Source organism: Gossypium hirsutum, chromosome A12, assembly GCF_007990345.1.
Source record: "Gossypium hirsutum isolate 1008001.06 chromosome A12, Gossypium_hirsutum_v2.1, whole genome shotgun sequence".
Lineage (NCBI taxonomy): Eukaryota > Viridiplantae > Streptophyta > Magnoliopsida > Malvales > Malvaceae > Gossypium > Gossypium hirsutum.
Genome location: NC_053435.1, coordinates 85,699,676 through 85,760,623, shown reverse-complemented (window position 1 = coordinate 85,760,623; position 60,948 = coordinate 85,699,676). Strand labels below are relative to the sequence as shown.

At 32.0% G+C, this 60,948-nt stretch overlaps 8 protein-coding genes and 2 non-coding genes across 32 annotated transcripts; 8 read left to right on the top strand and 2 right to left on the bottom strand.

Annotated features, from left to right (window-relative positions):
• Positions 1 to 792: 792 nt before the first annotated feature.
• LOC107931230 (UDP-glucuronic acid decarboxylase 2) lies at positions 793 to 4,322 on the top strand. Its single transcript, XM_016863047.2, has 7 exons — positions 793 to 1,621; positions 1,708 to 1,855; positions 2,719 to 2,798; positions 2,881 to 2,964; positions 3,049 to 3,123; positions 3,655 to 3,747; positions 3,836 to 4,322. The coding sequence occupies exons 1-7, from the start codon at positions 1,025 to 1,027 to the stop codon at positions 4,064 to 4,066; spliced, it is 1,308 nt and encodes a 435-aa protein (XP_016718536.1). The 5' UTR covers positions 793 to 1,024; the 3' UTR covers positions 4,067 to 4,322.
• Positions 4,069 to 5,695, bottom strand: LOC107931231 (outer envelope pore protein 16-4, chloroplastic). 4 transcript variants are annotated; one of them, XM_016863050.2, is made up of 6 exons: positions 5,533 to 5,693; positions 5,389 to 5,440; positions 5,234 to 5,288; positions 5,091 to 5,124; positions 4,863 to 4,929; positions 4,069 to 4,550 (listed from the first exon to the last, which is right to left on the bottom strand). In XM_016863050.2, the coding sequence occupies exons 1-6, from the start codon at positions 5,602 to 5,604 to the stop codon at positions 4,495 to 4,497; spliced, it is 336 nt and encodes a 111-aa protein (XP_016718539.1). In that variant the 5' UTR covers positions 5,605 to 5,693; the 3' UTR covers positions 4,069 to 4,494. The 4 variants fall into 4 exon arrangements, with proteins under 4 accessions (XP_016718539.1, XP_016718540.1, XP_016718537.1 ...); XM_016863051.2 differs by having other exon boundaries at positions 5,257 to 5,288; XM_016863048.2 differs by having other exon boundaries at positions 5,280 to 5,288.
• A 2,907-nt stretch (positions 5,696 to 8,602) lies between these two features.
• LOC107931201 (60S ribosomal protein L22-2) lies at positions 8,603 to 10,108 on the top strand. The gene is made up of 3 exons (XM_016863006.2): positions 8,603 to 8,800; positions 8,884 to 9,128; positions 9,780 to 10,108. The coding sequence occupies exons 2-3, from the start codon at positions 8,899 to 8,901 to the stop codon at positions 9,922 to 9,924; spliced, it is 375 nt and encodes a 124-aa protein (XP_016718495.1). The 5' UTR covers positions 8,603 to 8,800; positions 8,884 to 8,898; the 3' UTR covers positions 9,925 to 10,108.
• LOC121212059 (small nucleolar RNA SNORD14) lies at positions 9,243 to 9,366 on the top strand. Its single transcript, XR_005907269.1, has one exon. It is a non-coding gene; the product is annotated as a small nucleolar RNA SNORD14 (small nucleolar RNA).
• LOC121211555 (small nucleolar RNA SNORD14) lies at positions 9,555 to 9,678 on the top strand. Its single transcript, XR_005906779.1, has one exon. It is a non-coding gene; the product is annotated as a small nucleolar RNA SNORD14 (small nucleolar RNA).
• A 1,098-nt stretch (positions 10,109 to 11,206) lies between the features above and the next one.
• On the top strand, positions 11,207 to 13,140 carry LOC107931209 (O-methyltransferase 1, chloroplastic). Its single transcript, XM_016863022.2, has 7 exons — positions 11,207 to 11,543; positions 11,642 to 11,793; positions 11,895 to 12,015; positions 12,174 to 12,298; positions 12,380 to 12,508; positions 12,603 to 12,767; positions 12,890 to 13,140. Exons 1-7 carry the CDS (start codon positions 11,336 to 11,338, stop codon positions 12,959 to 12,961), a joined length of 972 nt encoding a protein of 323 aa, XP_016718511.1. The 5' UTR covers positions 11,207 to 11,335; the 3' UTR covers positions 12,962 to 13,140.
• Positions 13,141 to 14,004: 864 nt separating this feature from the next.
• LOC107931227 (U3 small nucleolar RNA-associated protein 14) lies at positions 14,005 to 20,427 on the bottom strand. 4 transcript variants are annotated; one of them, XM_016863041.2, is made up of 12 exons: positions 19,855 to 20,427; positions 18,951 to 19,444; positions 18,481 to 18,655; positions 17,542 to 18,020; positions 16,440 to 16,661; positions 15,997 to 16,311; positions 15,556 to 15,903; positions 15,387 to 15,464; positions 15,222 to 15,305; positions 14,762 to 15,130; positions 14,549 to 14,680; positions 14,005 to 14,369 (listed from the first exon to the last, which is right to left on the bottom strand). In XM_016863041.2, the coding sequence occupies exons 2-12, from the start codon at positions 19,281 to 19,283 to the stop codon at positions 14,217 to 14,219; spliced, it is 2,688 nt and encodes an 895-aa protein (XP_016718530.1). In that variant the 5' UTR covers positions 19,284 to 19,444; positions 19,855 to 20,427; the 3' UTR covers positions 14,005 to 14,216. The 4 variants fall into 4 exon arrangements, with proteins under 4 accessions (XP_016718530.1, XP_016718531.1, XP_016718532.1 ...); XM_016863042.2 differs by having other exon boundaries at positions 18,951 to 19,438; XM_016863043.2 differs by lacking the exon at positions 19,855 to 20,427 and having other exon boundaries at positions 18,951 to 19,612.
• A 9,383-nt stretch (positions 20,428 to 29,810) lies between these two features.
• On the top strand, positions 29,811 to 34,281 carry LOC107931199 (uncharacterized). Of its 6 annotated transcripts, none has more exons than XM_016862998.2 (5): positions 29,811 to 30,090; positions 30,565 to 30,630; positions 31,432 to 31,609; positions 31,701 to 31,802; positions 33,063 to 34,281. In XM_016862998.2, the coding sequence occupies exons 1-5, from the start codon at positions 30,087 to 30,089 to the stop codon at positions 34,279 to 34,281; spliced, it is 1,569 nt and encodes a 522-aa protein (XP_016718487.1). In that variant the 5' UTR covers positions 29,811 to 30,086. The 6 variants fall into 6 exon arrangements, with proteins under 6 accessions (XP_016718487.1, XP_016718488.1, XP_040938875.1 ...); XM_041082941.1 differs by lacking the exon at positions 29,811 to 30,090 and adding an exon at positions 30,726 to 30,952; XM_041082939.1 differs by lacking the exon at positions 29,811 to 30,090 and adding an exon at positions 30,726 to 30,952 and having other exon boundaries at positions 32,923 to 34,281.
• Positions 34,282 to 34,365: 84 nt separating this feature from the next.
• LOC107925507 (uncharacterized) lies at positions 34,366 to 36,765 on the top strand. Of its 4 annotated transcripts, XM_016856229.2 has the most exons (5): positions 34,366 to 35,330; positions 35,428 to 35,493; positions 35,572 to 35,721; positions 35,818 to 35,923; positions 36,033 to 36,765. In XM_016856229.2, the coding sequence occupies exons 1-4, from the start codon at positions 34,366 to 34,368 to the stop codon at positions 35,885 to 35,887; spliced, it is 1,251 nt and encodes a 416-aa protein (XP_016711718.2). In that variant the 3' UTR covers positions 35,888 to 35,923; positions 36,033 to 36,765. The 4 variants fall into 4 exon arrangements, 3 of the variants coding, with proteins under 3 accessions (XP_016711718.2, XP_016711716.2, XP_016711715.2); XR_005906209.1 differs by having other exon boundaries at positions 35,428 to 35,721; positions 35,829 to 35,923; XM_016856227.2 differs by having other exon boundaries at positions 35,428 to 35,721; positions 36,376 to 36,765.
• A 1,910-nt stretch (positions 36,766 to 38,675) lies between these two features.
• Positions 38,676 to 42,478, top strand: LOC107931212 (uncharacterized). 9 transcript variants are annotated; one of them, XM_041082946.1, is made up of 9 exons: positions 38,676 to 38,829; positions 38,990 to 39,150; positions 40,159 to 40,403; positions 40,510 to 40,722; positions 40,887 to 40,979; positions 41,072 to 41,179; positions 41,274 to 41,491; positions 41,596 to 41,864; positions 42,161 to 42,478. In XM_041082946.1, exons 2-9 carry the CDS (start codon positions 38,994 to 38,996, stop codon positions 42,217 to 42,219), a joined length of 1,362 nt encoding a protein of 453 aa, XP_040938880.1. In that variant the 5' UTR covers positions 38,676 to 38,829; positions 38,990 to 38,993; the 3' UTR covers positions 42,220 to 42,478. The 9 variants fall into 9 exon arrangements, with proteins under 9 accessions (XP_040938880.1, XP_040938878.1, XP_040938879.1 ...); XM_041082944.1 differs by having other exon boundaries at positions 40,510 to 40,728; XM_041082945.1 differs by having other exon boundaries at positions 38,793 to 38,904; positions 40,510 to 40,728.
• The last annotated feature ends 18,470 nt before the right edge of the window (positions 42,479 to 60,948 follow it).

Below are 60,948 nucleotides of genomic sequence, written 5' to 3'. Positions count from 1 at the left end.
ATCCATCTATAAAAACACACATATGGTTACTCTTCATATCGCAATTACGCATAGTGAAATCTGAACTTGGATATTAAAAAACTAAAGACCTTTGCTTTAGCCAACAATGCCAAGGTCTCGTTACTTGTTTTGTATTTGTTTTGAAATGGTATATTTAAGCATCAATTATATATATTGAAAGAAAAGAAAGCAAAATTTAATGATCCAATTGTCATATTTTATATTTCATTCATATAGACTATGCATGTCAAATTCGACGTAAATTAAAAATTTTTAACTATTTGTTTTATGTAATACTTTCAACCATTCAATAAATATTAATATATACTATATTTTAGATCGATATGATAAGGATATTAAATCGTTTTGAAATTTTACATACATGACAAGTACAAATATATTGATAAATTCAACGGTTGACTTGTTGAAATATTAATTTTACGAAAAGATATAAAAAGATGTAAAATCGTTTTAATTTTATACTAATGTAAATAGATTTCGAGTCTTTAAAATTAAAACTTGGGCCTATATGAAAGCCCATTCAACAGAATTTAAAAAAAAAATCTTGAAAAGGCAATGTAGTAAGTAAAATCCACACCTTTGGTAAAGTAACTTTATAAGTAAATAAGTTGAATAGAAAAACCCAATTAAACAACTTTCCAAAAATTTTAAAAAAAAATTATAAATAAAAAATAGAAAGAGGGTTGATTTATATAGAATGCAATTGAATTTTAAAATGTCAAAAATTTCAAATTTAACCATAATTTAGAAAAAAACAAAATTGTTGAGAGAATAAAAAACTGGAAATAATAATTAAAAAATAAATAAAGAAATTGAGTCCTCCCTCCACCTAATGGCGATCATTTACTTTTCAAAGTAGAAGACCCTTTTATAAAAGACCAAAAGCCACCGCTCCCTTTCCTCGGCCCTTCTTTATATTGAACAATCTCCTTTTCTCTTGAGCCCGCCTCTTACTTGCTGGCGACTCAGTCTTCACAATTTCTTTTTTGAATTTATTCTCGCGATGGGGTCATCGGAGCTGATATTCAGAGGCCATGAAACTCAGCCTGTTTCCGATTCCTATTCACCCAAACCCGACAAACCATGGGCTTCCGTTACCCGCCCGATTCGTTACATGCTCCGAGAGCAACGCCTTCTCTTCGTCTTCCTCGGCATTGCTATTGCCACTCTCATTTTCACCCTCTTCCCGGCCTCACGTGCTACGCAACACAACTTCGCCGATTCCATAACCTACTTCCCCATCGACACACAGAGCAAGTTCTCCAACCCGCACCGACTCGGATTCGGATCGTCTAACCCGACTGGCAAGATCCCGTTGGGATTAAAACGTAAAGGCCTGAGGATCGTGGTAACGGGTGGAGCCGGCTTCGTTGGGTCTCACCTCGTGGACCGGTTAATAGCAAGGGGAGATAGCGTGATGGTGGTGGATAACTTCTTTACTGGCAGGAAAGAAAACGTGATGCACCATTTCGGTAACCCCAATTTCGAGCTTATAAGACACGACGTGGTGGAGCCTTTGCTATTGGAAGTTGACCAGATCTACCATTTAGCTTGCCCTGCTTCACCAGTTCATTACAAATTCAACCCAGTCAAAACTATTATATCCTTTTTTCCTTTTTTTGTTTACCAGTTTCTGATTTTGCTGTATAAGGTGGTTGTTGTTTTCCTTAATGGTGGTTTTGTTACAAGACAAATGTTGTGGGGACATTGAACATGTTAGGACTGGCGAAAAGAGTAGGTGCAAGGTTCTTATTAACCAGTACCAGCGAAGTATACGGAGATCCTCTTCAACATCCTCAGAAGGAAACTTATTGGGGCAACGTTAATCCCATTGGTTAGACCCCCTTCCTTTCTCCACTCTTCTTATCTCCTCCCTCTTTGCTCACCGGAAAATCTCCAAACCGGTTTTTTTTCATTTATATTGGTCTAATTATGCCTATAGTCCTTAAACTCTTCGGAGTTGTAAAATTTAGTCCTCTCTTTTTATTATCGTAAATGACGTGTACACTATTAATTCCTCTCATTTTACATAAAGGCGGTTAATGAAAATGTGGCATGTGGCATGTTTTTATTAGATTGAGAGTTTGATAGGGATCAGTTTTGAAATTAGAAGTGAGAGGGGAGGATTAAATTATAGAAGTTTTAGAATACAGGAAGCGAAGGCAGAATTAAACCTTCAAATTTCTGGTTCTATTCTCGAAAATTGGGCAGACACAATTTCTGCATAAATGACAGTCTAGAAATTTTTAGATCTGTCGAAAATTTTAACAATTTTCAGAAAAAATCCGTGATTAGCGCCAAGAGGGTCCCTTGAAAATCGTACTGACAACAAATGATTTTCTTGAGACACTTACACGTAGCACATATTTATTACATGTTCAGAATCAGACAGGTAATTTTTCAAAATAAAATAAAATTAAGGGAATTTCGGTTTTGTAACGCTGAGAAATAGAAACGGCTGCAGTATGATGATGATGGTGGGGGCATTTTTGGAAACTTCTTCTTTTTACTGCAAGTTTAGGCTTAGGTTTTTTTTGTTTTTTTTTTCTATTTGGCTCCCCTATCTGCTTACCTTCTGGAAAAAGCAAAGCAGCTTATGGCATTTTTTTTCCTTCATATGTATATTTCCTAGGGAAAAAAAAAACAGTTTAGCTTGCTTTTTTTTTTTTTAATACCGGTTTGAATGTATGCCGACAGGTGTCCGAAGCTGTTACGACGAGGGGAAACGTACAGCCGAAACCCTGACAATGGACTATCACAGAGGAGCTGGAGTTGAGGTTAGATCATTTTAAGAAATTTACTGTAACAATCCAATTTTAACACCAAACTCTTAAAATCTTGTATATGTCACGTTTTCAGGTTAGGATTGCCCGGATTTTCAATACTTACGGACCTCGTATGTGCATCGATGACGGTCGTGTTGTTAGCAACTTTGTTGCTCAGGTGCCTCCCTTCAATCTTATTTATTGTTCCACAACTTAATTTGGTAGTGTCAGTATGGTTGTTAATGTTGATAATTGAATGCAGGCATTAAGGAAGGAGCCTTTGACTGTGTATGGTGATGGGAAACAGACAAGGAGTTTCCAATATGTTTCTGATCTGGTAAAACTCATATTTATTATTATTTTTTACATTTTTACTGCATGTACATGTTGGCATTGCATGGTGAAAAAGAATGATATTTTCTGCATAGGAATGTTAGGAAGTACATATTGTGAAATAAAGAAGCTTTTTTTAAAGTTTTTAACTGAAAAAGGTTCGTCTTCCTCTGTGGTTCTGAAATTCTGTTTGGTGAGTGTAAAAATTAATTGAAGAAACATACACCATGTGACTGGTACCAAAGGGGACCATTGAACTTTAATTGCCTCATGGTTTGGTCTCAAGCATGCATCAGTTGTCATTGGAACTAATATATATGTGCATGTATATTCAAACAAATTGTACTTGTATAAAATGATAGTATCCTTCAGCTTTTCTTAATCAAATCTAAAGTGACCTTTTTGGGTTTTTTTTAAATGTATTATATTTTAGAATAAATAGTTTGCTTATGGATATTTGGGTTTATTTGGGGTAGGTTTTAGGGTTAAGATTCCTTTCAAAATAATGCTTGTTCAAAATGACCTGTTAAAACAGGTGGAGGGGCTAATGCGATTGATGGAAGGAGAACATGTTGGACCTTTTAACCTTGGAAATCCGGGTGAATTCACCATGCTTGAGCTTGCTGAGGTAATATTACCGGATAAAAACACTTGTGATTATACCAAAAAGAAATACTATAAAGATACGTGTTTTGACAGTGGTTACTCATTTACAGGTGGTACAAGAAACAATTGATCCAAATGCAAAGATAGAATTCAGACCCAACACAGAAGATGACCCACACAAGAGGAAGCCTGATATCTCGAGAGCCAAGGAGCTACTCGGTTGGGAACCTAAAGTCTCTCTCCGAAAGGGTCTCCCTCTGATGGTTTCGGATTTCCGGCAACGTATATTTGGTGATCATAAGGAGGGCAGCAGCAATAACAGCAACAATGAATCATCTTAAGGTGGCAATGGCAAAAGGCCAATCAAATATTATTTCATTGGAAAAGAACTCCCAACATATATAGTTAGCAGCAGCAGCAGTTTCAGTTTAAGTTCCCTTTAGAGGTTTTTTTTTTTTCCCTTTTTTGACATGTATTTGCCATCTTTTGTAATTTCCCATGTCTGTTGTAAGCTTTGATTGACAGTGAGCTTTGCAAAGCTTAAAAAAAACATTTTACCCTATTCTATTTAATGCAATAGCAGCAATAATATGATTATATGAGGTTTACTCCTGCAAAATCCAAACTCCTCCTCTCATGCCCTCATTGCCTTTTAATGACAATTTTGGAATTGGGTCACTGGATATTTCAATTTGCTCTGGAAATATGATCAGCAGCGACACTGAAAGCTGAAACAAGGCATGCTACCCCAATGATATTGTTCAAGTTTCTAGTCTGCGCAGCAACGGCAGCCCCGGCAATGGCACCCGCTATTAAAGTGTTTAACTGAAATGAAAATAAACAAGCTTGATGAAGCTATTTCATGCACTGTTATTCACTTCCCTTTTATAAACACAGGAAAACACTGTTATGAACCCGAATCTATCTATATATAATATAAGTGAAATGTTAATGTTTTCCCATATCAAGAGTAAGCTCCTTTACCCCTTCACAGGAGGCAAACCAAATGGAAAATGTGCTCGAAACCTCCTTTTAACTTACTAATATTATGATGCACATGTTCTCTATCACTCTTGGAAGTTGTTCCTAGATGAGCACAAATAAAGGAAAACTAATTTCGGAAGTCTATTAACTAACCGGTCGTTCCGCTTCCGGTATTTCTGAAGTCCACAGCGAGTTGTGGCGAATACACCGGCAACAAGTCCTGAAAATAAACATAAAAGTGGCTTAAAATCTAGGGGATGATGCTTCATAATCAAGCTACAAAATAGGTTTGAAAGACACCCTAAAAGCAAAATCACATTCTTGAATGACTGATCAGTTCAGGCAGAGGATTGATGAGAGGAATATAGTAAGTTCAATTACCACTTTGGAAGCCGAATTTTCCAACAGACTTTGCCTGCAATTTGAGTTTAAGAGAGAAAAGAAATCACCATTTATCAACAGCACCGATCAAACCAATATTAAAAACAAACAAATCCCTAATATATATATATGAAATAATTAACCTAAATGTGTAAGTTCCCTTTACCACAAATGAAGCTTGAGCAATACCAGTTAAACCTGAACAACCATATCACCAAGCTTTAGGTGGTTGGGTTTTGGCTAACAGGAAAGGCGGGTACTTTAATTTTAAAAGAAATGGAAAATTGAAGATGGGTACCTCTTTTACGAGCATCATAAGGGGCAGAACAGAATCCCCAGAAGACACCTGCCTGAAAAAATAGATTTTCAAATTGCTTGGGCTATTAGTAAGAGAAGAAAGGAAAACGAATTAGGCCAATAATTAGAAGTAAGGAGTGTTTACCGCAGCAAATCGGAGGACGGAATCGACGGCTAGGGAAGAGCAGGGAACAACGGCGGTGAACTCTTCTTCCATCTCATTTAATTTTCAATGTCCAAGATCCGGTTTAATCCTTGGTTATCCGCACGCTGTCGAATTAAAATTTTAAAAATTGTTTAATTTATTTTTTATTATGTATTTTTATTATCAATATTTTTTTTAAAGATCATAAGTGGGCTAAATTAGCCATGTATGCATAAAAAAAAAAGAAAGAAAAGAAATAGTTATTAAATAGGTTAGATTTTTTTGAAGATTTACGGGAATAGGCTATTTTGAAAGAGTGTATGAAAGCGCGTTCAGCTAGGCGTGCTTTCCCATTCTCTCCCTTTGACCATCGAAGGTTTTTAGGGTTTTATTAGTTTTTTTAGGGTTGATGTTGGTTTTTAGGTTTAAAGTTCTTTTTTGATTTAGGTATTTAGGATTTTTTATGTTTAGAGTTTTGAAGGTGACACCGTGGAAGCTTATAGGTAGATTTGAGGGGTTAACAATACGATAATGCGTCTTAAAACACATACATTGCATATGTCGTGCTGAGATGGAACTATTACTTTAGAAACCCATCATGTGGAAGTCAGGTTCTAGGGTGACAGTGCTTTATACGGTCACGAATTGAAGTCTAAGTAGAGGTCCTAGTCGCTGGTTGTTATGCGGTCACGACTTGCTTCCATTTTGCTTTGCGTGCAAAAATCATGTGAGAACAAATATACAAAGTATATTAATATAATCAATGAATTTTTTTTATTAACCAATCTGTTCGAAAACATTACAAGTTTACAAATGAATATATTACACTTAGTGTACCAAATCTAACACCAATCCAGTGCAGATTTTGACTGTAACATGGGATATTGAAGAACTGATGATTTACTCCCTACGTTCGGGTCCAACGAAGGTACATCGAACCCTTTGGTTGAATATGGCAATGAAGATGCTGTTGAGGAAGAAGATGCAGGTGTGGACAAAGGGCTAGAGGATGTTTTTCAAGGATCTGAATCCGACCCCGATGCAATTCAGCAGTTCAGGCCAAATGTTTCAGAAGTAGCATTTTTTTATGAACTAGAGTAGGTTCCAACTGAGCCAAAACCTTGTGGTTTCTGATGATGATAGTTTGGACAATGCTTCTGACCCATATATGGGATTCAGGTTATATGAAACTCCGTCCCACATGCATAACATCGACCTTTCCACTAAAGATGGGTTAAAGTTCCTGCAGCTCTTACATAGAAGACTTGGCCATGCAAGTTCATCGTTAAATGTCAGGGAATTAGAAGCTGGCATAGACTATTCCTCAAAAGATTCTTTTCTTACTGCACTAAAGCGGTTCAGCTTCAAGAATAATTTGAACTATTATGTCACAAAATCTTGTTCGAAGAAATTTGAGGCAAAGTGCGCAATGCGTGACGGGAGGTGCCAATGAAAAATCATGTCATATTTTCAAAAGAAGACGAGCTTATGGACAAGAAAGAAGTATATTGGTCTATAATGCCCCCGATTAACCTCAAAATGAATTCTAAGGCGTATTGCTCTTTGATGATGTCAGTCGCGTCCACAGGAAATTCTTTAAAATTATATTGCAATAATTTCATCTCTATTTGGCTACCTTGAAACTTGTACACCTTCTCTAGAAATGTCTCGCAAAGGTCTTCTTTGCCGAGAACGACCACTGCCCCCATAATGACTGGCTCATCCACAGGTAAACCGAGTTGTAAAGCTATGCCTATGCCATCGAGTGTGATTGTACACTCATCGCATGGAAGATGGAAGTGCCTTAGGTCTCTATCTTTCCACCAACGCGCTGATAAGTGTGAGATCCAATTTACAGCCCCCGAGCATATGAGATGCATGTAAGAGTCCCGCATCTTGCAAATAACAACGAATTTCCCTTGGTGCACTCTTTAGATAAATTGTGTATGAACCCCTTCAAAACTCGATCATCCGCCGATTTATATAAAAAATAATTTAAAAATTTTAAGAAATTTAAAATTAACTCAATTGAAATTAACGAAAATTAAAAATTTTCCTTACCATTACAGATTGTGCAGCAGAATGACCTTGTCGTCTAAATAAATAAAAGGACGTACCATTTGTGAAAAATTTAATCGAAATAAATAATTTACAAAATAATAAAGTAAACTAGAATATTTTTATGACAAATTTACTGCAAATTTCCGAACTAATCTTGAGAGAATAACGAGAATGGAGAGAGTTGGATTTGAGTGAAAATAATAGAAAATGGTTTGGGTATTTCTAAGACAAAAAGTTACCGTTGGGCTTATTTGAAATTTTATCGTTGACGCGTTTAGTTTTACCATTGGGGAAAAGCACTGGACGCAGTTTCACACACATTCTCCAAAAAACAACCTATTTTCTTACATTTTCAAAAAAAAACTATTTAACTAATAATGTTTTTTTTGACATGTATGGCTGCCTCAGAAGTTTGTAAATTTATATTCTATTTTTTGACAATTATTTTTTTATAGAAGTAACAATAAAGAAATATATATTACGAAATTTCATAATTCAGATTTTTTTGGTTAAATTTTAATATTAATTTTTTAAAAAATAGTCAAATAATTTATTTTAATAAAAATATAGATTAAAACATTAAATTTTTAATGACGTTAGAGTAGTAACTAGTATGATAGACCACATGTACTTCATATTAACATAATATTTGTCTTATATGATACCTCAATAAATAATTTAAATTTTATAAAAATATTAAAAATAAAAATTTAAATAATATATAAAAAAGCATTACGTACACATAGATATTCTCGTGTTTAAAATTTTTTAAATTTTAGTAATATTTTTGTTTGAAAAACAGCGATTCTATTTTTTTTAAAGGTTGATGGTCAAATTGAACTCTATAAAAAATTGAGAGTAAAATTGATAAAAAAAAATATAAACATTTGAAACTAAAATTTTCATTATATTTTTTAATATTGGATTAACATTATAATTAGGGTTAAAATTGTAGCAAAAAAAAACATATTATGCCGTAATCCTTTTTGGGCTAAAATAAGGTTAATTTGGGTTTGGACAAAAACAACAATCCATTTCTTTTCTGTTCATTTCCTATCTATTGAGCGTTTTAGCCCAAAATTTACACACTTGAATAAGAATCCTTGAAAACCCTAGACTCGTGAATCAATATATAGACTCCGCCATAAGTATTCGTAACTTCGCCGCCGTTGATTATTATCTTCAAAAATACGCTGCGGCAACTAAGGTACTTTCTCCCTCTAAAGCTAGCTTCCTCCTTTATTTTTTCTGTTCCTTTTTTTTTTATGATTTGACTCGGTGGAAACGCAGTGAGTTGGTGCGAAGATGAGTCGTGGTACAGCAGCGGGACCCAAGGGGAAGAAGAAAGGAGCGACCTTTACCATCGACTGTGCTAAGCCGGTTGAAGATAAGATCATGGACATTGCCTCACTCGAAAAGTTCCTCCAGGAACGGATCAAGGTAGGCGGCAAAGCCGGTGCTCTTGGCGACTCCGTCACCGTCACCCGCGACAAGACCAAAATCACCGTCACGTCCGATTCCAACTTCTCCAAGCGGTACTTTCTTCATTTCTCTTCTCATCTTTTAGTTGTGATTTGGGGTTTAGGGTTTGCATCTATGAATTTTAGATCTTGATAATGGCTTTGAGTTTTAGGCAAAAATGCAGTTAAGGCCTATGATGATAACTTTTAAGGCTTGTTTCTCTAAACATTCGCAGTGGCCGCCTAAGAGCTTTCGCCTTCGCCGGACTTGAGAGCTATTGCTGCTTTAATCCTTCCTTGGATGTCTGAGGCCTTGATAATATTGCCTTTTAATTTCCCTTTTGTTGCAGTTTCTCTTTCAGAGTTTATATAAATTGAATTGAATCTTATAAGGGAATGGGTTTTTGTTTGCTATATAAATTTAATTGATTTTGTGTTGAGAATTTGATAATTTTAGATGCTTAGTGTTATGGATAGGATCAATGGAACTTTTAGTGTTGAGGTCAATGATGACAGTTCTTAAGGCATGTTTCTCAAAATATTCGCAGTGGCCGCCTGAGAGCTTTCGCCTTCGCCAGGCTTGAGAGCTTCTGCTGCTTTGATCCTTCCTTGGATGTCTGAGACCTCATTTTGGTTGTTGTTTGTTAGAAAGAAAAGAACTAGCTTTCGATTTTGAACATTCAATTAAGTCTTAGTTTGACTAATTGTTAGACTTTTTATTTCCAGTTATCTTAAGTACTTGACCAAGAAGTACTTGAAGAAGCACAATGTCCGGGATTGGCTTCGAGTGATTGCTTCCAACAAGGACAGATCTGTTTATGAACTCCGCTACTTCAATATTGCCGAGAATGAAGGGGAGGAGGAAGAATGAAGAATCAGTTCCACATTTTTTTTTTCTAGTTTACTGCTTTATTATTTCTTAGGAACCTCTTTTTATCTATTTAAGGTGTCATGTTCTGCTTTTTTCCTTCAGACCTTACTCTAATTTGCAATGAAATTTTGATTGCTGATAGTAAAATTTGCTATAAAAAAGATGCATTTTTCTTTTGAGTTAATTAGTAGGCTCCTAATTGATCTTCAACCTTACAATTTCAAATTATCAGTAGCCTCCTTTTTTGCTTACATTGCCATGGCTAGCAACTGGTGTTGGTATCTTCTTTTTGGGATCGACAAGTAGTTACTTTGTTGAATTGGCAACGATGAGTGCATTGCCTAGGTCTACAATGTTAGCTTGGATCAAAACCCCATTGAGTCATAATAGTTTTTTTTTTCGAGTTTCATTAATACAAGTATAAAACATGTACAAACTTTAAGTACAAATCTATGTAATCAAGCAATGCAATGCACAAGAAACGAAGGAAATTGAATTCCACATTGCAATTGTTCGTCTGGAACACGTTTATCGGGAGATCAAATGGTGTAGCGGATGCGTTTTCTAATGGTGTAAAAATAATGGAGCTTGGATATCACTTCTTCAAACTAAGTCAAATTTACATGCTGATAGTGTGGGAATCACTTACACAAGTATAATTTCCTCTATTATGCATTAAAAAAAAAGATTTAGGGTGAGTTTGGATGGGTGATGGGGTGGGGTGTGGTGTGGTGTTTAGTTTACTTTTTTTCTCACGTTACAGTATTGTTACAGTATCTAATTTTACTGTCACCATTATTTTTACACTAACTGTAAGTAAACATGCCGTCCATCCAAACTTACCCTTAAACCTAAGTTTTCAAGATCCAGGAGTTATTTAGATGCAAAACATTTTGAGTTATTTGTTAGATCATTTTTTATTTGTGACTCGTTTTATTTGATTTTTTAGAATTGAAAAATTTCAGATTTTATTATTCATGTTTGATATTTGAGTTCAAATCATTTTAAGTTATTTGTTTATAATATTTTAAATTATTTTAATGTAATTTGATAATTAAATTAGATTGAACTGGATTTAAATTTAATTTTGGATGAAGTGCGAGAAGCCTATACTTTTGGGTTTAGTTAAAAGATGTTATAAGTTGTAATATTCTTCAATGATTTATTTTCATTTTTTTCCAATAAGAAAAATAATTTTGTGATTAAAAATTTATTAAAAAAATTATTAATTAATAAGTAAATAATAATAATAATAATAATAATAGCGAAGTATAAGGAAAGAGAGATTTTATAGATGGACGGTTATGCTGACCGTTGAGTGATATATGATGCAAAAGCTTACCAAAATCCCTGCCATTCAACCTCTCTATGTGAGTAAATTACAATACCATCTCCACCGGCAAACCCAATTATGCAATGTGCACTGAAATTCGCATGTTCGGCCGCGCCACCGTCGTCCGCTTCAATTGCGCCACTGCTCTTCCCCAATACCCACAACAAGAAGAAGAAGCTTAGAAATGGATGTTCAATCAGAGCTGAACTCAGCGATGACAATGACCCATTACTCCAAGCAGCAATCAATTCAGCTTCTCTTCGTTTTCACGAGACCCATCGACAAGGCAAGCAAAAAAAAAAATTCCCCCCAATTCTCTATTTTACACTATCTTTTCAAATTTCAGCTAACCTTTAATAGTCAAATTATAAATTGAACATGCAGACCCTCTTTTTATTGATCCTTATGCTGGGTGCTTCGTTTCAACGCATACTCAAATGGATATGGAAACCAAGGCGAAACAATATTGCATTGCAACCAAGTTCATTGATGATAAGCTGCTTAGTACTGTAAACCACATGGATGGGCTTAAACAGGTACTTTTTAACTAACCCCATGGTTCAAATAACCTTTTCTTTTTCTTTTTCTTTTTTTGTGGTAAAATATTTGACTCTTTTTTTCAATATAAAATTTGCAGGTTGTGCTTTTATCAGATGGAATGGATACTCGGCCATATAGGCTTAATTGGCCAAGCTCTACCATTATGTTTGATATATCCCCTCTAAGGGTATTCCAGAAGGCGGCTGAGAAGCTTGATGGTGCGTAACTGTTGAAATTTTAGGAAAATTAGCAATTCATTTTTCTGTATATGTCTTGAATTATTACAATCTAGTATTTTTATTGCATATGGTTTGGTTTTAGATTAGACAATGTAGTTGAATATGTTCTGAGAGAGAATGTTGTTGAACGATATTAGGTGTCGGGGCTAAGATCCCACAGCGATGTTTGTTTCTTCATGTTCCATTGGAAACCCCTAACATTCAAGAAACTTTGGTTACAAAAGGCTTTAATTGTACTCGTCCGAGTGTATGGGCTATACAGGTGAAAAATGGTTATCCCGATGCTTGTTAGCTGAAACTTTCGGTCCGAATTTATGATTCTTTCGATGTTGTTTTTGGGTAGGGACTACCTTTGATGACTTTGGTAAGTTTCGAAGAGATCTTACTCACGGTAAGTGGAATGGCCATGAAGGGTTGCCTTTTCTTCGGTGAGTTGCCTGCATGGTTGGCAGAGACTGGAATCGGTAACAAGGTCTGTTATGTTATTTTTTTCATAGCTGTACTTGTTCTACAATGTACATTGCTTGTTCTTTATATGCCCTGTTGTTTGGTTTCCCATGTTGCAGTCTAGTACAAAGAAATGGATTAACAATATTTTTATGAGCTACGGTTTCAAGGTGGACATGATTAGCTACGACGAAGTAGCTAAAAGATTAAGTAAGGTGGTAAAACCGGGAGACTATGAGAAGATACTATTTGTTGCGGAACAATTGCGGTGTTCGGATGATCAGGTACAATTGACTTGTTTCTGGTTTAAACTGTGAAACCATCAGAGTGCATTAGTTTACATATACATGTTATAAATGTTCATCTTATTGTTAATTATGGTGAGTTTTTTGTTTTTCTTGCAAAGATGGAAACTTGGAGGAAAGAGTTGCAAAGGGTGGACGAAGATGGAGACGAGGAAGGGTTTGAGGACCTTTAAATGGACAAAGAGTTGCTTTCTTTTTTTGGGTGTGGCCTGTAATGGAATTATCCTTTCTGTTTCTGTAATTTCTTGCCAATTTTCCTGGTTACACGTACCTAAAAGGCTTGAGAAAGAGTTTCCTTTGTTTTTAAATCGTTTTTTTGGTAAATGGAATACATAAAAAGGCTTTCCACCCAGAGTATACTTATTACTTAAATAGCAGTATATAAATAAATAAATGGTCAAATTTTGTTATTAGTCCCTATATTTCTCTCAAGTTGCAAACTTAGTTTATGTACGCTAACTTAATCATTTATTTTTAGATCTTGTATTTCTTTGGTTTTCGTTGAATTCTACTACTTTTCACATATATCATTACCTGCTTATCCTTTTCACATGATACCCATTATTTTAATAGATACATCCAAATTTCAAAACCAACTTTGATATGATGTCTTATTGGTATATATCCCAAAACTATAATTCAGTGTAATTTTGTATATAAAATTTTATTTTATGTAATTTTATATACAAAATTTTAGTTTTATCAAATTCTTGTAAATTATTGACACAATTATTTATATAATATCATTTTATGTTTATATATTGCATATATAAATTATTATATATATCCAATTTAAAAATTAATTGATATATTTATATCTTTAAATGTACATGATTAAATCCAAATTAAAATTTTATGTGTATAACTATATTTAAATTTTATGTGTATAATTACACTAAATTAAAATTCATGCATACTATTATATATTAAATTAAAATTCATGCATAATTTTGATATTTATCCAATATGTTATTTAATATATAAATTATAATATCGTATACAATTATACAAAATTTTTATAGTAATACAAATGTATACATAATTTTTAATGATTTAATTGTATGCACTTGAAAGAATTTTATATATAATATATTTTATAATAGAGTTAGTAATTTATAAATTAAAATAATATTTTATGTATAAAATTACACAATTAAAATTCATTAGAATCAAAATTGATATTTCAAAATTTTAGAATACAAAAACTAAGATCAAATTGAATAAACTAATAGCAAAATATAACTTATATAAATATAAACTCGCATCGTAAAATTGCCTCCAAAAGTGTAGGAACGTACGGCGGCTGTTTAAACTGCCTTTCTCAATTACCTTTGCCTGGAAAAGCAGTTTGTTTTGCTTCCTTACACCACTTAACAAGGTGGTACAGCCAAATTTTCTACACCTAATTTCAGCCAAAATTTATGAGATTTAGTTGCTCTGTTTCTTGTTCTTGCCACTGGCACCTTTGCTTTTATTTTTCTTCTGTTTCTGCCCACTCCGTTTGTTATCCTCGGATTTTTCGTGATGATGCATCTCCACAAACTTTATTGGTTTTATAATTACCCCAGGTTTCTTCACCACCTGTATGGAAAACAAGCAAAGGTGAGTATATGAAAAAGTGGGAGACATGCATGCAAGCAACGAATATACAGACGAGGAACATCGGAAATAGTTTCCCAGATTTTACGAATCTATACTTTTGTCTATCACCGAAGAAATGTGTCAAGTCCTGAGGTTGATTTTGAAAAGATACAACTTACCTCTGGTCGATTAAGACTTCTGATTGCTGTCTCCGGGTTAGATTCTGATCCAATAGGCATTCGCATACTTTGTTCAAAAAGTTCCTTGGATGTGAACGGGTAGGGCAAAGATTTTGTCTGCAACTTCTCAGCCTGTCGAATACAGTTAAAGAGTGAAATTTAGACACACCTCAACTTGAGAAAAAAATTTAAGAATAAACCTAAACCACTTACTTTTTTATCCACCTTTTCGGATATAATGACATGCTTGAGCTGTGCATCCTTCCTTTTCTTAAGACTTTCTTCCCTCTTCCGCTTAGAGTCTTCGTGTTCCTTAAGCATCCACCAAGGCAAACCTTTTTTTTGCTGTACATGAGTCCATTGGCCCCAACCAGGGAGCAAAACAGGTTTATCCGGTTCAGGGTTTTCCTCATTCAGGATTTCCTGCTTATCCTTTTCAAATTCTTCTTCCACATAGTCCCCAGCAAAAGCATGTCGAATGAGTTCAGACTGAGAAGGGAGTTCATATGATTCCTTGGGGGCCGAGGACAAAATCCCATCCACCATTTGTTTGCTCTCCGAATCACTATCCTCTTCTCCCTCCTTCAGAGTTTGCAAAGAAAAAACAGAACAATAAGGAGTTGTCAAACCACACAAACGTGCAGCAAAATTAAAAGTATCAGAGAGATCAAACCTCCATGTCTTTATCATGCACAATAGCTTCCTTCACTTGTTGCAACTTTTTCGCATTTTTATCAATTCCATTCTCACTTTTCATCTGTGATTGTATACAGACCAGTTAGCATAAAACCAGCTTAAACTGGATTTAAGAATATTTGAAGTGATAGGAAAGGATAACCTTTCTCCGCGAGTCGGAAGCAAAAATAGCAACTTCATATGTCGTTTTTGAACCAGGGTCTCCATTGTCATCAAAATTCTGTGATTCGAAACAGTACAATATCTATCAACCTTGCAGACTAAAGGAATTGAAAAAGAGAAGGCTACAAGAAAATCATAAGCGTTATTACCTTGAATATGGAAACATCAGCTGCTTCTTTACGATCATAATTAGGGCCAACATCCTTCTCAACATCATTTCTTTTGCCGCCCTCAATGTTAACATTCTCTTTGGCTTTCAAATCGTCTTCACTATCACTATTACCATAATAATTATCCATTTTCATCTTATTATCAGTTTTGGTCTTCTTGTTAGAATCTGGAACTTCATTATTAGCCCTGCCAAAGACCCTTCTACCACTTGCAGTGGCTGGTTTTGAATTTTCTGCATCATTTGTACCCTCCAATTGCTCATACTCTTGAAGAGCAAGCTTAGCTTCTTCAATTGCTTCTTCCTTTCTTTTCTTCATTCCACGAACCTAACACATAACGGAGGCAGAAAATATCAGGATAAAATAAAAACAACTCATAGGTATCTTTGACAGTCCAAATGAAAATACGGCAATAAATACCATGAAAGGTAAGGAAAGAACTCCAGAATTAGGCAATTCTTCATCGTCTTCTAATACTTTCAGCGTTTTCTCTTTTGCTTTTTCTAGCAACTCAGATGCCCTATCCTCGTTTGAAACCTCATCATCATCATCACTACTACTATCACTGCTACTACTACTGTCTTTAACAGTGTTAATTTTTCTTGTCAAAAGAGCATGTTGGTGAAGCTGTTCAGCCATAGCTGCTCGAGTACCTTCATCCTGGGCATTCAAACCTCGTTCTAAGATACGCCTTGCCCACTTTGACTTATTTTTGTGCTTCAAAGTCATTCGCTCCTGCATCATCAAGAAATAAAGAGAAAAATCAAGATTCAACATTTGTAATTTATTTTTTGGTAAACCACAGATGAAAGAATACTGTTTGAGAATTGAATTTATGACAATCAAGGAAAATGATTGGTCACCTCAGCTCGTTTGAACTCTTGCTTCCTAGCCTGCTCTTTGGCTGCCTCTGGATCCATCAGCATTTCTGCAGATTCCACTTTCAGTTTATCCTTATTCTTTAAACGATGATAGGTTTTGGACTTGATCTTTTTTATGCGCTTCTGCTTCATTTCATGGCGGAAAAGAAGGCCGCGCATTTTAGCAACATGATCCTGGTGCTTCATATAATCTTCCTCAGATATCTGCCAAGCAGTGATGAAGACCAAAAGCACTTGAAAAATCTTCAAGAAATTAAAAACTAAATTTCAAGCAGTACAAACAAACATTTTCACATAATATTTGCAACAGAACAAAGACCATGAAAAAAGGATCGAGTCCATCCAAATACCGAGCAAATGACAGCCATCAAAAGGCCGTTGCATAAGCACACCCATCTGTTTTTGTCTTTATTCAGAAAAATGTTCAAAAGTACAATAAGCTCCAAAATACAAATATTCAAAAATCAAGATGCAACCTATTTTTGCTCCTAATATGGAAATTCCTTTCATTCACATAGAACATCATGGTCTCAGTAGATTTCAACAATTCTTCAACAACATAGTCAGCACTTGTCAGAACCAAATAACTTGGAAAGACCTTTAAGCTCTCCATTAGAAAAACCAAGATATCAGCCCAAATATTTCCAGAAGTTCTATTAAGCAAAAAAGCAGGCCAACAGTAAGAATTAAAAAAAAAAAAAGGTTAAAGAGTCCAAAATCCATAGAAAAAATACTTACTATATCTGCATTCAGACATTAAACACCAATGTGCGCTACGTTAGATAAAAGATGGGTAAAAGCACTCAAGAGTTTGAAGTGCACTATAGAATCTAAAAAAAAAACTCTAAACATGGTTGTACAGCAATATGCTATACCTTGATTAAGACAGGCAAAGCTTTAGCATGGTTTATATTCTTTTAATTAAAATTTCAAGATGAAAATCATCACAAACGTTTAGGAAAAGTTACTCAGGAAGATGAAATTTGTTATAAAAAGTCCATGATGAGGAGAGGCAGACATGTTACAGAACTTAGAAAATCAACCAACTGCCAGACATAATGAACACAATCAAAATGGCCCATACCTTATTTAACTCCAGAAGTTTGGAACCATCTGCTTTGTGAGCTTCCATAACTTTGTCATCATAAACCAAAGAAGCAATTTTCTTCTCAAACTCAGTTCTAGGCTCAAATTCAGAAGCTATTGCCCCTACAGTTGAAAACCCCAAGTCTACATCTCCACCAAAAAAAACAGTAGGAGCTTCTCTATTCCTTTTGACCAGATGCTCCCACTTAGTAATATCTTTCTTTGAATGTTCATAAACTGCCATCCTCTCCAATTTCTCTCTATCTACCTTCGGCAATGGAGCTTGAACAGATGTAGACTTTCTGTCCATGTGTTGCACTCTTTTTCTAAGTTTGCTATACCCCGCTTTTCCTTGAATAGGATCCAAAAGATCTTGAAGTGTAATGTGGCTGTCACCCTCAAGAACATCACGAGTAGGGTTGTATTCTGACTCAGGATGTGCCTCGGATATAACCACACTATTCCTCTTCTTCTTGCCTACAACAATACAATTTTGAGATCAAACATATCAACTGAATAATAAATAGTATAAAGGTAACTACCCAATGCCTGCGTGAATAGTTCTCAAAACTTTTTCTTCCGGACTAAGTCACACACTTTTTAAATCAAGGTGCAATTCAATCAAAATACCTAGTTTCAATACAATACAAAAGTAAAGTTCAAATTGGTAAAAATGATGACCAGACAGATTTTTACATAGGCCGTCCACCGTCAGATAGCAAACATGTTCCGAGGACATTCATTACATCTCTCAAATATCAAACCAGTAGCAACTTTTAATTGACAATAAAATATAGTATAATTAATTGATAACCTGAATGAGATTTAAAATCTGCCAATTAAAGTCAATGACCATCTAAAACTTATATAGGTCATTGACTTGGTTGATCAGTAAAATCCATACTTATCAAACCATACAAATTCGACAAATTCTTACCTCCAAAGGCATCAGTTGACATTCCAGTGACCCCTTGCAACATCCTCAAGTGCCTTTCATCATCTTCCTCTTCATCCCCATCACTCGCATCAACATCATCATTTAGACTACCCTTGTTCCCACCAACACCAAAGTCACCATCATCGTCGTCGTCATCTGATGGTACATTCTCATCCTACATGAGAAAAAGAAAACACTGATAAACATATAACAAATAAAAATAGGAACAATAGGTTAGTATGCAATCTAAGAAGATTTCCTACAACACAAAAGCTCAGAAGCACTGCAGATCGTAGTTGATAATATGTGCCTAATTGCGAAGTATAGGAATTGGATCTTACTTTGGAAAGTATAGAATTCCCTAGTAGGGGTTATATGACTTAGGCTATCCAAATTCCATACCAAAATAAAATTATACTGAAATAAAATTCACTTATGCACTTCAACGAGCTAACAATAGAGAAACGAACCTCAAAATCCTCAGGTAGCTCATACTCATAGTTCTCGACAGGATCGAAACGGCGGTTCTTCCGGGACTCTTCTTGTGGAACTTCTTCCTCATACTCATAAACATCGTTTCCAACATCTAAATCGATACCGTCATCACTATCGGAAGCTATTTTAGGGTCCAGGCGATCAAGCTCCGTTCGTAGCGCAGAAGGCAAGCGAGGACCTTTCCCCTTCTTTCGCTTATCGTTCTTGTTTTTCTTCATCGGTCCTTTGGAGTTGGAATACTTTTTGAACTTCTTGCTGTTTCCGGATTCACCGCCAACGGCTCTCTCTTTCCGCTTTTTAACTGCCATCGTATTGGCAGTGTCTCAAATATCGATGCCGCGGGTCGCTATTTTGCGATATCGGCACCGTCCGCCGCTAAAAATATCTCAAAAGGCGGTGTAACGGAAAATAGCGGCGATAAAGTTATCTATTTCCGCTGAAAGGATAGCTTTAAAACAAATTTCTGCTTCTCACCAAAGTCAACAGAGAGAGAAAAAATGAGATGATACGAAGAAATAAGTAAGGAGCAGTAGGATCGAAAGCTGAAAATAAAAAATAGCAGAGTGATACAGATGCAGAGGCAGGGAGCAGATATTGGACTCTTAAGTTTAGGGTTGAAGGGATATGAGGGCGGGTCCCGACAAAAAAATGATACGACTTTTTATTAAAATTATTCGATTTTGAGCTCAGTTGGGTCGGATTCAGACTGGGCCGATACAAAATTTTAAGCTATTTTTGGGCTGAGCCCGGGCATGGGCTTAATATGAAAGAGTCATATAAAAGCAAAATCATGCCATTTAAGTACACATTTTAATTCGTTCAAGATTTTTACTGGTTTAATAAATATATTAGATCATATCCAATTAAGCAAGCTCTTACCGAAGGAAGTTGGTAATCCGATCAAGACATTAACATGATCAGCTTCTAGTTTTGTTCGTTGAGTAATATCGTCGAAAGTTGGTGACCTGACAAAAACGAACTGGAGAAAAAGAACTTACTAGAAAGGGCCTTGAATCCAAAATCAAATCGAATCGAAGATTTTGAAAAAGGAGAAATAAAGGGGCGACTTAAAATGGGTTGACAGTTGGAGACAACCCTTGACGACGATTTGATGGCGATGAAAGCTCACGGCTAAGGTTTCAAAACAACATAGAAGGCTCCTTTTCTTGGTTAGCTTTGCAGAAGGCTTAGTTCGACAGAGAAGTGAAAGGTTTTGTTGTTAGTTTATCTTCATTTGAGTGAATAAAACAATAGAAAAGGGTAAGACCAAGACTTTAGAGGGCTCAAGAGCGGCCCAAATCTTGTAGTTTCTAATCAACGAAGTTTCCAGGCAGTGGGTATTATTTTCTTGCTTTAACTTCATTGCCTTCGTTCTTTTTGGTGGAGCTAACATAAAATAAACCAAAAACCGACGATCCAACCGTAGATGCTCCACGATTGTTTTTAGGGATTTTTGGAACACTATCGAATCATAAGAAGAACTTTCATCATTTCAACCAACATACGTGTAACAACATTAATTTCTCTTTGAAATCTGCTTTATTAATTTGCTTCCATTAAGATCTCATTATTATTAGTATTTTTGTGATTGTTGACTTCCTCATTCGGTCTAAAAAATGAGTTTAAAATTTTATCTAAAATTATTCTAAATTAAAAATACTAAATTCGAGTTTAACTTAGCCTGTATGTATTTAGTTTTTTAGATTATTTTTATGTAAAAATAAATTTTAAAAATATGTTGGAAATTCCAGGATAGCATAAATAAGGGAGAATAAAAACATGAGCAAAGAAACCAGCTAAGAATAAAAATAGCTTGAACTTGTTAATCAAAGTAATTTTCAATTTCATATTGAACTACGAATAGCTCCTTGACATAAAAATATACCATCAACTTAACATAATAGGGTAATCAACCCATCACTATAATTCCTTCTACATGTTATCCACATGTAACCAATGATCACATCCGCCTACTACATTTAATTCATCTAAAAATCATGAGTTGGGTTGGATTAAGTTTGAGTTAGGATGATATAATATATCTAAATTAATTTTTTAAGTTTAAGTTTGACCCTATTCAAAAAATAAACTTATTTTTTTACCCAATCTCAACTAGATTAAGAAAGATAAATTCAAATTTGGTCTAACCCACTCATATTTGATTTTTTATATTAGTTTTTATTTTTAAAATAATATAATATATTAAATGCATTAAGAAAATATTAAAATAAGAATTTTCTAACACGTTAAAAATATTTATATTAAAAAACACTAACATAAATATAATAAATGTTATATTGTATTAAATATGATTTTTAAAATTTTATATTTTGAGTTAGATTATTTAGTTGGATAATCTATTTTTAGGTTTTAGATAATGAGTTTAATTGTTATTGAGTTCAAGTTGAGCTCGACCCAAAAACTCTTACCAAAGATCCTACCCATATATGAAATGGATTTTAAATTTTATTCAATCCCATTTCTTAGGCATTGTATTTTTATTCAAACTTTTCTATTTTTCAAACATACCTTCGAGTCAACATAATAATAATATAATTTCTTTCTAAAACTATACCAAAAAAATTAATAAGAGTAAAATTGGGAAAAAATAGTATTATATATAAATTAATCAAAACATGTTTAACAATGATGGATGAGAAAATAAAAGATATAGCCATTGAAATCATATTAGTTTTGTTATCTTAATCATCAATTAATATAAATTTTATTCTTTTTTGGTGAGATATTATTTGAATACGACTGGGAATTTTCTTTTCTTTAAAGAATCATTATTTTTCAATGTTCTACTCTTTTTGAAAAATATTTAACTTAACAATCTTCGTTCTATTTTTTTCTTGTGATTTTATTTAGATGTTATTCGATTAAAATATGGATGATTTTTATAGAAATAAATTTTAATTTTAATTGCTATATAAATTCAAGATTAATTTTTTTTTGTCAAAAAAAATAAGCTGATATTTATTAATTAGGCTCAAGAAAATGGAACTGAAAAGTAACCAACAAACAGCAAAGTAAACGACAAACTAAATAGACCAGTTGTCCAGCATAAAAATAAATGAGACCTAGAAATTAACAAACAAAATTAAAGCAAAAGAAACCCCATGAGCCTGCAGAAGCACCGTTTCAACATCCAATATCAGCCAACCAGCTCTCCTCAACACCTGCCACTGTAACATGCAACCAAGAGCAAACGTCACTTTGCAATCTAAAAAATGGAGATTCAATGAACTTTCTCCATCCTCAAAGCGAACAAGCAAAACTCAGTTCCTCTGAACCAATTGTAATTTTTTATTGTTTGTTTAGTCATCAATTATAAAAATAAAAAAAAAATTAATTTTTCATATTTTTTAGCTTTAAACTTATGTTTTTTGTCAAATCAATCTAAAATGGATAGAAAAGTTAACCTTTGTTAATTTTACTAATGTGCCGTACACGTGGATTGCCATGTGGATGGCACATAAACATTTAATTAAAATTTTAATATTTTAATATTTTTAAAGTTTAAAAAATTAATTAAATGCTTACATATCATTCACGCAGAAATCCACGTGTATGTTAAATCATGTAAAGTTACTAAACATTTACTTTTCTATTTATTTTAGGGTAATTTAACAAAAATATAAATTTAAAGGTTAAAAAAACGAAAAATTAAATAAATAACTATTTTTTTTTGTAAAATTGGAAGATGAAAAAAATTATTATTCCTATTTTCCAATTATCTATCAATGTTAATTTCATGCTATTCAAACTTCTCGCGTCTGAAAAATATAATTGTCAAAAACTATATTAATCTATTATAATATAACTACAGTAATTTATTCCCTAATTTTTTAATAATTTTTTACCCCTTTTCGTCAACTTTTTTTTAATTTAATATCACTACAATAGTCTATTCCCTAAATTATATTTTAATTATAACATGTTATGAAATAAATAATAAAGAAGATGAAAAAATAAAATAGAAATAGAAGAACAAAGATAAGTATGAATTTTATTAATTAAATCGCTATGTTTAAAATATTTCTCTAAAATTGGGACTGTAAATAAATCGGGTGATAAGGCGGTGATAAGGTGGATCGTCCGAGGAGCCTGACCATCGAAAAAAAAAGAAAATTTTGAGAGAGTTTTGAGAAAATTTTAAGGTTTTTTTAAATAATAGGCTAAATGAATTTTTGGGGCAAAATTTTAACTTATATAGCTTGTATAAACGGCCCCATTTTGAATTTTAGGTTCAGAGGTCAAAAAGACGCGTTTTGGCCTTTGACCCATTCAACCCGACCCGATAAGTGGGGGATCCGCGTGTTTTTAAAGCCTAAATGAGCTATTTGCTGTTTTGATCCTTTCGTGTTTCTTGTACTTTTCAATATGATCCCAGCATAGCTTGATATTTTGGAGATTTGTCTGCATAATTTATTTTTGGTTGCATTTCAGTCCTGTATTGAAACACTGCATACAGGGGATGGCGGATAATTACCCATTTAATCCTTGTTACTTAGCGCGTGTGCTATTTTAGGCCCTGTCCCTTTTTTTTATAGATGTGGCCCATATTTTTAACTCTTTTTAATTTGGTCCCGGACCTGTCAAAGGGCACAGCCCATGCAACGGGGGTTGAGATATTTTCCCAGTTGATCCCCCATTCCTTTTGTGTTATTCATGTTATCATTTTATTTTAATTCGACCCTGGGTTCATTTAATTTCAAAATTTTTTACAAATTGTTTTGTTTGTTATTCAATTTCAAATTTTTTTTATAAACTGTTTTGTTTGTTATTCTATTATATTTTATTTGTTTAGTCCCTTTTTTAATTAAATGTCTTATTAATTTATTTTATTTACTTAATATTTCCCTTATTTTTTTCTCATATTTATTTATTTATTATTCTCTTTTATTATGCCTTTTTATTTTTTTTATTTATTTTGCTTATTTACTGCTTTCAATATATATTTCAAAATTTAGATTTCAATATTATTATTATTATTGGTCGTTACTTGTATTATTATTATTATTATTATTATTATTATTATTATTATTATTATTATCATTCCATAAATTATCATTTGCATTATTATTCTTGTCATTGTTTATGCTTGTTAACATCATGATTCGTCAATGTCAATGCCATGTGTTATTTTTTTTATTATGTAATATTACGTCATTGTTGCTTTAAATATATGTTGCACTATCATTATTCGCCAAGTACGACTCATTTTACGTTTTTAAAATGATTTTTTTTAAAAACTCAATCAAATAAACCAAACATGTATCATTTTAAATATTACATTAATCTTTACTCAAATGCATGAAAAATGAATTTTCAATAATAAGGCGATGTTTTGAATTTAGAAGATTCGAGAAAATCGTACCCTAACTTACAGGGTTTCGATTTTTCTCGTTGAACCTAAATTGCTAAATATCCCTTTAATTTTCAAAATCTACGAATTTTAAACAAAACAAAGGCAATATTCCGTGTTTAGAAACTGAAGAAGGTCGTGCCCTAACTTACGGAGTTTCGATTCTCCTCGATTGAATCTAAACTACCGAACACCCTTTTAAAAATCGAAGTATAAATTTTAAAATAAAACAATTTAAAGGCAAGCTTAGTTTCGAGGATTCAAATGTCGTGTCCTAACTTATGGGATGTGACATTTCGTTATCTCGAGACAAGAGAGCCTTTAATGTTCATTTCAATTTATTCAAGCATTATTAAAATCAACATTAATAAAAAAAGGATCGTATTTTAAATTATTTTTGAGTTTTTAACTTTCGACGTTAAGACATTAATTAATCAATTAGGTACTAATTTTGGGCGTTACGAGGGTACTAATCCTTCTTCATACGTAATCGACTCCCGAACCCGTTTTTCTTGAATTTCGTAGACCAAAATTGTTGTTTTAGTTTTATTAAAACAATCAATCACAAGGTGACCCGATCACACCTAATAAAAAGGATTGGTGGATATTCTCAATTTTCGTTTTCAAAATAAAAGTCGACCTTTTTCAAAAAAATAGTTTCGACATCCGTACTACATGATTCTCGATTTCAATGGCTATATCTTTTATTTTCTCAATCATCATTGTTATGTTAAAATCGATAAAACCATATATATATAAATTAGAATTTGTTATGTCAAATTATTAATTGTAAAATTAAAAGTAGAAGTATACCTAAACATATTGTTGGAAATTACCCAAAAGGTTTTGATTTTTCAAAAAAATAGTTTTTCTCTTAGTATAACTCTTTGACGGGAATGGAAAAGATTTACGTGATAACCCTATTTCTTGGAGACCACTACCTCTTTAAATAACTGATTATTAAATCAAATTTGAGTATTTATAATTTGGCCCATCATCAAATTATAAATACAACTTATGCTATCTACATATTATTTCTATAACACTTTAATACATAAGTCATACTTTTATAATAAGATTATACATTGTACCATTTATTTTTCCGATCTTACTCTGATTACTTTTCTGTCTAGTTTTGAAAAGGATTATATTATTATTTTAATAATTTTGTGTTTGATTTATATTATTTGGAGGAACTAAAGTTAGAATAACGACGTTGAATGATGTTGTGGCAAACAAGAATCACTTTTGATCGACAAAGATAATAAATTAAAGAAAAAGATGAGGATTGAATTATGAGGACAAGGATGATAAATTGAAAAAAGAGAAAGACCATGACAACATTTAAATATTTTTCTATTATTGGTATTTATTTTTTAATGAAATTAAAATTTAATTGTTTTTAATATTTTGTATTTTTTAATTATTTAAATATAATTTTATTTTAATTACTTGAAATTTGTTTAGTTTTAATAATAATTAAATGATTATTATTGTCCATTTAGATAAATTTTTGAACTGAGGTTTGATTTGATTGTATATTTTAAAATTAAAAAATAAATTAATGTTTTGATATTTAATTTAAAAATTAAATAATTCATCAAAAGCATAATTAATAGTTAGTAGTTAGCTTTTTTTTTTTTGATGAGGGGGGGGTTTGAATTGCGTACATTTTGAAATTATCATAATTTCTTGATTTTTGAAGTACACTTTATATCTAATTTTAATATGTATACGTTTGTAACATTAAAAACTAATAATAATAATAATAATATGGACAAATCTATTAACTGTTGCATCAACTGCCACATAGCAAAAGCAAGCGATTTGGAATTTATTAATTGCTACGTCATTAACATTCATCAACAATGTATCTTATATATTTAATGGGGTATAAAAAGCGTTTAAATTTATCGATAAAATCAATTAAGTTATTCTTCTCTTTTTTTCTATTCATATGCATCATTAAATTGAAAAATACACTCAAACATCTCTTTTGATTGTTAACTTTAACGGTTGATCGTTAAAATATAATTATTTTATTTTATTTTTTTTATGATTGTGTCATGTGAAAAAAAAATGATATTTTATTTTAAATATTTAGAAAAATAATATTTTATTTTAAAATTGTTTAAAAAATCATAAAATTTTCAAAAATTAATACAAATCTTAAAATCTTAAAAATATATAGAAATTTATTAAAATTAATAAATAATTATAGTATTTCAATTTTATGAAATTTTCTATAATTTTCAATATTTTTATGATTTTATAATTTTTATATTTTTTTATCAAAATTAAAATAAAATATATATTTTTCTCCTACATGATATAAACGTAGCATGTCACGTGATAAATATAACTTAAAAAATAAATGAAACCGTTAAATGGGCTAATCAAATGTAATTCTTTTTGTTCAAAATTGCAATTGAGTGTAAAAATAGAGTAAGAATTTAATTAATCCTTTTGAAAAAGTTTAAGTCATTTACGTACCCTAAGCCAATTTCATTAATCAAAAAGCCTAATCGATTCCATTTTCAAGTTGGAAGGTTTAGTTTGGTGCTTTTTTTCAAATGAACTTGATTAAATTTTTTTAACAAGTTCAAGGTTTTATTTTATTTTATTTTTAAGTCTTTTTTAAATCCCTAACTTTTGATGAATGTATTGTTATTTACAAATTCAATTAGTTTAATAATAACTTAAAATAATAAATAATTTAAATAGTTTACTTTAATATGAATAAAAAATATAAAATATAATTCAATATTTATCAGATTTTATTTATTCTAATTTTTATTTCGTTTTAATATACACGCTATATATTAAGCATTTGATTGAGTTAATGTTATAATTTATAAGTCAATTAGATTATGATGAAAATATCATTATTTTATTCCAAAAAAAAATCCTTATCTTACAAAATAAATTATATTATTCTGAGAAATATATTATCGTTTTATATATTTTCTATATAAAAAAATATACACACAAAATAGATTTGAACTCAAGCCACCACTACAACAAAACAGTGCTAAGACGATAGTTATGGGGCAACACTTTTCTAAGTGTTGCGATAGACTGGCCAACATACATTTTCGGCAACTTTTGTATAAGGGTTGCGATATGCATGCCTAAAGCAACGCTTAAATAAGAGTTGGCTTTGTCTAGTCCTAAGACGACATTTATGAGGCAACACTTTTCTAAGTGTTGCGATAGACTGGCCAACATACGCTTTCGGCAACTCTTTGTATAAGGGTTGGGATAAGCATGTCTAAAGCAACGCTTAAATAAGAGTTGGTGTTGTGTAGTCCTAAGACGACACTTTTGGGGCAACACTTTCCTAAGTGTTGGAATATACTACGCTTTCGCCAACTATTTGTATAAGGGTTGCGATATGTATGCCTATGGCAACGCTTGAATGAGTTAGCATTTGTGTAGTCATAAGACGACACTTTTGTGGTGACACTTTCCTAAGTGTTGGGATAAACTATGCTTTGGCAACTCTTTGTATAAGGGTTGCGATATGTATGCCTACGGCAACGCTTGCATAAGAGTTGGAGTTTGTGTAGTCCTAGGACGACACTTTTGTGGCGACACTTTCCTAAGTGTTGCATAGACTACTCTTTCGTCAACTCTTTATATAAGGGTTGGGATATGTATGCCTAAGGCAATGCTTGAATAAGAGTTGGTTTTTGTGTAGTCCTAAGACGACACTTTTGTGGTGACACTTTCCTAAGTGTTGCGATAAACTGCGCTTTCGGCAACTCTTTGTATAAGGGTTGCAATATGTATGCCTAAGGCAACGCTTGAGCAAGAGTTGGCTTTTGTCTAGTCCTAAGACTACAGTTTTGGGGCGGCACTTTCCTAAGTGTTCAGATAGACTTGTCAACATATGCGTTGGCCAACTCTTTGTATAAAGGTGTAACATTCCAAATTACTTAATTCCGGCTTTTTTTGAGTACGTAGCACGAAAAATTTGAATTTAAAATATGAATATTCTTAAAATTTTAAAATATCATCAGTTTGTGAATATATTATATATATTCAAATTAAAAATAACTTAGCTTCGAGTATGAATAAGGTTTTTAATAAAAATGCCGCAAAAAATCAATTTAGGTTAGGGTTTAAGGTTTAGTGTTTAGAGTTTAAGATTTTAGGTTTTAGAGTTTAGGGTTTAGGGTTTAGGGTTTTTTTTGACATAAGTGTTTCAAAAATTATATTATATATATTTAAAAATTTTAATCATAAATAAGATAAATATAAATTATTATTTTTCAAAAAATAAAATATCAAAATGAGATAAATCCCAAAAGGATACATATGAACAATGGTTTAATATGCAATTGAATATATGAACTTTAATTTGATTCAGGTCTTGTAAATTATTAACAAAATTATTTATATAACATAATTTTATATTTAGATAATGCATACATAAATATTTCAACCACAATTAAAATTTCCTATCGAAAAAAGAATAATATTGAAAAAAGAAATCTTTTCGACAATACTAGACCATGCTATACCCATTTATCAATTTAATTCCTAAAAGAGTTGATCATGATAAATTTTAACTCTCAATGTTTATTTTTTTTATCAATTTAATTCTTATTTTTTGAACTAAATTTGAGATTCGAATTTTTAAAAAATGTTAAATCTCAACTTTAATAGAAATTTAACTACAAAATTAATTTTTTAATGATATTGATGTGAAAACCTACAAGGTAATAATCTGCATGACATGATATTATTTGTTTTATATGTTAATTTAAAAATTATAAAAATCTTCAAAAATATTTAAAAATTAAAAATTTAATATTTTAGTCCATATTTCTATCAGAAAGTTCAATATTCAAAAAAATTATAAAATAAAAATAGAAAAAATATATGTTAAAAAAGAAAAAAAATTAAAACAAAAACTTTTCAGTATACGGCGCAGTTTTATTTTCACCCCCTCCCTTAAATCTCCAATTTTCCCCATTTTATTTTCCCCAAATGTCCTCCCCCGAAATCCCTAAAATTTTCCCCAATCCTCTGCATCAAAGTGTTGTATCTTCGTCGGCTGCCCTCTGCTGCATCTCTGTAACGACCCGAAAGTCAGTAGTATTGAAAAATCTAGTTTTGTGACTTCGTTTTTGTAAAACGATGTCGTAAATATTTTTATTAAATATTTATTGAGTTATGTTGTAAGTAAATTGAATTTTGATTAGACAATTTCGTTACTTTAGTGCTCAATTTAAGTATAGGGACTAAATCATATAAGTGGTAAAAGCTAAATTATAACTAAGAGATTTATCTAATAAATAAACCATTATAGTTTAATAAAGAGTTCAATTAAAGAAAGTAAAATATTTTTGAATAATAAATAATTAGTAAAAAAAGACTTAAATGATGGTGACATGGCATGGGATTAGTGGTCAATAGCTAAAGTTACCATGAATCTTACCCACAAAAAACCACTTATTCTCACTCCAAACTCTGTTGGCCAAAGCAAACCTATTGCATCTGCCGTCCACTGCCTGCCCCAGCCACTGGTGCATCTGTTGTCCACTGCCTGCCCAAGCCACGGGTGCATCTGCTGTCCACTGCCTGCCCTAGCCACCGGTGCATCTGCCGTCCACCACCTGCTCCAGCTACTGGTAAAAGCCTGCCTTACAGATTCCATGCATGAAATCCCCAATCCTGTAGTGGTAGAACCTGGTGAATCAGTTTCAAATTGTTGAGATTTGTCTCAATCTTCATGGGTATGTATGATTGATTTGGTTTTGTGTTAAATGATGAATTAAGTCGATTTCCTTTAATCTACAATTTATATATTTTTAAGGTCAGGGAACAATTTTCAATTAGTTGAACACTTGGCTGTTTTCATTTAATCTACAGTTGATATATATTTAGGGCCACTTTCCTTGTACAAGTGCGGTTTTGGAATTCTATTTTTGTTTCAGTAATATCAGCAGTATTGACACTGTTTTTCTGATTTTCCTTGTTATACCATGGTGATGGGTTTGGTTTAGTCGGCCTGCCCTTTTAGGATTTGCAACATGATAAAATTGAAGATCACAGTAAAACAAGGGTAAATTTGAAGTGCATAGATTGGCATTGCTCTGGCCAACGAATTCTGATAGAGAGAACATTTGTTATTTAGGAGATTAATTTAAGTCATGGTTTTACGATTCTCGAACTTCATGATTTGAAACAGAGTACTGTTTGAATTGCAGGGAATAACATTGAAACTAAAACTTGGTTCGAAAGTTGCCCTTCTTGGACCAAGTGGTGGTGGAAAAGTAACATCATCATCCCTTTCCCTATTACTGTTTTTCCATTTTTCTCTGTTGGAGGATTTTAATAGTTGATGTCCTAAATTTCTTATCTGTTGCAGACCACGATTGCAAACTTAATTGAGAGATTTTACGATCCTTTGAAGGGAGAGGTTTTGTTAAATGGAGTTCCTTTAGTGGAAATATCTCATGAATATCTTCACAAAAAGTTAATATAAAAAAATAAAAAAAACTTCACCTCATGGATATCACCCCTAATTATGGTACATAAAACTTTTGACTTCTGTTTCCTGCTTGGATAAGTTTGGGAGCTCAAGAAACAGGCAAGGTATATGCCTTACTCTTGCATTTTTTTAAAAAATTTATTAAAGTTTTTTTCCTTATTTTATTTATTCTTTTGCCAACTCATTATTGTCTATTACCTTGGAAACCAATAGACTAAACACGGTTTTATTAATGATTTTCATAATTAATTTATTAAACCAGCTTGCCACCTCTAATTTAGGCCACCCTTTTAATATAACAGTAGTGCATTTATTTATCTGCTTTGTTTACAGTTTCTCACTTGGCACGTAGATTTTGTCATTTCAAACTAGAATGGAATGAATATATGGTTTAAACTTTATATCGGCCATTGAATGGAAATGTGTAAACAGTTCTTTAAATTGTATAATTTCACCCTTCTGTATTAATGTTCTAGATACAATAATCGCATTAAATTATCTATGGCTTTCACAAATACTTGATCATTTTGATGCCCTAAGATTTCTTTAACACCCTTATTCTTCTTGCCTTTCTGGAATGCAGGTAAGTATAGTCAGCCAGTATTAAAGGGATTCCTCCATGGTCAAACCGACAAGCAGCTCTTTAAGAAAAATGTTCTTATAGTTACTTATGAAGATGTCAAGCCTTACATAGATAGGATTGTTAGTGGGGAGACATCAGATATCCTTTTAACAAAACCCATTATAGGATTCTTTCTAAGGCATGGATGAATTTGTTTCTTTGTTTCTGTGTGTTTTGGGGCATTGTTTGCTTCCTTCTAATAGTTCTATCATTTGTTTGATCAAATGCAGCGTTGGGACTTCAGGCGGGCAGCCAAAGCTGATGCTTGTCATTGCTCAAGTTGCTAAGAAGTGGGAATTATTTCGTGGCTTGTACGAGTCTCCTGTGATAAAGTAAGGAACCCATCCCTATTTTATTCTAGTTTTTCTTTCAGCTACTTGTGAAATCACGCTGTTTACTTATTCATCAATTAATGGCCTTAACAAAACCATGCATATATAATCGGATCTGTAGTTAAACTAGGAAAAATCCACTTATACCCAAAAAAGTTTTATACTCTTTTTGTATAATCACCACTCAGAACTTAGTTTCATGAAATGTCATTCTCATACAGTCAAATTAATTTGTTGTCTTCATGGTGTGTTAATATCAACGACTTAATCAAATTCCATGAGTTTTTTTTTTGAAATTAATTAAGCCATAATAAATTTAAGTGTATTTCTAGAACAATAGAAATGTCTGGTCATTTAAAAAAAAAGAGCAAATATAATGCAGTATTCGTGGCCATTTTCAATTCAAGAAGTAATTTTAATGACATTATTGATAATTATAATTAATAATAATTTTCCAAAAAAAAAAATCAAAGTTATAGTTATCTAGAAGGCCGCTAATTTTCATTCGAGAAAAAAATATAAATAAGTTGTAATCTTTACTGGAAAATTTATCTAGCGTTTAAGGCGCTTTATATATTTATGTCAGTATTTATTTTATTTTTTGTAATTTAATTATTTTTTATTTCATGTTTGTATTATATCTAGAAACCATAATTCATGTGAAAATAAAATAATAAAAGTGATAAAAATGATTAAAACGGTTAACATAGATGTGGAACGTATTGCTAACTTCAAAATTTTGCTTTGACGTATCTAATTGATTTGTTCTTTAAGTCACCCCCTTTCGTTTGATATATGTGATATTGGATTTACGAATCTGATATAACTAAAAGGTTAGTAAACCTTTTCTTTTCCTTTTTTTTTCCCTTTTTTTAAAATTTAGGTTTAATTTTTTCTATCATTGTAGTTTGGAATATTTTATTTATAAGAATTTAGATATTATTTATCATTTGTCATCAAGATAAATTTTATTTTTTTTAATATTTAAACTTGTTATTTTATTTCTGGATTAGGTAGTTTTGGTTGCTATTAGTTCACCAGAAAGTTCATCTCTTTCACACATGAACCTTAGGATTAGGCATTAATAGATACTCTGTTTTAATATTAATTACTTTAACAGATGGTTGATAAAAGTTGGATGGATGCTCCAAGATTTAGCACCAATCACCTAGCTGGAATAGAAAGATTTCTATCATTTGCAATTGAAAAATCAGTTTTTAACGGAAAAATATATTGTTCGTGCTATCGTTGCAATAATAGGATATTGCACGAACCACATATTGTAGGTGAGCATATTCGTCTTCATGGTATAATAAAAGAATACAAGCATTGGATTTTTCATGGAGAATCCATTGAAAGAACATCGGTGCAAACCGACCAAACAGTGAGAACTTCTCCATCAATTTGCACGCAATCACAAGACAACGAAGCCGATTTAAGAGATATCATAACGGATGCTCTAGGTATCAACATCCCAACTCTTAATGAGAGTTTTGATGGAGTTTCAAGTGAGTTTCAGAATAATGGTCGGGAGGATGATTTTAATGAGGCCCAAAGGACTACAGAGAGAGCAACTACTCTTTTAGATGATTGTGATATTCCGCTCTATCCTGGTTGTGTCAAGTTTTCATGCGTCTCATTCCTACTTCAGCTTTACCACTTTAAAGCACTTTTTGGATGGTCAGCAAAATCTTTGACATGTTTATTGGAGTTTTTAAATGAGGCATTTCTAGATGGAAACACAATCCCGATTACATATTATGAAGCGAAGAAAAAGATTTCTGCACTAAATCTTGGGTATGTGAAGATTGACGCCTGCCCGAATGATTGTATGTTATACTGGGGCGATGCTAGTAAAAAGATCAGTTGTGATGTCTGTAAAAGTTCAAGGTGGCAATCTTCTAATGAGTTGGATGTAGATGAACAAGTTGATGATAATTGTCGTCGTCCTAAGCCTGCCAAGGTATTGCGGTACTTTCCTTTGATTCCTAGACTTAAAAGATTATTTCAATCCTCTAAGACATCACAATCCATGAGATGGCATAAAGAAGGACGAACCAAAGATGGTATATTGAGACATCTAGCCGATGGTTCTGCTTGGGATGCGTTTGATAAGAGGTTTCCTGATTTTGCATCTGATCCTCGCAATGTTAGGCTAGGTTTGGCCAGCGACGGATTCAATCCATTCCGAACAATGAGTACAAGTCACAGTACACGGCCCGTACTTCTTATTCCTTATAATTTAGAACCTTGGGCATGCATGAAACAATCATCAATGATACTGTCAATGGTTATCCCTGGTGAAAAAGGACCTGGCAACGACATTGATGTCTACATGCAACCTTTAATTAAAGGGTTGAAGCAATTGTGGACAGGAATTGATGCTTTTGATTCATCAGCTTCTGAATCTTTCATTTTACGGGCTTGTCTTATTTGGACAATCAATGATTTCCCAGCTTACGCCAATCTTTCAGGGTAGAGTACAAAAGGTCAGGTTGCTTGCCAAATTTGTGCTGAAAAAACTGAATCTCGATGGCTACGGTATGGTCGGAAGTTCTGTTATATGGGTCATCGTCGATGGTTATCAACTGAACATCCATTTCGAAAACAAAGTCGTGAATTCGATGGCACTATAGAGTATGGGGTAGCTCCTATACCACGATCCGGGGAAGATATCTTAAGGGAAGTTGAAGGTGTCAATTTCATTTATGGAAAAACTCGAAAGAGGGATAGAGAAGAACTAGATGAAGGGTTGGTAGAACTTGATGTAGACGAGGGGTGTGATTTGTTTAACAACTTTGAAGAATTGGTGGTAGAAGGAGATGAAGCAAATCTCATAAATCAAGACGAAACTTTATGGAAGAAGAGGAGCATATTTTCCAACTTGCCTTATTGGCGTTACAATCTTCTTCGACATAACTTAGATGTCATGCACATTGAGAAGAACGTATGTGACAATGTCGTTGACACCCTTCTTAATCTCTCACGTGGTGGTAAAGATAATATCAAAGCATGCAAAGACCTACAAGATATGGACATCCGAAGTTATCTTCATCCAAAAATGAGAAATGGGAAAGAGTACCTTCCGCAAGCGTGTTACACTCTTGCATCAAAGGAAAGAGATATTTTTCTTTCCATTGTGAAGAACTTGAAGGTACCCGATGGTTATGCATCAAACATATCTCGATGCGTGAATTTGAAAGAGCACAAGTTGAGCAACCTTAAAAGTCATGACAGTCACATTCTTATGCAAGATTTGCTTCCTATATGCTTAAGAGGAGTTGTAGAAAAGAAGGTGCTAAGTGTTATTACAAATCTATCAGATTTCTTCAAGAGATTATGTGCAAAAAGTCTTGATCCACAAGAACTTGATCAACTCCAAATACAAGTTATATTAACACTTTGTGAAATAGAGAAAATATTTCCTCCAAGTTTCTTCACAATCATGTTTCATTTGATTATTCATTTGCCGATGGAGGCTAAGCTTGGTGGACCTGTTCAATACTGGTGGATGTACCCGATCGAAAGGTATATGAGATATATCAAAAAAATTTCACAATATTTTATTTTTATTATTTTAATATAGAATATAATAAGTATGTAAAAATAAATGTATGTGATGTAGGTATCTTATAGGATTGAAAGCTTCGATGCGAAATAGAGCTTATCCCAAAGGTTCCATTGCTGAAGGGTACATAGTTTCAAAATGTCTTACATTTTGCTCCCGTTATTTTTCTGATGCTGAGGCTATATTTTCCCGTCCTCCAAGGAATGATGGGAATATTCAAAAACGGTACATTTTCTCTTCTGGAGGACGTCTAGTTAGCACCATGGACACGAAGATATTGGACGCAAAAAGTCTTGCACAAGCAAACCGCTATGTTTTATTGCACAGCGATAAGTTATCACCATATTGTCAGTGAGTTTCCTGAGGAAAATCTTGTCATTCGAATCTTTTTCTTAACCAATAGACAAATAAAGTTATCACATAATTTGTATACTGAATATATTATAGGGAATTTTTAGAGTCTGAGCGAGCTGTTTATGGTGGCATTCAAATTAGTAAACGCACAGAAGACAAATAGTTGGTTGAAAAGTTCCCAAGATGGCTTGCGAAACAGGTAAATTGTCACTATTAAAATAATTTATCATATTATTTATGTAATGAGGGAACATTGTAGAAATTTGATCATAGAATAAGAGTTAATTGATTTCCTACTATATGGTTAGATTCCAAAGATGGAAGTTGAACAAGTTGATGCTGATGTAATTGCTCCTGCTCGAGGATCGCATAAGGTGGTTTACACATATGATGGGCTTATAATTAATGGTTTTAGGGTCCATACTAAAAAACTTGAGCAACATCGTAAGACTCAAAATAGTGGCGTGATGGTTTTTGCTGACGGGAGAAACTATTATGGAAATTGCATTGAAATTATTGAGCTAAACTATTATGAAAGGTTTTGGGTTATCATGCTTAGATGTGATTGGGTGAATATTAAATCTTCTAGGAGTATGAAGAAGGATGCAAATGGTTTTATTATGGTGAAATTTTCTGAGCTTATCCATACAGGGAATCGTGATTTGGACGATCCATACATACTGGCTTCTCAAGCGAAACAAGTATTTTATGTCGAGAATGGCAAGAGTGAAGGATGGCTCCATGTTATCCAAGTAAAACCAAGAGATTTGTTCAATCTAAGCGTTGAAACCCCTGTAGAAGATGATGAATATCTGCAGTGTGATCATCAAATTGTGACTTAATAATTTTAGTTTTAATTTGAACAAGAACGATGTTTTGAAGTGCAAAGATTTAGTGTAATTGACATTTTTAATGCATTATAGCAGAATGAATGGCCCAAAAGAAACAGAGCACTTAAATGAAGATGACATTCATATTATTATATTAACATCTATGTATGTTCATTTTTATATTTGAAGACATTTTTATATTCATATTATACATACTTGCCTGACCTACATTCTGATAATTGTTAATCTATTTTGGCATTTGGGGGTTCCTCTTTGAAAATGGGAAGTCTACAGTTTATGTGTTTACTACATTAGACATTTGGTTTGAAAATATTAGAACCTTATTTAATCATTTTGAAACCTTTGGCGAGTCCACTTAAAGAGTTGATGCTTCTTATCAATTTATCTTTAGCTGTGAGTCAACCAGGAATGATATTTCTATGATGTCTATTTTTATATTTTAATTTCTTCCTACTTTTCTTCTTTTCTTATATATTCCCTTCATGATTTGATACGGATAACGTTACTAGTATTTTTCTTTTCCTCATCTCTAACATTTGCTGCTTCAGTCCCGTTCCAATGGAAAATTATTGATTGTCTAGTGTGTGACGGGACCTTCTTTCATTCCCTTCTCAAGGAAATGTATGATGTAGTAAATTGCTTCAATAAGTGTGCCCATAAATTGCCTTACCTACACCTTGCCCCGTATCTAATTTATAACTTAGACTTGTTTATTGTTTTAAGTTTTAACTTCGATTTAAACTTAAAAAATTTACTTGGATAGAAAAATTATACTTATTTGATATATAAGTCAGATTTGAGTTTTAAAAGTTTGTAATATATTTTATAATCTTAAAAATATATTAATTTGTGTATGTTTAAATTTAATAAAAGAAAAATAAATAAAGATAGCATTCATCTTCTTGTTTGTAAATAGGATTTTATTTCATGATTATTACCATTCTCATTTATATATGCTTGCAGGTCACCTTAAAAGGGTTTCGGTCAGGCAAGTTCATGACATTAGTGTGGCTACAAATATGGCGGCAAGGGGATTAGATATCAATGATGTGCAGTTAATTATCCAAGTATATTTTTATTACGGCATGATATTTCAGATATTTATTTGCTGTATATATATATATATTTATTATTATATATTTACATTTAATTATATCTTAACTCGATAGTTTTTATAATAACTTGGAGAATATGTGCTTTGAGCATGTTTACATATGAAATATCATCTATTTTAGAGATTGAGATTTATGAGTAATTTAGGTAATATATTAAAAATATTATTGTAATATTTATATTAGAGTTAGTCTTTATTCTAGGATGGTCACCTATTCTATTTTTAAAAAAGTTATTTTTCTATTATTTTACTACAATTTTTAGAAAATTATGTTATCCATATGCAGTCCTGATAGTAGAGTTTTTTTTTTAAGTTATGTTTGTAGAGTTTAATTATTTTTTAATGTGTAATCATATATTAATATTACCTAATCTTTGTGTTTTTTTAATTTTATTTTTGATTAAGCATGACGATAGAGTAGATTGAAATTAAAAATTAAGTTATTCACCTTCATCTGATATTTATATAGATGTCGATTTTTTTTATAATTATTAATATCCCAACCTTATTTCACTTGAGTTTTTATTAATTATTTTGAATATAGAATATTTTGAAGAATGAAAGTATAAAAATGGGAAATAAGAGAAACCTAACGAGTATTGCTTTGACCAAAAGTGTCTGCTTCACCAATTGACTCAACGAATAATTAAAAATAATAAATAAAAAAGGAAGTAGATATGAGATATGAGATTAATTAGAGGAGATTAAAATTTGTGATCCTAATTTTGGTTGGATCGGACTTTTGCCAACTTGGGGATAAAAAAGGTATATTTGGCTACAAAAGCTTGTAATATATTATTTGTTTAAGTTTGATGTGCTATTTGTTAATTTTAATTTATTTATAAAAATCAATTTTTAGGTTATTATTTTAAAAATTGAATAGAATATAAAATATTCAAATATTTTAAAAATTGAATAGAATATAAATTTGATGTGCTTTTTTTTTGGGGGTGGGGCTTGATTTGGTCCACATTCTTATTTTGCTTGTTTTTTGGTCTATTTTTTGTTTGTTTTTTGGGCTTGATTTGCCGGACATTCTCCATATTGTTTTGCTTGGATTTTTGTTTTAATAAAATGCTGTAGACATTCTCGGCCTTTACTTTGAATTTGTTAGCCAAACCCTAAAAGGTAAAATAAAAGGTAAGTCTTGCTCCAAAGTTACAGTAGGTTTCAAGTTTCCCGGGAATTCCAAGTAGAAAATTCATATTTTTCCCGGTTTTTCCTCCTACCCAAAACCCATGAATTTTTCGGTGCTGTGTTGGGTGCTGTGTTGAAAACTCATTACCTCTTTGTTTTCTAGGAAAATGATTGGCAAAAGGAGACCATTAAAAGGTGTACGATTCTCTTCGAGAGGTTCTTCGACAGGTTCGAACACCTTAGGAAGTGCTGCTACCGATAGTCAAAGCACGGGAGATGAAACTCCAACTCAGTCAGTTGAAGAAGTACCTGCAAGTCCGACTAGTACCTCCATTTCCTTCTCACTTATTATTTCTCTGGTTTTAAACTAGTTTAATCCCTTTTGCTGGTATTTATGCTTTCTCTAGTTTTCATTTTCTTCACAATATACAAAGAAACAAAAAAATTTCGGGTTTAACTGTGTGTTTGGTTTTTTGCCCCACTGAACTTTCTATTTGTTACCATTTTGTCGTTGCTCTTCTTTTGCACTCTATTATTGTACGGATTTTATGTTTTGTTTTCTTTCCTTCATAGATTCCTTTTGTCTTCTGCTGCACTATAATTTTTCACAACTTCCAGACCATTTCTTTGCTTTGTTAAACATGATGGGTTTTTACATTTCCTCAATATCTTCTGCAGTTTTGATAATATTCCTATAGCAGGTATGATAATTATGAGCCGTTTAATTTATCAGTAAATGACTCTGTTTATTACCATGGTGTCCTGTTTCTTCAACTATGTAAGATTGCTAAAATTTAGATTGCAGGTTGGAGGGTGGATTAAAGGCTGAAAAAAGGAATTTGGCTGTTGATTACTAAAAATTTTGACATTATACAATTTTGATTCTGTATATGATATAAATCCATTTTTTACTTTCTTATTTAGAATATTTCTTGCTTTTTAAATTTTCATTCATTTTTTATATGAGAATTTTATAAATTGAAAGCACAAAAAACAAAAATAAATGGAGTATTAGCGGATAAATATTTTTGAGAGTATGGTAAGTGTTTTTTTGTCCCCAAAAAATTAAAAGCATTTTTATAGGCTTTTGTACAAAAAATTAAATGGAGTATCAGTGGACAAAAATATTTTTGTCCATGATAAATATTATGTATTTGTTATGATAAATAAAATCTTTTATTAAGCTTTTATTTAATTAATATTGTTTTTTTTCTTTTTCTACCATATTCACAATTTGCTTTTGCTTTTGCATCGTATTTATTTTTTTACATTGATACATAATATTTTTTTTTTCAATTTTCATATCTAAAATATAATTGTTACTTTGGACAGAGGCTACTAAGGGTACTAAGAGAAAGCGAGGGCCTACAAACATGAAAGATATATGGAATCTTCAACCTGAAACTCGTATAGTAGTAGAAGCCAACCAATATGGCCAGCCTATTGGGAAGGAAGCGTCCAAATTGGCTGAATTTCTCGGTACAATTGCAAGGACTGGTTCTATCTGTCCTTTGGATACAAAACAATTGAAACATCTTTCTAAATATGTGTTGGAAAACATATTAAGAATCGTTCATGTATGTAGTACATAATCATTTTCTAATTTAATGTATTGCAGTAATTTTGCATTATTTGAAATTGTATGTAATGAATACTTGTTACATTATTTTGTTATTTGTGTAGGAAAAGTTTGATCTCCAAGGTAAGGTGAAGGACTTTGACATCCTTTCACATGTTGGAAAACTCCGGAAGGAGTTTAAATCGACTTTGAAAACTAGATACTATAAAGAGATGGTCCAAGAAGGTCGATCGATTGAAGAAATATATGAAAACAATCCTTCTAGTGTGCATGATGATCGATGGAAGTGGCTAGTGGAGCGATGTGGAACACCACAAGTTGTGGTTTGCACTTTTATTAGATTAATTGTCTCATTTTTCCTACTTCCACTTACAGTATGATCAAAGTAGGGGATGTATAAATGCGTGATTTGTTGAATGAGGCATAATAAACTTAGCTTTCATATTACTCTCATATTTTTTCTCATTAATTTAAACAATAGGCACATTCAGAAAAGGCGAAAGAATCTCGAACAAAGGTGCGTTATGCACATACTGCTGGTTGTACAGGATATGCGACCCTCAATGCACAGTTTGTAAGTATTACATATTAATCAATATGTAACTTATATTAATTATTCTGCACTCATTGGTGAATAATGTTAACTATTTTTTTGTTGTATAATAGTCTGAGAAGGAAGGCCGTGAACCTTCGCGTTTGGAGCAGTTTAGATTTCAACATTTGTGCAAAGATGGGAGTGGCAAATTGAGCAGTGAAGCAGTAGAACAATTTTATGTAAGAAACAAATGGGTATTATTTATTTATTTATAATTATTTTGACATCAATTTTTTTTAAAAAATAGAATTTTCTAATTAAAGATAACTGTAGAATGAAGCATGCAAGATGGTTAAAGACTCTATGCCAATACCTGAGAGTTATTTCGCACCTCAAGATAATATTGCATTAGAAAACGAGGCCTATACACAAGTGTTTGGCCCTGACAAGGATGGAAAAATGTTGGGATATGGACGTGGGATGACCAAATCTAGGTTGTTTGGCTATGGGTCAGTTACCCGAGAAAGCCAAACTACATCGGCCATCACTACATTGATTGAAAAATGTTGGGATATGGACGTGGGATGACCAAATCTAGGTTGTTTGGCTATGGGTCAGTTACCCGAGAAAGCCAAACTACATCGGCCATCACTACATTGATTGAAGAGATGAGCGCAAAACATGTCCAGCAAATACAAACAATTCAAGCCGAACAAGCAGTTCGAGAGAAAACTCTACTCGAGGAAGCAAAATCTCGATTTCGTATGGAGGCTACAGAGCGAGAAGCTCATTTGATAGCTGAGGCAGAAGAAAGATTTATGAAATTAACTGAAATTCGAGAGGCAAAGTTCATGAAAATGATGGATGCTCGTGAGAAAAAGTATAAGGCTCTCATCGATGAGTGTATGGCAAAGGGAATGTCAAGTAAGTCCAAGACTTTTCATAATAAGCATAGTAAGGTGACTATTTTATAACTAGATTGTCAATAAGTTTGTTAATGTTTTAATAGACATTGCTTGTTGTAATTGAATGCTATGTTCTTATTTGATGTCTTCATTGCTTGCTCAACTAATAATTAGTAGTGGATGTACTGATGAAAATTCTTTATTTAGCTTCAATTTATGGTTCTTTGGTTAATATTAAAATATTCTTTCCATGTGTTCATGTTGTTTCTCATCTAGCTTGTATAAATAGAAAATGTACATTGCTATTTTTTGCAGTTGAATTTCAGAGTAGCGGACTTGATGATAAAGCCTTCAGTTCGGATGATGACGAATGAGGCTTATTGCATATTATGTATTACATATATATATATAGTGGTTGACGAATGCAATTGTCTCATAATTTTTTTGTGTCATGGGAATCAAGTTGACAACATGTTGCAATGTGTTGATTGCTTTTATTAGGATTTTGTATAATTTTTTGATGTCATGTGAAATAGGTTGACAACATGTTCGCAACTTGTCGACTACTTCTATTAGGATTTTGTATATAAATTACTAACTGCATTATTCAATGATAATTTTGTATTTATATTATCATTTCATGTTAATTAATTGTTCAATTAATATTGACTCAAACTTTTCCAAACCTAATACATACAAATTTGCTCATATTTCACCAAAATAGGCTCTTAAAAATCGGGGAAAACGTTGTAAAAAAATATCGGACATGAGACAAAGATTTATCCCAACCTTTTTAAGTGTGCCTTAGACGGGTTTACCCTAACCATTTTAAGGTTGCTTTAGACGAGTTTATCCCAACTTTTTTTAAGTTGCCTTGGAAAAGGTCTATCGCAACCTTTTTAGGGTTGCTGTAAATGGGTCTATCGCAAAATTTTTAACGTTGTCTTAGACAGGTCAATTGCAACCTTTTCTAAAACTTTCCTTAAACAAGATCTATCGCAACCTTTTTAGGGTTACCTTAAACGAATCTATCACCAACCTTTTTAAGGTTGCTTTAGACAAGTCTATCCCAACCTTTTTTTAAGGTTGCCATAAACAAGGTCTATAGTAACATTTTTAAAATGTTTCCGTAGACAGGCCTATCGCAACCTTTTTTCAAGGTTGCCGTAAACAAGATATACCACAACTTTTTTAAAAGGTTGCTGTAGATAAGGTCTATAGCAATTTTTATTAAGGGTTGCCGTAAACAAGGCTTCTCGCAACCTTTTTAAGGTTGTCGAAAACGAATCTATACCAATCTTTTTAACGTTGCTCTAAACGAGTCTATCGCAACCATTTTTAACAGTTGTCTTAAATTGGTCTATCGCAACCTTTTTCAAAGGTTGCCCTTAACTAGGTCTACCGCGACATTTTTTTAAGGTCGTCATTGACTAAGCCTTTCACAACGCTTCAATAAGGGTCGCCGTATGCTGACTTTTGGCAACGCTTTTTCAAAAGAGTCGCTGTGCCTACGCCAACGATACTAAAGACAACCTTATTGGAAGCGTCAAGAGAAGCGTCGCGAGACCTATGCCAACCCTTTTTGCGTCGTCTTAGGTCAAAAAAAGTGTTGCGATAGGGTTGTTTTGTTGTAGTGCACGATAATTTTCAACATTTATATTTTACTATCACACTAAAGTCTAATTTGTTTTTTATATAAACTTTTTATAAATATATTTATTACATAATTCTATCTTTCACCTACATTGTAGGTATCCCGTAATTTACTAATAATCAAAATATTTTCTTATGTTAGGATTAGTTAAAGGTTTAATTCACGATTTGACTTTTGAAGTATACTCATTTTTCCAATTTGATATCTAAACTTTTTTGGCCAAATTTGATACCTAAAGTATACTAACTTCCTAATTTGGTACATAAAGTATGCTTTCGTTATATTTTTTTAGTCCATTTTTTTGACGAATGTTTAAAAAAGTTGATAACCAATCACAAAGCGTCACGTGACATCTTTATGTAAAAAATAAATATTTTCTTTTATTACATGTATATACACATGTAAAAAATATAAAAAAATAAAAATAAAAATTCAAAAGAAATAGCCAAACGCACCCTAAAAGCGGAAGAAAGGGAGGGGGCAAAGCCCAAACCATATTCAACAAGAAGTAAAGGAAAACAGTGAAAAGACAAAAAAAAAAAAGCAACCGACTATGTTTTTTTTTTTTTTTTGTAAATTACACTACAACAAAAATGACTTTACGCAATATTGTTATCTAAAGTAGTTATTAAACATTATGCAACAATTTATAAATGTTACATTTTATTATATTAAGCAACACAGCAGCAACATTGTACTAATATTGTTGCTTAAAATTATATTGGTAATCACCATAAAGAAAATCGTAACATATTTTGAAATTTTAAAATAACAAAATGAATTGTTGTTGCATAAAAGAAGTCTTGTAATTGTTTATAAATTTGAATTGATTCACCTAATTAATTATTAATTAATATGTACACAAAAATTCAATTATATATTGATATATATATATACATATACATATATGTATTAATTACTAAGCATTTAATTTTTTGTTTTTGATAATTGGGATAAAGATAAATTTATTAGGGATTAAACCTAAACTCTCATGCTACATATTCTTGTCATTAAATAAAAAAATTGATGGTATTAAGCACCTAATTATTGATATATAATAAACTCAACTATTTATTAATAAATATATACTTCTACATACATATATATATTTATTAATTATTAATATAAAATAAGATGATCTATGTTTTATTAATTTACTTTATTGTTTAAAAAGTTTAAAGTAAATAAATTTATTTATTATTTAAAAATTGAATTGTAAAATTAATTTTATAGGTTAAAATATAACATAGGCAACTGTACTCTTCACACATTCGGAATTTAATTTCTATATTTTTATTTCTAAGAATTTAGTCCTTCCACTATTTAAATTTCAAAATTCTGGTCGAATTGTTAACATTGTTATTTTTTTTGTTAAATTGATTAGTGTGACATTTTGAAATTAAAAAAAAAACTCATCTGATAACAATGTAACTAAAAAATGACGTTGTGATAAACCTAAATTTTAAAAAACAATATTAATAATGTTATCAATTGAATTTGAATTTTGAAAACTAAAAAAGTAAAAGGACAAAATTCCTAGAAATAAAAGTACAAAGATTAAATTCTAAATTTATGAAAAATATAAAAACTTATGACATATTTTAACCTTTTTTATATAATATATATATATGAGAAAAATACTCATAATATATTTAACTTTATCATGTGTAAAAATTAAAATAAATAAATGAATATTTTGACTTTAACATAAATAAGTCTCTAAGTAATTACTTGTCTTTTGAGCTTATTATTTTTAACTTGTATTTATTCCAACATAAATTAATATATTAGTTTCCCAATAAAATTATTGTTTCAAAAAAATCAACTCTTTGAACCAATTTAAGTTTTAAAAATTTTGTGGATTGAATTTTAACTATGGATATTGTTGTTAATGTAGGGGATATGGGTTCGAGTGTATTGAAACTTATTATCCTCATATTTATGAGTTGAGAGAGGTATAAGTAGTTTTAGGCATTGTTCTTTTATTTTTCTATTCTTATTTTGTAAGTACGTGGATTTTCTTTTAGGAAATAAATTTTGTTTTTTTTTTTAAATATTTTGGAGTATGCCTTTAATAGAGAAATTACCTTTTAAAATGTTTGAACGTTTTTGGTGATTGATTTTACAGACTTGAGAACTTTTCTCCACAAAAGGTATGCCTTTTAGGTCACTCTGTTATCTCTCTCTGTTTGCCGGTTACTTTGATTGACTATTACGTGATTGAGGTTGGACTGGGGTGGATTTTAGCTTTATGTCAGTCGAATGTATCGTAAGCTAATGCAGAAGCCAACAGCTTGCTAATCAATACAGGGAAGGTGGCAATTTCGCAAGGCCCGACTTGTTTTGAGATTATACAGTTCTATTGGTTTTGCCTGTTGGTATCCTGTTTCGAGCCTTGTCTATTATGGTTTTCTATGTGTTTGCTTTACTGCAGCTTTAGTCTTATTTGCTACATGTTGTAGATATGCTTTGGTGTCTTTTCTTGCTCGTGTTGTAACGTGGGCCTTGCTTTCTTTGGGGTGCTTGCAGATACTTCTTTTCATCAATAAAGCCTTCATTTACTGTTAGAAAAAAAGAAAAGCTTGATGAATAATTGTTGGGATTTTGGTTAGGGGTTCCTTGTTACCTTCATTTTACATATTTTCTATTTACAAACATGCATAAGTTATACTAGAAAGATCATTAAACAAAATAAGACAATTAATTACTTGTGCATGGGAGCTTCACGCAAAAACACAAAGATCTATGTTTAATGAAAGTTCGATCTCCAGTGATATTGGTAGTGCCTTAGATGGAATATCGGGTGGACATGTTACATCATCTTCAATTATGCATAACCCTTCTTAGGTATTATTTTATTTAGTTTAGAACTTGTAAAATGGATCGTGAGTATAATGTTTTTCTCATTTTTATTTTGACTTACATAATGATTTTAATTATTTTTTTTAGAAAAAGTAATATTTGAATGGAGAGCATCATTTATGTGATTTTACGGAGTTTAATAGGTTTTTTCTTTTTGTTATCAGTAAAATTTTATTAAATATATTATTGAAATTATTATTTTTAAATATTATTAAATGTGGTGTAAGTACTTTTTGAATGTTTAAACATGTTTGAATTATTAATAGTTAATTGTAGTTGTTGCTTAAAGAAAAAAGAAATTGTTGTTTAGAGTTTTAAAAAAATGAGAGAAAAGTGTTGCAAAAAGAGTTAATTTTTCAAATAAATGTTGTGCTTAATTATAAAAAAATATTACTTAAATTATCAATGGAAACATTAAACGAAAAAATATTGCTTTTGAGTTTAGATAACGACCATGTAATATCGTAATAAATATATAAAGGTGATGGTTATTCTTTCAAATAGATATTACATTTAATTGTAGAAATTGTCATTTAAAACGATTTTTTTTAAGGCAATGATTGCATTTTTTTTTTGATAAACGTATATTAGAATAAATCGTCATTTAAAAAAAGTAAAAGTATTGCTTTTGATTTTAGATAACGATCGCATAATGTTGCAATGACTATAAAAATAACTTAAAAACTGTCAAATCTTAATTACGTTGCCGAAGATGACCCAGAATTAAAAGTGAAAACCCCATAGCACCATCTGTGATGATCTCTCTTCCTCGTATACGTATCAACGTATGTACGTAGTCCAAAGGACGATGAGTTATATTCCTGCAATTCACCTTCCATTCTAACGTTAATCTAGCATGGAGAATGAACATGGGTCGGGGATATTAAAAGGAAAACACCATTTTTACTTACTTATGTATATACATTGATGAATTACAGGGATGATCAGAGCTTGCAAACGGAGGATAACAATGGTGAAGACAGCGGAGATAGGGTGAGTAACCCCAGTTGGAGAAGGGGAGCACGTGCAACAACGCACATACATATATATGTATTGAAGCCAAATGGGGATTAAGGCACTCTTTTGCACGTGCCCTGCTTCTCCAACAAGACCTATTCACCCCTTTAAAACATCCACACCATGAACAAGGTTTACAAAGCTCCTAAGATGAGATGTGAAAGACATGAATTCAAGGAACACTAGTATTTATAAGTGTTAGAGAAAGATATGGTGAGACAGAGCTTAGCTGCTTTTTTCTTCTTAATAATCGCAGAGGATATAAGAAGAGAAAGGCAAAAAAAAAAAAAAAATGGCATAACCTGCAAATCCCCGAAAGTTATTAGTTGTTTTGAATCACTTATAAAAGATGATGTCAATAAATATAAAACAATAATAGGTAAAATTACCATCCATAATCCAATTGTATTTTATTCTTCTAATAGAAAATGTCAAATTAAAGAGCAAATTGATCTTTTTGTTAAACATTAATATTGCTATTTTACTTTATGGAAGTTGTAAATTTAGTCCATATACTTTTTAAATTGGTCAATTTTAGTCCCTATACTTTTCAAAATTTGAAATTTTAGTCCTAATCCAAACAATAGTAGTTAAATTCAATTACTAGTCTTGTACTATGTGTGTAATTATAGATTTATTTCATATTCTCCCATTGGATCATTCTAACTCCCTATAATTTTCGAATTTTGAAATTTCTTTGTTAAGAAAAACGTCAATTGTTAATCCATTAACTAGACTTTTAGTGAATAATATGTGAAAATAACAAGCTAACATGACATTACATGTATGATAATATATTTGATGCATCAGATTTTGGAAATAGCAAAACTTAATTTAATGAATTTAACAATTATCGTTTAGTAAAAGGAGTAAACCCACAACTTTTGTAAAGTACAATATCTAATAGTAGAATTTAACCAAAATTCAATCCATTTCTACTATTAAAAACTAGTTTTGTATGTCAGCATGATGTAAACATAGCAAACTGCATATCATTGTCTAGCTATTTCGTTAACCCCAAAACAATGATAGGACCTGTTTACAATTTAAACTAATAGACAAAGACTAATTTATTTATTTTTAATAAAAAAAATAAAATATAATCTAACTTTTAATATAATAATCTCAATAATAATTTTACCAATAATAATAATATGCAATCATGGTGGTGAGCAGATAAGAGAAATTTCAAAGTAGAGATATCTAAGGAAGAACAAAGCAGGTTTTGTCTGTCTTAAATTTCCACAAAGGCAAATCCCACACCATCACCTTCTTTTTCCTTTTATTTCCTTTAAAAGGATCCAATAGCAGAGACACAGACAGAAACAACAAGGCTTTACTAAAACCTATTCCATCACTCACCCAATAAACACCCCTACCGCCATTGATAGCCTTTGGATCAAGAATCTCGTGCCATGATATCAGGTCCCACCATCACCCTTGTCTATGGACCCCGACGCGGGGGGTGGGGGCGGGGGCGGGGCGGGGGGGATGAAGGCATATAAAATAAACCCATATGTCCCCACTCTTTGGTTTTCTCTTTGGGGAAAAGAACCTGTTGATGCAATGAAGCAGAGAAAGAATAATGTAAGAGTGCACGTAGGCTTTGCGTGTTGCCGTGTTGGGTGCAAACGTGCAAGCTTTTTTAAGTGTATGGTGTGGGTATGTGAGACTATACCCCCTCCCCCCATGATTTTTTGATACGACATAAAATAAAATAAAATATCTCCTAAACTATATATTGTATATATAAAAAGAATGTCTTGATCCTTGGTCGACACATGTTCTTTTATATAAAAAAAGGGAAAATTTCAAGTTTAGTCCCTATACTATACTTAAATTTAAAATTATATAATAATGGTCAAATTTCAATTTTGATCTTTACACTACACTTAGATCTAAAATTTAATCTTTATATTTCAACTTTTTGATATGATTTGGTATCTCAATTTTTACAATTTCATTTATTAGTTCAAATATTTTATTTTGATTAAAATATTGATGTAATTTTTTTTGAAATAAAATGTTATGTAAATATTAAGAATTGTTACCTTATCAAAATTATTTGTTAAATTCAAATTCATTGAAATGTTTTTTTTTACATGACTACTACGTAAGTTTTTTTTTTAATTTTAAAAAATCTTACTAACGAATTTAATAGAAGAATTTAATGGACTCTTAAAAATAAACTTAGGATGACAAAATTTCAAATATATTAAAAGGACAAATATTCAATTATTTACTCTTTAATTTAGACAAAAATAATTAATAATTAACCAAATGTAAAGCATGGATCCATAATAGTTGTATATACTCACACATGTCTTTGCTCTTTTCTTTACATTATTAACAATAATGGTTAAATTTCAGTTCTAGTCCCTCTACTTTTAATTATATAAAAATGGTTAAATTTCAATTTTGAACCCTACACTATGCTCAATTTTGAGATTTGATGTTTATGTGTTAATTTTTTTTACATAATTTGGTACATTAATATTTATAATGTCATTAGTTAATGTAAATATTTTCTTCTAATTGAGTGCTAATTTAAAATTAAAGAATTATTAACATTGTATTTTTTTGGGTTAAAATCAAGTCCATAACAATATCATTTTTTGTGGCATAATTATTGAATGAGCACTTTTTTTTTTAAATTTAAAATGTAGTACCAATAAATTTAAGAGAAGAATTTTAATAATATTAATAATTAAATTAAATTTTTAATTTGAAAAATAAAAAAATAAAAATTTTAAAAATAAAAATATGGGGTAAATTTTAACTATTTAACCTAAAAATAATTTGAATTGAAAACCATATTAATTTGTATAATATAAATTATTAATATATCAAAAAAATAAAAATTAAGTATAAGTGAGAAAGTGGGTTTTCTTGTTTGAATGGAGAAGGGGGGGGGGGGAGAGGAGTGGTTTCCCCCCTATGTTGATATGATTCCCTATTATATAGAGTAGGGCAACAGCTTTAACTCAATAAAAAAAAAAGTTAATGGGCTTGTTTTTCATATATATACCCGAAAAGAATTTCAAACATCCTGAATGACAGTGATTTTAATGCATGTAATGTAAGCAAACCAATCTTTGCAAGGAAAATATTTCACCCATGTTTTCAAATCGTGCAAACTTTTCAAAAGTTGAAAGCAAAAGTGTACAAATATCAAATTCACAATAGTAACACAAATCCCATAAAAGATAGATTCAAATTTAAAGTCACAAAATACGATGAGAGAAAGAAAAATTCGTAAATAAAAGGTTGGGTTTGGATAGGCGGTACGTTTACCTGCAGTTAGTGTAAAAACAGCGGTGACGGTGAGATTAGATACTGTAGCGATACTGTAGCATGGACAAAAAGTAAGCTAAACGCACCGCACCGCCACCCCAAACCTACCCTAACTCTATCAATACGAGATCAGTCGCGAATCGACCATAAAATCTTGTTTAATAAGTAGAATGTATTCTTGTTTAATAAGTAGAATGTATTAACTGTCTGCTCTCATATTAGACAGTAAAGATCAGAGAAGAGTAATCACTTATCTTTAAAACCAATATTCTTAAAATCAAAGAGTCAAAAGGGAGAAATCTCTCATGATCAAATCTTTTATTTTGTCGTGTTTATTTATGTTAATGTAGTTTAAAGTGGGATGTTTGTGGAGACAGACAAAGTAGTTAAAACTCAAGGTGGTGTTGGACAGGAAGCCGCAAAAGGCTTACACAATAGCTACAGAACTCTGAAGAGGTAATTATTTAAGGAAAATAAAAAAGGAGGGTGGTGAGATGATGAGAGAACAGAGGTGAACGTGCAAATTTAAAAAAAGAAGTGAGCCTAAGTGGTGTCACTCTTATAATCACCATTGTTTTCCTTTTTGTCTTGTGGAAGAAGAACATGGATTCTGAACTGAAGTCATCATCAAAATCTAAAGACATAAATGCTGGCGTGTCGTGGATTTTGTAGTAAATGCCTTATGTGTTCGTACACTCATTTTTTTTCTTCACGAGCTTTTTTAGCTTTGAAAATTTCTTTGAGTAGCTTTTACATTAATTTACTATTTGAGACTTCACGGGGAAATTATTTTCAACTTAGGAATAAATTTTTTTGGTTTAAGTTAGTCTTTAAATTTAGCAATTATTTTTATATTGAGTTTTTTTTGTTCAAGTTAATCATTAAATTTGATAATTAATTTCATATTAATTTTTTTTCAAATTAATCATTAAACTTGATAATTATTATCATATTGAGGTCTGAATTTTTCCTAATCCAAGTTAATCTATGATATTTTCTTACAAAAATTTGAAAAAAAATAAGTTTAAGCTTAAATATGGTAATAGTTACTTAGTTCAAGGACTAATTTAGACCTAACAAATTTCAAGTCTTAGTATGAGAATAATTGTCCAGTTTAGGTCTAAATGTATGAATAAATATCAAATTTAAGGACTAATATAGATAAAAAATAGGAAAATAATTACCAAATCTAAATCCTATTTTCAAGTGAAGTTTGGACTCCATATACAAACAAGAATTCACCATCGTTAAAGGTTGGATTCAATTACCCTCTAAATTTAATCCGACTTCAATATAAAGGAAAATGAAAAGAAAAACCTAACTTCACCGATAAGCATTAAGTTGGATCCACCCATTTTTTTTTCAGAGCTTTAATAGCCATGCTTTCAAGTTCCAACAAGCTAGAAGCCTAAAGTCCACTTTGCTTTGATGCATAAAATTGACTTTGCTTTAAAAACAAAGGAGCAGCTAAAAAACAAAAATGGCCGACGTGTGACATTATTATAGCCTTAGTCTATAATTGATTTCAGTTTGACTCTTGTTCATGCAATGAATCAAAACTATACATATATATATTTCCCCATAAAGTTACATCTGTTTATATCTAATTATAGAAATGCATGCCTTAAAGTAATTAATACTGTATCACATGTTATTGAGAAGATGTACTTAAACACATTATAAGAAGTTTTAAACTATGGTTTGAAGCAAATTTTGAGCTAAGGGATCCAAGTCTCTTCGATGGGAGGGAAGGAAATCAGTTTAGTAAGTTTAATTTGAAGGCGGAGTTTCTTTTCGAGTATAATTACAATTTTTTTTATTAGTTTTAAGATTTGAGATTAATTATATTCAAATTGGAATAATATTCAGGTAAATCTTTTTTAACAATAATAATTTTAATATTCGAACTTGATTCAATTAATTGGGGAAGAAGCCCACTTCTTCCAAGGTAGAGTTCTTTTTAAATCTAGGACAAAAATTGTTAAAGCATACATGAATATAGATAATGTTTGGAGATAAATTTCGTAGAAAGGTGAGATGATTCAAATATTTTTAAATTTTTGCGAGATAAATTAGATTTTAGGTGTTAAAATTTATGTTTTGAGATACTCTCTTATGTTAGGTCAGTTAAAGTTTTAAAGGAAATAATTTTGCATAAAAGGAAAGAGATGAAAGAAAGGTTTGAATAAAGGAAAAATACCTATGGTTTTGTTTTGATTTGAAGGCTACTCTCTTATTTATTGTTGGTTTGTAACTGAGTTGATATTGTACCAAGTTGGGTTGATTTTATGCTAGTGTCATGGGGCTAAAATTTTAATTTGGAAAATCACTCGACCTTTGTTATGATCCAAAATATAGGGTGTTAAATGAAATAAATAATCAAGAAATTGAATAGGCTTGATGGTTAAAAAGTTAGTACACTTCCTAGAAATCCTAAGTTCAAGCCATTTCTTTTTTTTTTTTTCCTCAAACTAGGATGAAAACCACACTAAAACAAATATTGTTAGGAGTAAAAATTTAACAAGAAATGGGCAATAGCCTAATGGTTAAGCATTAGTCCCCCTAAGTGACCTATACTTGAGCCTCATTTCCCCCTTCCATATTTATTTTTCAATCCAACCAATTTTGGATAAATTGCCCAAACCACCCCCTAAGGTACCCAAACCCTAGATATTTAATCCAAAATTTCCCAATAGAACTTGTATTTTGTTTTCTCTTCAAATCCAAATAGGATTTTCTTTTTTCTCTCCCTATTTTTTCTCCATTTTCTTTTCTTTTCTTTCCTCTCCTTTCACATAAAATTTTACATCTATTGTTGTTGAATATTTTCGCTTTCTAGAAGTAATCATTCCTTGTTACTCATTTTTCTACTGGATTTGTAATTGCCATTAATAACGTTCTCAATCTTTACCAAAAATAGGTAAGGATTTCTCAATTTCGATGATTGATCTCGAATCTTTATAGAATTTTTATCTTATGCTAACCTTATGATTAATTAAACGATCTTTCACGAATCTTGCCAAAAGTCATTCGATAAGCTTGTCAAATCTTGAACCAATCGTTAACTCGTGTATAAATGTCGTTTGAAGGACCTATTTTAGGTGCATTAGATTAGATTAGATTAGATCGTGAGGAATGTCAATCGAACTCTCGGTGAAATGTGTGTGTGTTCTTTTACAAGTGAATTGGGGAAAATCGTGTCTAGGAATAAGGCCACATAGTCTCTAACACAGGCGTGTGGACCACACGGCCCCTCACACGGTCATGTGCTATGCAAACCTTTGGTTAGTTCGAATTTCACATGACCAAAACCTGTCACACAATCGTGTCCCTCCTGTAGGTTGATTTCTGCAATTGCCACATGACCACAGTTTGTTACATGTTCTAGCCATACGATTGTGTGACTCCTACTTTATAGTTTCACCCAGAATTTTGTAAATTGTTCAGTTTAGTCCATATGTGATCCCCGAACTATTTTATAAACTTTATTTACTCGATTGACATGCTAGAATTTGTGAATTGATTGTTCAATTGCTACTATAGAATGATGATAATGTGAATAATAGCTATCTATTGTCACAGCCTTTCTGATGAATTGATACTATTATACTTACCATTGTATTACTGATTGCATGCCTACTTGTCACTGTCTTTTTGATGAATTGATACTGTTTACTTACCATTCTATTACTGATTGCATGCCTACTGTTACCGTTGAACTGAATACAAGTTAAGTATTTCTATTGCTACTGTTGAACCAGATACATGTTAAGCATGTCTACTACTACTGTTGAACTAAATATATGTTAAAACATGTCTACTGTTTTATGTATGGTACTGTTACTAACATGTCATACTGTATTGCATGGGGTGAGACGATTGAAATTAATAAGTATTAGCAATTTAATAATCTACAAACACTGGTGGTTTATCCACAAGCTTACTGGCAACGTATTAACTTGCAAACACAGGTGGTTCATTCACAAACTTAGTGGCAACTTTTATCTACAAACACATTGTGTATTCACAACCTACTGGCAACATATTAACCTGTAAACATAGGTGGTTCATCCACAAACTAGAGTGTCCGAGTTAAAGAGTTCTGGGGAACTCTTACTATGAAATGTAACGGTAGGGTAAGACCTTTTTACTATTAAACTGAATTTGCATTGCATTGACACTTACAAGCATGCTCGAATGAGCTGTCAACCATTACCATAATATACAAATGCTATTGTACTAAAAGTTTTTTATTATGTATGCTTGAGTTATTATGCTGCATTGATTTTCTTGTGATGTAACTCACACTGAGCTTCATAGCTCACTTCCTTTTTATTTTCATCTGTATAGATAACTCACCAGGTCAGGACACAAACACGACATACGGAGGGCTCAAAATCATTTTATTTACATAAAAGTATTATTAGACTTATTTTTTTATAATTCCTGTTATTTCAGAATTGTATTATTTTATTTATATTGTGGCATGGGACTTATGTTTAGAATTTAATTAACATGCATGATTTTTAATTTGAATTTAGAATATTGAACATGGAATTGAATTTGGTTATACATTAAATAATTATGATTTAAATTAATTAGAACTAAATTAATTATCACTTTTCCATTGTTAGGTTATAACTAAATCCTAAGTAATAAATAAATTAGGAATTTGCTAAGTTTTCAAACGTAATCACCGTTACAAGAAAAATGTTAAACTTAATCGGTTTTTATTAATTCATGAGTTTTTCTGAAAATAGACTAAGTTTTCTTTTAAGATAAAAAATGTTTTTAAAATGACTATTTTATAAACATCGTTAGCTTACCAAGACATTTCGGTGGTTAATGTAATCTTTCGAATTCGGGCCTAACGTCTAAGCAGTGTTATGGAGGTTACAACCTGATACGATTTCCTAGACTTGAAATGTTCAGAAAATGACTTGAATGAACCGTCTTGAATAGGTTCAAATGATGGTGGAAACCTTGACCCGTAGCAGTCTTAGCTAAAGGACCTTAGCTATATGAAAACTAAGACCCATTTAACACTTGGACTCGCTAGTACCTTGATATAAAGGAAATCGCCACATTCCGGGATAAGAAACGGAGTGATAAGATAAATTGGTGAATGCCACAAACCTTACGGCTTGATAAGTTCGGAAGTTCAATTAAGAACTGAGAGAGAAATTCTCACAATTAATTTTTATATTCAAAAGATGATTACCTTAGAATTGACAAGTTTCAAACTATTTATAGACTCTTAGAAAGTTATAGCCACATTCAACCATAATGATGTTCACACATAGAATTAAAATTCATTCATGCATAATGTTGATTCATTGAACACATGAAGGGTTACATTCCTCCCCTTTTGGATGTTCATGAATGTTCATCCCCTTGTGATTGTATGTATTTGGATGTTCATGCATGTCTTTAAATGTGAATAGGCAATTCGTCCCCCCTTTGAAGTGCATGAATGAGTAGATTCATTCCTTTGAGAAGATTCATGTATGAGCACAATTAATGCTGCTATTTTAATGTAGAACTTCTCCTTTTGCCATGCATGCATGTATAGATGAAATGTATGCTTCATTTATCTTGCAATTAAGGCATTTGCATGTGCATGAATGTTGAGTGAAGAGTCAAATTCGTTCCCCAAATTGGTGCATACATAGTTGAGGTTCATTGTGCGTATTTTTGGAGCTTCACCTCCCTTGGATGTGCATGCATGTGAGCCATTTATGAATGCAATCAAATAGTCATATTAAACTCCCCTCCTTGCCACCATCCATGTATGTGAAGGATTCCTTGAATTTAGCCATTCATTAAATGCATGTATCCATGTATCTAGTCCACCCATACAAACGATCACATGAACCAAAAGTAATGGCATGTATTTTAAAGTTCCATGAACATAATTGTGATTGCATTTGACTTTAATGAAGATGCTTGATGAGTCTTGAAGTGGCTAGCTGAACAGTCCCTATAACACATATAAATAGGTGTTAGATCATTTCAAACAATTACGCATGAATCAGCACAAAGGCTATTTAACATGACGCTTTAACAACATGACAAACTAGATTAATACTAGACTTTCAACATGACTAAACGACATACTCAACTAATAAAATAATCAAACAAACCCAATTGACAACAACTTAAACAAAACGAAATAAAACATGGAACAACTTAACACATAATCAAAACATAAGGTATAAGTAAATCCGTGAATTAAAACAAAATGCAAACATAATAAAACTAGAATCAAATCCAAAGTTTAATATGACTGAATGGTCAATTCGAGCTCCTTAGAATGCTTATCCAACACTCGTGTCAATTTTTGAACTAGTTTTAGACTTGGGCTCAACCCATTTTGAATGATAACTCTCAATTTGCACTTGGGCTCTTCTCGTTTGGGTCAATCTCAACACCTTTGAACAACATTGTAAGATGATGTGACTGGAATCACATCATACCGTCTCTATTGAAAATGACTTGTCCTCAAATCGGTCCATTTACTCAGAAGAACCTTCGTTGATCACGAACCCTTAACTTGTAGTTTTCATCCATTGAGCTGATAACAACTCTTTTAGGAACCTGAAAAACATCAGGACATGTATAATCAGTGTAAGCTCGACCTTTCAATTCATCAACTACACCGAACTGAGATAATTTAAAATTGTTGCAATTCGTGTAAACATAATAAATATTAGTATCTCTTTTCAATTTTTGTAAACACAAATTAACTCATGGCTCAAAGACAAAGCTTTGTATTATCATCTCATCACAAAACACATACTTTTATTTTGATAACAAATATAGAACAATTAACAATCGAAAGTCTTTCACAAAAGCATGCAACATGGAAATCCAATGCTGAAATCTTTTTAACAAGGATATATTACAATAAACTCCAGGATTAAAAACATAATTTTGTTCACTCATCTCAGAATGCAACCAATATTCTCCTTTCAAAAATAATTCATACACGTTAGACAAAGAACAATTAAGCATATAAATGTTCAAAGAATCAAACCTCTCGAACTTTCTATGAATAGACATGTACTTCCACAAATGTCTCTAATTACGAAACATGAATTTCACATAACCATTAACATTAAACAGTTCAAGTTTATTTTTATGTTAAAACTCATTGTTAAAAACACTAAACCAATGAAAAGGTGCATGGTAAGGGATACCTTTTAAATCAAAATCAATGACAAACTTATCAACAAAACTCAAAGAATGCCATTCCAGTTCAATCTCAAAAAAACTCCTTACCTTGCTTACCTTCGTGATCTTGATGGACATTCTGACTTTTCAACTTACCTTTCTCTCTCATGTGGAATCGCCTTTCGTCAAGAAAGTAGTGAAGTTGGAATTCAACCATTGATGATTTTTATAAACCTGAAATGAAGAGAAATCACAAGGAAAACTCACATGTTGGTTAGTTAAAACACTCATCACTTCTGTTTGGACACTATTATTTTTTACTCTTATTTTCAAACCCACTTTTTATTTTTTTTACATTGACATGCTCATCACCTAAATTTTATTTTATTTCTTCATTTCCAATATCTTTTTTTTTCTTTCTTTCAATTTTTTTTCTTCTCTCAAATTCTTTTATTCTTCTTTCATTTTCTTTTTCACTCGAGTTTTGCTTATTTTTTATGTAACACCCTGAATTTGGGCCTAGAAGTTTTGGGACTTGAGCATGGGAACGGTTGAAGGCAGTTTATAATATTCTGTTGTGCATGTAAATTTTGTTAATGAAGGCTTGTTTTAGTGGTTAAGTGTGCTGAGAAGTGTTGGAGAAGTCCTGGGTTCAAACCTAGACTCTAGGAAAAAATTTGGTTTAAGGTGAATCAAACCTTGGGTGTAGTAGGTAGGCCTTAAGAATATTGTTGGAGAAATTGTGACACAAAAAGCCTTGTGGGTTAGTGGCAAGTAGCGTGTGGAGCATTTAAGGGGAAGCATGGGTTCGAATCCCATGGCAAGCAAAGAGCATTTATTTTGCTAACAGGGGGCGGCAAGAGTTGGTGTTGAATTTAAACTCTGATGATGGAGGGATCCCACATCGGGGAGCTAACATAAGAGTGGATGCGAAGCTGGCTTTAAATAGAGAGAACCATGAGGAGAGTAAAGGTACCTTTCTTGGCTGATCCCTTTCGCTTTATGGCGTGCTCGTTTGGGTTGGGCGTCGGCTAAGAGTGCTCGGAGCGCGGATTAACTCTAGTCTCCTATCAGGTGTGTATTTTTCACTACTCTAGCTGTAGGATGGCTACTTCGGGCCGCGATGGGCTAAAAAGGGCCATGTGGGCCCAATTGGCCTACGGACCCAATTGGATAAGTTGTTTGATTGTGTAGTAAATATTGGACTAGGCTAGGTGAATCTCATATCTGTGGCTAGATTTGGGCTAAAAAGGTCACACGAGCGTGTGGGCCCATTTGGGCCGAGAAAGGGCTTTAGGCTCATTCGTATTGTTATCCCTGTTTAGAATACTTTAGTTTACCAAATTACCAAAATACCCTTGGTTTATAAAATTACCAAAATACCCCTGGTTTGTAAAATTACTAAAATACCCTTTGTTTATAAAATTACCAAAATACCCCTGGTTTGTAAAATTACCAAAATACCCCTGGTTTGTAAAATTATCAAAATACCCCTAGTTTGTAAAATTACCAAAATACCCCTAATTTGTGAAATTACTGAAATACCCTCGACCTGTAAAATTATTGAACTACCCTCGACTTGTAAAATTACCAAAGTACCCTGATTTACAGAATTACCGTTTTACCCTCGACTTAAAAAATTACTATTTTACCCTCGATTGATAGAATTACTATTTTACGTTCGATTTACAAAATTACTGTTTTACCCTCGATTTACAAAATTACTGTTTTACCCTCAATTTACAGAATTACCGTTTTACCCTCGATTTATAAAATTACCATTTTACCCCTAGGGTGTTAAATGATTGTTTTGCCCTTGTGGGCAAGTGACTGACTTGGACTGTGTGGTTGACGGATTTGATTGTGAATATATGTTGGTGGTATGAATGACTTGACTGTGACTGTTTGATTCAAGTATGGGCATGATATTTTTATTCTGTATGTTGTATGCCATGACATGTATATCTGTTGCATGGGACACGGGTTTATATTGATGGGGGAAGCGTTCTGGCAGCCTCGTTGCAATCTGGTGGCCTCGCCACATATATCTGTTCTGGTGACTTCGTCACAATATCTGGCAGCCTCGCTACAATCTGGTGGCTTCGCCACATATATATATCTGTTCTGGTGGCCTAGCCACAATATCTGTATCTGGTGACTTCGTCACAATATCTGGCAGCCTCGCTGCAAATTCCGTGGTGTGTAGCGGATGGGTGGGTCGAGTTGTCTCCCTACATGGTGTAAGGTTGGTACGGGGGTGTATACGGCTGGATTGGGTTGGGATTGCGTTCACATTCTGATTTTGATTCTGTTACCTGATACTGATTCTGATTCTAATTCTGTCACCTAATTCTGATTCTGATTCTGATTCTGATTCTGTCACTTGATTCTGATTCTGATTCTCATTTTGATTCTAGTTTTGATAATGTTTCTTATTCTGTAATGGGCTAAGGCCCATCTGGTACTGTCTGTTATAGTGGCTAAGGCCCAATTGATACTGAAATTATATGTAAGGTTGGGGCCAGACTTTTAATTCTTTTATATGACTGACTGTTCCTTTTATAGTAGGGGATTTCACACTGAGTTTTCGTAAACTTACCCTATTTATTAACCTTTCAGGTAATTTCTAGCCTTAGACGGATCGGAGCTGCGAGGGGCTTGGAGGAAGCCACACACACTGTTTATGTTATAGTTTTGATTATTGCTTTTAAATGTTTTTATGTGGGTTGTAGTAAAGCCGTGTAATTTTCTGGATTTCAAATTTGGAATTTTTTTTATTGTTCTTATAATTGGTAGTATTAGAACACGGTTTTCCAAAGCAACTACTGTTGTTCAAAACATCACGTAACCGCAATTGTTTTTAAATTAAGCTACCAGGATTTTTTACAAAGTTGTTAAGAATGTTATTCAGTTGAGGTTTTCTAACAAGGTTTAAAAAGGGTACAAGTTTTTAATTATTAAGAAGGGTTTTTAATGGAAACATGGTTTCCGAAAAACACTTCAATGTGACACGCTAGATTCGAGCCAAACTTCTAGGCCGGGTTTGGGGTGTTACATTTTATTTCCTCACTAACTTTTAATTTCATTTGATCTTCAAAATTTT

What these genes read in the sequence shown, in the direction of transcription:
- LOC107931227 (XM_016863041.2), bottom strand. Translation starts at nt 19,283, where the DNA reads ATGGCAGTTAAAAAGCGGAAAGAGAGAGCCGTTGGCGGTGAATCCGGA. An exon ending in GTCAACTGATGCCTTTGGAG is followed by an intron (nt 18,021 to 18,480) that starts GTAAGAATTTGT and finishes GTATTGTTGTAG; the next exon opens with GCAAGAAGAAGAGGAATAGT. An exon ending in TGCATGATAAAGACATGGAG is followed by an intron (nt 15,131 to 15,221) that starts GTTTGATCTCTC and finishes CAAACTCTGAAG; the next exon opens with GAGGGAGAAGAGGATAGTGA.
- LOC107931231 (XM_016863048.2), bottom strand. Translation starts at nt 5,604, where the DNA reads ATGGAAGAAGAGTTCACCGCCGTTGTTCCCTGCTCTTCCCTAGCCGTC. An exon ending in CCGTCCTCCGATTTGCTGCG is followed by an intron (nt 5,441 to 5,532) that starts GTAAACACTCCT and finishes CTATTTTTTCAG; the next exon opens with GCAGGTGTCTTCTGGGGATT. An exon ending in TACCGGAAGCGGAACGACCG is followed by an intron (nt 4,551 to 4,862) that starts GTTAGTTAATAG and finishes TTTTCATTTCAG; the next exon opens with TTAAACACTTTAATAGCGGG.
- LOC107925507 (XM_016856227.2), top strand. Translation starts at nt 34,366, where the DNA reads ATGGGTCATCGTCGATGGTTATCAACTGAACATCCATTTCGAAAACAA. An exon ending in TGGATGTACCCGATCGAAAG is followed by an intron (nt 35,331 to 35,427) that starts GTATATGAGATA and finishes TATGTGATGTAG; the next exon opens with GTATCTTATAGGATTGAAAG. An exon ending in AAGTTATCACCATATTGTCA is followed by an intron (nt 35,722 to 35,817) that starts GTGAGTTTCCTG and finishes AATATATTATAG; the next exon opens with GGAATTTTTAGAGTCTGAGC.
- LOC107931212 (XM_041082944.1), top strand. Translation starts at nt 38,994, where the DNA reads ATGATTGGCAAAAGGAGACCATTAAAAGGTGTACGATTCTCTTCGAGA. An exon ending in ACATATTAAGAATCGTTCAT is followed by an intron (nt 40,404 to 40,509) that starts GTATGTAGTACA and finishes TTATTTGTGTAG; the next exon opens with GAAAAGTTTGATCTCCAAGG. An exon ending in ACTACATCGGCCATCACTAC is followed by an intron (nt 41,492 to 41,595) that starts ATTGATTGAAAA and finishes GGCCATCACTAC; the next exon opens with ATTGATTGAAGAGATGAGCG.
- LOC107931209 (XM_016863022.2), top strand. Translation starts at nt 11,336, where the DNA reads ATGCAATGTGCACTGAAATTCGCATGTTCGGCCGCGCCACCGTCGTCC. An exon ending in ACATGGATGGGCTTAAACAG is followed by an intron (nt 11,794 to 11,894) that starts GTACTTTTTAAC and finishes TAAAATTTGCAG; the next exon opens with GTTGTGCTTTTATCAGATGG. An exon ending in CGAGTGTATGGGCTATACAG is followed by an intron (nt 12,299 to 12,379) that starts GTGAAAAATGGT and finishes GTTTTTGGGTAG; the next exon opens with GGACTACCTTTGATGACTTT.
- LOC107931201 (XM_016863006.2), top strand. Translation starts at nt 8,899, where the DNA reads ATGAGTCGTGGTACAGCAGCGGGACCCAAGGGGAAGAAGAAAGGAGCG. An exon ending in GATTCCAACTTCTCCAAGCG is followed by an intron (nt 9,129 to 9,779) that starts GTACTTTCTTCA and finishes TTTTATTTCCAG; the next exon opens with TTATCTTAAGTACTTGACCA.
- LOC107931230 (XM_016863047.2), top strand. Translation starts at nt 1,025, where the DNA reads ATGGGGTCATCGGAGCTGATATTCAGAGGCCATGAAACTCAGCCTGTT. An exon ending in TTAGCAACTTTGTTGCTCAG is followed by an intron (nt 2,965 to 3,048) that starts GTGCCTCCCTTC and finishes AATTGAATGCAG; the next exon opens with GCATTAAGGAAGGAGCCTTT. An exon ending in TCCAATATGTTTCTGATCTG is followed by an intron (nt 3,124 to 3,654) that starts GTAAAACTCATA and finishes CTGTTAAAACAG; the next exon opens with GTGGAGGGGCTAATGCGATT.
- LOC107931199 (XM_016862998.2), top strand. An exon ending in GACCAAGTGGTGGTGGAAAA is followed by an intron (nt 30,631 to 31,431) that starts GTAACATCATCA and finishes TCTGGAATGCAG; the next exon opens with GTAAGTATAGTCAGCCAGTA. An exon ending in TACGAGTCTCCTGTGATAAA is followed by an intron (nt 31,803 to 33,062) that starts GTAAGGAACCCA and finishes TTGCAATAATAG; the next exon opens with GATATTGCACGAACCACATA.